Source organism: Chelon labrosus, assembly GCF_963514085.1.
Source record: "Chelon labrosus genome assembly, chromosome: 16".
NCBI lineage: Eukaryota > Metazoa > Chordata > Actinopteri > Mugiliformes > Mugilidae > Chelon > Chelon labrosus.
Window position 1 is genome coordinate 713,406 of NC_140349.1, and position 67,740 is coordinate 781,145.

Here is a 67,740-nt window from a genome sequence, read left to right on the forward strand (position 1 = left end):
TCATCGTCTCAGAGAAACTTCATCTTCTCCATCTCTGGACTCACTCTTCCACACCAGCGACCTGTGGCACCAGGTAACCTGACTCCTCCCCCTCAACACACCTGTAATTCACTTCAAGGTGAATCTGGCCTCGCTGCCTTGAAATGTCCACGGTACTGTCCTCTGTATGCGCTGATGCATGACGCAGAAAAATAAAGTACCGCACATGAAGTCAAATAAATAAATAACGAAACAACAGAGAACTAAATGTGAATGTGAATGAACTGGTTAAAATACATAAATAAAATAAATAAATAAACTACAGCGGTAGAAATGCTGTCATGACTACGAACAAGGTTTTGAACACGATGTAGAAAAATGTGGACGAGCAGCAACTGACTGGAAAATGTCAAGAATCTGGTGTGGCCAGATCTCAGGGACTTCCAGTAAAACGCTTTGTTGAAACTCATTAGTGGTTTAATGTTGTTGTGTTCATGTTACTGTAATTAACTCAATAACGTGATCAAAATAAATTGTTTTTAAATGTTTCGTTAACATTCAGTCATTAAATCAATTGTCTCCTTCAGGAAGTTTGAGTTTAATTTAGTCTTGATGAAATAATCTTTCTTTATTGTTATTTCAGTTTAATTATTTGATTAAAGATTCACGATCCTCCCTTTACCAAAAAACAAGTTAGTATTAAGTATAAAGGACATTATTATTATTACACGAGGAGGACATGAGGTGGACATGAAGAGGACATGAAGAGGACATGAAGAGGACATGAGGAAATCTTACTGCAGGACGTCCTCAGGTCAGACGGTCGGTGTAACCCGCTACAGTCGTTCTTCAAAACCACGAACACTTCAATTCAACGTTTACCTCAGATCAGATCAGATCAATAAATCAGATCAATGGGTTTGATCGGATCAATGAGACAGATTCATGGAGTTTTGGACAGTCTTTATTAGTCGCTGACCTCCAGTCAGGGGTTGGATGTAGGAACATGTTAATGGCTGAAATCAGACACACAGAGCAGATCTGGCATCAGCAGCTACTTTAATATTTATGCAGAGTTAAAGGAAAGAAACAACCAATCAGGAACAGGCCAGCAGGAAAACAGGAAGTTGAAGCTTGAAGTTTAGCTTGGAGTTTAGCTTGGAGTTTAGCTTGGAGTTGTCATGGCAACTGTATTCCAGCGTGGGGTTGGCTCTGTCAGGAAACAACAACAGCAATGATAGTAATTATGACATGAAACCAACAATCATGGTGGATCAGTGGTTGATCAGTGGTGGTGGATCAGTGGTGGTGGATCAGTGGTGGAGGATCAGTGGTGGTGGATCAGTGGTGGTGGTGGATCAGTGGTGATAGATCAGTGGTGGTGGATCAGTGGTGGTGGATCGGTGGTGGTGGATCAGTGGTGATAGATCAGTGGTGGTGGATCAGTGGTGGTGGATCAGTGGTGGTGGTGGTGGTGGATCAGTGGTGATGGATCAGTGGTGGATCAGTGGTGGTGGATCAGTGGTGGTAGATCGGTGGTGGTGGATCAGTGGTGATAGATCAGTGGTGGTGGTGGTGGATCAGTGGTGGAGGATCAGTCGTGGTGGATCAGTGGTGGTGGTGGATCAGTGGTGATAGATCAGTGGTGATGGATCAGTGGTGGTGGATCAGTGGTGGTAGATCGGTGGTGGTGGATCAGTGGTGGTGGATCAGTGGTGATAGATCAGTGGTGATGGATCAGTGGTGGTGGTGGATCAGTGGTGGTGGATCAGTGGTGGTAGATCGGTGGTGGTGGATCAGTGGTGATAGATCAGTGGTGGTGGTGGTGGTGGATCAGTGGTGATGGATCAGTGGTGGTGGATCAGTGGTGGTGGATCAGTGGTGGTGGTGGTGGTGGATCAGTGGTGATGGATCAGTGGTGGTAGATCAGTGGTGGTGGATCAGTGGTGATGGATCAGTGGTGGTGGTGGATCAGTGGTGGTGGATCAGTGGTGGTAGATCGGTGGTGGTGGATCAGTGGTGATAGATCAGTGGTGGTGGTGGTGGTGGATCAGTGGTGATGGATCAGTGGTGGTGGATCAGTGGTGGTGGATCAGTGGTGGTGGTGGTGGTGGATCAGTGGTGATGGATCAGTGGTGGTGGATCAGTGGTGGTAGATCGGTGGTGGTGGATCAGTGGTGATAGATCAGTGGTGGTGGTGGTGGTGGATCAGTGGTGATGGATCAGTGGTGGTGGATCAGTGGTGGTGGATCAGTGGTGGTAGATCGGTGGTGGTGGATCAGTGGTGATGGATCAGTAGTGGTGGGTCAGTGGTGGTGGATCAGTGGTGATAGATCAGTGGTGGTGGTGGTGGTGGATCAGTGGTGATGGATCAGTGGTGGTGGGTCAGTGGTGGTGGTGGTGGTGGATCAGTGGTGGTGGACCAGTGGTGATGGATCAGTGGTGATGGATCAGTGGTGATGGGTCAGTGGTGGTGGGTCAGTGGTGGTGGTGGTGGTGGATCAGTGGTGATGGATCAGTGGTGGTGGATCAGTGGTGATGGATCAGTGGTGGTGGATCAGTGGTGGTGGATCAGTGGTGGTAGATCGGTGGTGGTGGATCAGTGGTGATGGATCAGTAGTGGTGGGTCAGTGGTGGTGGATCAGTGGTGATAGATCAGTGGTGGTGGTGGTGGTGGATCAGTGGTGATGGATCAGTGGTGGTGGGTCAGTGGTGGTGGTGGTGGTGGATCAGTGGTGGTGGACCAGTGGTGATGGATCAGTGGTGATGGATCAGTGGTGATGGGTCAGTGGTGGTGGGTCAGTGGTGGTGGTGGTGGTGGATCAGTGGTGATGGATCAGTGGTGGTGGGTCAGTGGTGGTGGTGGTGGTGGATCAGTGGTGGTGGACCAGTGGTGGTGGACCAGTGGTGATGGATCAGTGGTGATGGATCAGTGGTGGTGGATTGGTGTGATCATACCTGGAGTCGGGTAGCGTCCACTCTTTCCAGGACCATCATCTAAATCATGGCTATGAGGAGAGAACACAGATTTTACTTTTGTCCCTTAGACTTTGAACCAGTTTTTAGAACTTTTCTTTAATCACATTAACGTGACACTTGAACTGAGAACAAGCTGAAACAGTGAGTGGCTGAAGTTTACCCTCTGTGGTGGCGGGGAAGGAGTCATCGGGCTGGTCCGGTTGGTCGGAAGGCGTCGCTGCAACAGGAAACAACAGGAAGGTCAGAGAGAGTTTTATGTGAACCATGTGAACCCACCATGTGATGTGGATCAGTTTTTGTCTTACCACTGATGGAACCAGGTTTACCTTCAGTGGAGTCCTCCGCTTCCTCAGGGTCTTCCTCAGTCACCTCCTCCTCCATGTCCATCTCATCCACCTCTTCCTCCTTCTCATCCTCCGTCTGCTCCTCATTCTCATCCTCCGTCTGCTCCTCCTCCTCCACCTCCTTCTCCTCCTTCTCCTCCTCTCCCTCCTTCTCCTCCTCTTCCTCCTCTGTGACTTCAGACTCAGCTTCACTGTTGTTGTCCACATCACTGCTGTCGGACTGATTCATCTCACTGTCGGCTTCACTCGTGGTTTCCTCGTCCTCCTCGTCCTCCTTGTCCTCCTTGTCCTCAGTCATGCTGTCGACGGTCTCCTCCTCCAGTCCATCAGTTGCTTCTTCTTCATCCTCATCAGATGCCTCTGTTACGTCTTTCTCACCTCCCTCCTCCTGCTGCACTTCCTCCTCCACTGACTCCTCACTCTCTGCTTCGTTTCCCTCCTCTGGCTTCTCCTCGTCAACGCTGTCTTCGGTGACGTCTTCGGTGACGTCATCGGTGACGTCTTCGCTGGCGTCTTCAACGACGTCTTCCTCGTCCTGTTGACTTTCTGTTGCCTCAGCTTCAGTCTCAGCCTCTTCGGAGGTCACGCTCTCATCACTGTCCATAGTGTCTGTGGACACATAGTACATCATACATAGTTATCAATAATCTCTAATCAGTCTTTGTATGCGTTCATTTGCTGTTTTTACATTTTAGAACATGACATAGAACTTAGAACATTGTGGTTCTGCTTTAATGAGTTCTAACAGTCTGCACTGGCCAACCAGCGTCATGACCTGAGGAGGTTTAGAGGTTTTCAAATAGAAAAATCTGTCTCACAGTATTTGAAGGAACTATATTCTGTGTTAATAACTTAACCATGGAGAAGGTGTGTGCTCATTTTCACGTATTAAATCTACTTCTTTCAGTGTTAGCTCTGACTTATCTGAATCTCTGTGAGTAAATGAGTTTTTTGGTGGCTGATGAGGAGTGGCCCAAGTCTCAACCTCTTTAAATAAAGTGAGTTAAAGCTGAATCCAGTTGTGTTCGTTGTTACGTAACAACAGGTAGAATGTGAAATAAGACGACACCCCCACTGACCTTCTGGTGACTCCTGAGACTCCTGAGAAAGAGCTGAAAGAGAACACAGAAAAGTTCCTCATTCCACGTTCTCATATTTTCTGTCAGTCTGATGAAATCAGGAAGTAATCAGTGTTCAACGACACAAGAAGAGAAACTATGTGGACGCAAGAAAAATCTGATAAACACAGATAAACACACAGGTAGATAGACAGGTAGACAGACAGGTAGACAGACAGGTACACAGATGGGTAGACAGACAGGTAGACAGACAGGTACACAGACGGGTAGACAGACAGGTAGACAGACAGGTTACCTTCAGTTTGTTCGGGGGACCCTTTACTTTCATCTGTGAATCAAATGAACTTGTTGTTAATGACCTCATGTGTCGTGTGTCATGACTGTGACCTGGTTTAAAGTTCATTCACTGACCTGCTGATTCACTCGCCTCATCTGAGTCTGATGGATCTGGAACGCAGACAGACAGACAGGTAAACAGACAGGTAAACAGACAGGTAAACAGGTTGACATGTAAACAGACAGGTAAACAGGTTAACAGGTAAACAGACAGGTAAACAGGTTGAGAGGTAGACAGGTAAACAGACCGGTAGACAGCCAGGTAAACAGGTTGACATGTAAACAGACAGGTAAACAGGTTGACAGTTAAACAGACAGGTAAACAGGTTGAGAGGTAGACAGGTAAACAGACAGGTAGACAGCCAGGTAAACAGGTTGACAGGTAAACAGGTTGACAGGTAGACAGGTAAACAGACAGGTAAACAGCCAGGTGGACAGACAGGTAAACTAACAGCCAGGTAGACAGACAGGTAAACTAACAAACAGGTGGACAGACAGGTACACTAACAGCCAGGTAGACAGACAGGTAAACTAACAGCCAGGTAGACAGACAGGTGAACTAACAAACAGGTGGACAGAAAGGTAAACTAACAGCCAGGTAGACAGACAGGTGAACTAACAAACAGGTGGACAGAAAGGTAAACTAACAGCCAGGTAGACAGACAGGTAAACTAACAGCCAGGCATACAGACAGGTGAACTAACAAACAGGTGGACAGAAAGGTAAACTAACAGCCAGGTAGACAGACAGGTAAACTAACAGCCAGGTAGACAGACAGGTGAACTAACAAACAGGTGGACAGACAGGTAAACTAACAGCCAGGTAGACAGACAGGTAAACTAACAGCCAGGTGGACAGACAGGTAAACTAACAGCCAGGTGGACAGACAGGTTACCTTCAGTTTGTTCGGGGGACCCTTTACTTTCATCTGTGAATCAAATGAACTTGTTGTTAATGACCTCATGTGTCGTGTGTCATGACTGTGACCTGGTTTAAAGTTCATTCACTGACCTGCTGATTCACTCGCCTCATCTGAGTCTGATGGATCTGGAACGCAGACAGACAGACAGACAGACAGACAGGTAAACAGACAGGTAAACAGGTTGACAGGTAAACAGACAGGTAAACAGGTTGACAGGTAGACAGGTAAACAGACAGGTAAACAGCCAGGTAGACAGACAGGTAGACAGGTTGACATGTAAACAGACAGGTAAACAGGTTGACAGGTAAACAGACAGGTAAACAGGTTGACAGGTAGACAGGTAAACAGACAGGTAAACAGGTTGACAGACAGACAGGTAAACAGACAAGTAAACAGCCAGGTAGACAGACAGGTAGACAGGTTGACATGTAAACAGACAGGTAAACAGGTTGACAGGTAAACAGACAGGTAAACAGGTTGACAGGTAGACAGGTAAACAGACAGGTAAACAGGTTGACAGACAGACAGGTAAACAGACAAGTAAACAGCCAGGTAGACAGACAGACAGGTAAACAGGTTAACAGGTAAACAGACAGGTAAACAGGTAGACAGGTAAACAGGTAAACAGACAGGTAAACAGGTTGACAGGTAGACAGGTAAACAGACAAGTAAACAGCCAGGTAGACGGACAGGTAAACTAACAAACAGACATACAGACAGGTTACCTTCAGTTTGTTCGGGGGACCCTTGACTTTCATCTGTGAATCAAATTAACTTGTTAATGACCTCAGGTGTCATGACTGTGATCTGGTTTAAAGTTCATTCACTGACCTGCTGATTCACTCGCCTCATCTGAGTCCATGGAAGGTGTGTTTGGGGGGGTCTCACCTCCATTATCAGCGTCTGATTATGAACCAGAAAAGAAACATAATTTACAATTCAACCCATGTACAACACACAACCACCAAAATACCTGAATGAATGGATTCAGACGCACCTGGTGAATCGGTCACCTCATCTGAGTCTGAGGGAGCTGGAAAACAGGTGAGCAGACAGACAGGTAAACAGACAGGTAAACACGCAGGTAGACAGGCAGGTCGACAAAGAGGTAAACAAACAGACAGACAGGTACACACCTGGTGAATCAGTCGCTTCATCTGAATCTGAGGGAGCTGGAAAGCAAAACACAGACAGGTAAACAGACAGACAGGTAAACAGACAGGTAAACATACAGACTGGGACATAGACAGACAGGTACACACCTGTTGAGTCAATCACCTCAGAAGAGTCAGATGGAGCTGGGAAACACAGAGAGATAAGCAGACAGACAGGTAAACAGACAGACAGGTATATAAACAAGTGGAGAGACAGGTAAAGAAGACAGACAGACAGACAAACAGACAGACAGACAAGTACATACCCGGTGAGTCTGTCACCTCATCTGAGTCTGAGGGAGCTGGAAAATGAAACACAGACAGGTAAACAGACAGAACTAACAGACAGGTAAACAGACATAAATAGACAAACAGGTAAACATTCACATGAATAGACATCCGGTTGGATAGACAGGTAAACATACAGACAAGTAAACAGATAGAGTTAGATAAACAGGTGGAGAAATTACGTGTGGTTTGTCCTCTGCTTTCAGGAACGTCTGTGGAGATAAAAAAAAAAAATCATGTATGAGTGTGGACGTACTGCTCGATGTGTTTAATGTGTTCAATATGTTTAATGTGCAAAATATGGTAATGTTTTTTATGTGTTAAATATGGTAAATGTGTTTAATGTGTTCAATGTGTTAAATATGGTAATGTATTTAATATATTAATGTGTGTAATATGTTAAATATGTTTAATATAATCAATGTGTTTAATGTGTTTAATATGTTTAATGTGTTTAACATGTTTTATATGTTTAATATCTTCAATAGGTTTAATATGGTCAATGTGTTTAAGTATGTTTACTGTGTTTAACAAAGTAATACGTTCATTGTGTTAAATATGTTAAATATGATAATGTATTCAATATGTTTAATGTGTTTTATGTGTTTAATATGACAATGTTTTTAATGTGTTTAATGTGTTGAATAGGGTGCGGTGTTTAATGTATTTAATTAATGTATTTAATGTGTTTAATGTGTTTAGTTTAATGTGTTCAATGTTTTAATGTGTTAAATATGATATTGTTTAATGTTTGTAATGTGTTTAATTACTTAAATGTGTTTAATATGGTAATGTATTCACTGTGTTTAATATGATAATGTATTAAATATGGTAATGTATTTAATTAGGTAAATGTGTTTAATATGGTAATCTACTTAATGTGTTAAATATGGTAATGTATTTAATGTGTTTAATGTATTAAATATGGTAATGCCGTTAATGTGCTTAGTATGATAATGTATCAAATATGGTAATATGTTTAATGTCTTTAATATGGTGATGTCTTTAATGTGTTTACTATAATAATGTATCAAATATGGTAATGTGTTTAATGTCTTTAACATGGTAATGTATTTAATGTGTTTAGTATGATAATGTATCAAATATGGTAATGTATTTAATGTGTTTAGTATGATAATGTATCAAATATGGTAATGGGTTTGATGTCTTTAATATGGTGATGTCTTTAATGTGTTTAGTATAATGATGTATCAAATATGGTAATGTGTTTAATGTCTTTAATATGGTGATGTCTTCAATGTGTTTAGTATGCTAATGTATCAAATATGGTAATTGTTTAATGTGTTTAGTATGATAACGTATCAAATATGGTAATGTGTTTAATGTCTTTAATATGGTGATGTCTTTAATGTGTTTAGTATGATAATGTATCAAATATGGTAATGTGTTTAATGTGTTTAGTATGATAATGCATCAGATATGGTAATGTGTTTACTGTCTTTAATATGGTGATGTCTTTAATGTGTTTAGTATGATAATGTATCAAATATGGCAATGTCTTTATTGTGTGTAGTATGATAATGTATTAAATATGGTAATGTGTTCAATGTCTTTAATATGGTAATGTGTTTAATGTGTTTAATAGGGTAATGTGTCAAATATGGTAATGTATTACATATGGCAATGTGTTAAATGTGTTTAATTAGTTTAATGTGTTTAATATGGTAATGTATTTAATTAGCTTAATGTGTTTAATGTGTGTAATGCCTTATATATGGTCATCTGCTTAATGTTTTGAATGTGTTCAATATGTTTAATGTTTTTAATGGGTTAAATATGGTAATGCATTCAATATGGTAATGTGTTAGATATGGTAACGTATTTCATAATGTGTTTAATATGATAATATGTTTAATGTGTTTAATATGATAATGTGCTTAATGTGTTTAATATGATAATGTATTAAATATGACAATGTATTTAATTAGCTTAACATGTTTAATATGGTAATGTATTTAATTAGCTTAACATGTTTAATATGGTAATGTATTTAATTAGCTTAATGTGTTTAATGTCTTAAATATGGTAATCTGCTTAATGTTTTTGATGTGTTAAATATGTTTAATGTGTTTAATGTGTTCCCTGTGTTTAATGTGATAGATGTGTTTAATGTGTTCATTTCATTAACAAGTTTAATGTGTTTAGTTCATTAATGTGCTCAGTTCATTAATGTTTTCATTTCATTAACATGTTTAATGTGTTGAGTTCATTAATGTGCTCAGTTTATTAATGTTTTCATTTCATTAACGTGTTTAATGTGCTCAGTTCATTAATGTGTTCAGTTCATTAATGTGTTCATTTTATTAACATGTTTAATGTGTTCAGTTCATTAATGTGTTCATTTCATTAACGTGTTTAATGTGCTCAGTTCATCAATGTGTTCAGTTCATTAACGTGTTTAATGTGCTCAGTTCATTAATGTGTTCATTTCATTAACGTGCTTAATGTGCTCAGTTCATTAATGTGTTCATTTCATTAACGTGTTTAATGTGCTCAGTTCATCAATGTGTTCAGTTCATTAACATGTTTAATGTGTTCAGTTCATTAATGTGTTCATTTCATTAATGTGTTTAATGTGTTCAGTTCATTAATGTGTTCAGTTCATTAATGTTTTCATTTCATTAATGTGTTTAATGTGCTCAGTTCATTAATGTGTTCAGTTCATTAACGTATTTAATGTGTTCAGTTCATTACTGTGTTTAATGTGTTCAGTTCATTCATGTGTTCGGTTTATTAATGTGTCGTTACCAGGTTTTGCTGTCACATGTTTATCTGCACTGGCTCCTAAAACAACAACAACAACAGCTGTATAAACAACAACAACAACAACAACAACTGTATACACAACAACGACCTCTTTGTGTGTACATGTTACCGTTCAAGTGTGCTAGCAGCGCTGCTCTTCTCTCTGAAACAGACAGATAGATGTTAATCAGTCTAATGTATTAATGAATGAATGAATTTATAGATTTGTTAATTAATCAACATGTTTATTAACTAATAAATAAATGAATCTTGGTTCTTTCAGACTGTCAAGACCACTGCAGCCTGCAGGGGGCGCTGGCTGAGATTTAACCTCAAGTAACGTCCCTGCAGTGATGCTCTGATTGGCTGCTTCAAAGATCAAAGGTCAAAACAGAAGTTAAACAGTGATACGAACCGTCATCGGCACTTCTTTCTGGAAAACAACAGGAACAGACAAAGTGATTGAACGGATTATTGATCACTGCCAACTCAAAGAAATCAACACTGAGCATTTTAGAATATATAAAGACCATAATAATAATGTTATTGATTAATATTAATAATAAGAAGAAATTACGTTATGTCTTACTTTGGACGGGAGCTGCAAGTGAAACAACTGCCAGAGAAACGAGCAGCAGCACAACACACCTGTAAGACACAACGTTTGAAAAGTGAACCGACTTGTTCTCAGTCATCTAGATCACGTTACGTCCAAAATACTTCAAATACGTCCAGTTTCCTTGTTTCAGCTCGTGTCTGTTTCACTCTGTGAGGTTTTAACCACAAAACATCAAAACCACAAAAGTAATGAGAAATATCCCCAAAACCTGATCTGAAGAATGTGAAGTAATGAATGAGGAGCTGAACCAGTCGTCAACCTGAAGGGTTAAATGAGTTTCTTTGTGTTTCCTCCTCAGACAAAAACACAAAGCGTCTCTTCTTTTCCAACGTATAGAGAGAAAACAGATCCTGGTCTTTAAAGTGCAGCGAGGGAGTTCCCAACGACAATCACTTCAGGCTTTGAGCAGGATTTATTCAGAGCAGACAGCGACAAATAAAACCTGAACACTGATGAGTACTGGAGTCAACGTCAACAAAGAACCAAAGAACCAGTACTGGAGCTTAAATCAGTTCAGTGGTGAATAAATGTGCCTGAACATCGTAAACTGTGACATGTTTGTTTCTTACACGGGATGAAAACATCAAATATTTCCTTTTAAAGGAAAAACTCTCCACATCAACAAACAGTCAGTCAGAGTTTAATAAATGCCTTCTATCAACTAATGCTTTGTTTTGTGCAACTTGGAATAAAAACCTTTGAGTTAAATGAACAGAGTGAATAAAGTGAAGAAGGAACTCACCGCTGCAGCATGTTGTTTTTATTTCGCTGGTTTACGACAAACTGATTGTAACGAGAGGATACTTCAGTGTTTGACTTTCTGAACTCAGCTGAAACTGAGCAGCAGCTTTTTATACTCCACTCTCTTCCTCCTCCTCCTTCCCTCCCTCCCTCCACTGATCACCCTGAATAATCCTGTTTAAATAATGAGTCAGTCTGAACCGTTCTAGGCTGAGAACCAAACCAGATTCAGAACAGTGTTTCCTATTAATCAGGTTTCTTAATCCACTTCTGATTCTCTGCAGCTAAACTTGAACTCCTCTCGTTTCACTTAACTGACGTCAGAGAACGAACCAGAGCACAGTCAGTATCTTACTGTTCATTCCATCGCTAACCTCTAACACTACTGAGGTCTTTAAGTTTATGTTGAATTATATCACAACATGTAATAAGGAACGGATTTACCCAGACACAGTCATTAGTTTAGTTTCTAACGACTCTGATTTAATTTATTTAATTCATCACCACAAAACAGATCTGAGGTCAGCTACTGACAATATGAACCCACTGTTCAGTAGTAATGATGTTAATAATATACTGTTAACAGTAGCCAACAGTACAATAATAGTATTAATAATCAGTAAATTGACAAGATTCAGATTTTGTTCCATCGGCCACAGCAGGAAACATGACACAGGAAGACACTGTGTGTGTGTGTGTGTGTGTGTGTGCGTGTGTTGCACAGTTACAGGTATGAAGCAGAACAGGTCGGACGATAACTTCGAGAAGACTAAAGAGATTAGCAGAAGGAGAATGTTCCTAAAATAACCTGGTCTGCAGATTGTCACACCTTCACATGTCCATCATGTGAAGGTGTGAAGGCGTACATACAAATATGCCACGGAATATGTATTCTGGCTCAGAAAACCTTATTTGTCTCCTGGGGGGCAACTTAAGGCACAAGTGAGGAGCATGACATGCAAAAAACAAAAAAATAGAACAATACAATGAATATACCAAAAAAACTACGCAATAAATGTTTTAAGTTTCCAAACTGGAGGATGTGAACAAGAGTAGAGTGACTAAATGTAAACAGGAAGTACAGGGATTATATATTTATATGTTACTGTAAAGGTAGTATGGGTAATAAAAATTAAAATAGATAAAAATAAATAATGAACATAATAATAATGGATCTGTAGATATGTGATGATAAATCATGTGTACAATAAATCTGTCAGTAAATGAATGCAGTACATGAGTATATGTATAAATACTGCAATAAATATCAGAGGATACGTAATTTGTCAGATAAGATCTAAGTTATTAAATATGTATACTGACTAATTATACACAGTAGCAGCAAGTAGCTGCAGAGCTACCAGAGTCCAGCTGTGTCCTCACAGGGAGACGTTTAGGGACAAACTGTCCATGGATAGACACAGCACAGGAGAACAGGGTTCCTCAGTGTTCCCTGGTGACTTGGCTAGAGGGTGAGGTTCTGAGGTTCTGAGGTTCTGATGTCCACTGCAGCTTCTTCCAGAACCTGTTGTTCCGTTGTTCTAGTTGCAGTTGTAGCGCCTCAGCGCTGGCTCGCCTCGTTGCTCCTGTTGCTTGGAAAGTTAGCAACTAGACCTCGTGTCTGTCCGGTTATTTATCTCCAGTCACCGGTGACTTCAGCAGTCGGTCAGTCTCCATGGAAACCAGAGCTCTGTCCAATCAAAGAGCCACAGCATCATTTCAGCTGCTCCGTTCAAAGCTTCAGCGTGTCCTCCTGGTTTTCAGAAACCACCTGGATGAGTCTCTAAACCAGGTCCTGTCCAGACTACGGCCCCTGGTCCATTTATAATCAGCCCGCAACAAATTCTAATGAAACATGGTCCACACGTGGGACTGCCACCTGACTGTACTGTCTTATTGAGCTTTAACAGTAGGTGGCGCTGGCGTCTTAAACGCTGGAGATGTTCCACAAAACAAGATTCATCAAAGAAGAACCAAAGAAACACAAGATAGTGAAAGAGTTTAGACATGGTAGAAAAATGAAGATTTGTTCCCAGGAAACGAGGGAAAGTGTTTCTGTTTGACATGAAATGAAACTGTGATGAAAGAGTAGAATCTACCAGGCTAGCTGAGCTAATCTCAGGCTAGCTGAGCTAATCTCAGCTAGCCTGGAGCTCTACGGCTGGTTTTATCCTCAGTAACACGACATCACTGCTGTTTGTGAACGAGCTGCAGACATCAAGCATCATTTACCTCCATGTATTCGCTGATGTATCTGACCTGAGTGGCCCAGACCTTCCTGTATGTGGTGACCCTCAGTGAAAAGAGTCTGGACACCGCTGCTCTAAATGATCATTAACAGTGAGAAACAAAAATTAAGAATCATTTTATGTAAAATAATAGAAAACTCTTCATTCAACACTAGTGAAATTCAAACGGTTTTTGCAGCTGTTTTTTATTTTATCCTCCTGACTACCCGGAAAAAAAATATATTGCCCAATCACAATTTTTTATTTATTCATTTTTTGATTCCCCCAATCTTTATAAGGTAATCAGAATACTGAAAAGAAGTTATCATATAACTGATGGACGACATTTTTCTTGATGAGAAACAGAAAAGTACCAAAGCTCCACCCCTTCACATGTGGTATCACTGAAAAACCCTAAAGATTAGATTAGATTAGATTAGATTAGATTAGATTCAACTTTATTGTCATTACACATGTACAGGTACAGCGCAACGAAATGTAGTTTAGCATCTAAGCAGAAGAGCAACAGGCAGTAAGAGCACGTGGCATAAATAGTGTGGCATATAAGTAGCATGGTACAGGTTGTTTTTACAGCAAAGTGTCCGAGAAGCTGAAATGTCCAAAAGCTCATAAACAGCTGTTGAGGCACAGCTGTTTTGACCAAACAGCCCCGAGATGAGCAGGAATAATACTGCAGAACTGCAAGAACTGGTGAGACACTGGGCCTCGAAGTGAGCTCGCGCCGCCATCATGGTCTGATGGAGTTAATTCAGTAGTATGCAGCAGGTGGGAGGTATTCAGGTTAACAAATGTCCTCCATGGAGGATAAATATGAACCACTGATATCGCTGAGTGTGACAGCTTCTCGTTCTGACTTTGAGTGAATCAGACGTTTGTTTCAGATCTCTTGATGAAGCTTCACAGTAGACTGGTGTGTTGTGTTGTCAGCAGTGTTTCCTTGTACGCGACAGCTGCTGGGAAATCCCGTCATTCTACTGAACAAAATGTTTCCTTCTTCTGTTTTGTTCCTTTGTCGGACACAAATGAACCCGTCGGCCGCTCTGCTTCCTGATCAGCTGCTGTCATGGGTGTAAATGCTGTCAGACGTTCCAGAGGGGCAGGCCCTCGTATGGATCGTGTCTGAAAATAAAAATCTGAAACTGAAAGTCAGATTTACCAGAATCAGCGGAGAGGTTGTCTGAGGACAGAAAACACTCCGGGAAAAAGGCAGAAATAAATCTGTCGGTGTGTGGATGTGTGAGTGTGTTGGCATGCTAACAGCCTCTAATTAACTCAGTGTTTCAGCTCACTTTGATAAATCAGATGGACAAAAGCCGCAGGGACACAGTTTAACTTTGTGTGTTCAGATAACTTTATTAACAGCGTGAAGCTGTTGAAGGAGAATGAGAGGTTAGTAAAGGTCATCCAGATGATGTCAGAGGTGCATATTAATACACCTGTGATCAGCTCAGGTGTTTCCTTTTGCATCGTGGTTTCTGGCGTCTGTCCGGTCATGTGACGGCCTGGACACGTAGTGATGATGGACTCAGTGATGGCAGCAGCAGGATCAGCTGATAGGTTTGATCGGTCAGACCTTTGCTCTGCAGCGACACAACACCCATCAGTAACCCTAAGACACCAGCGCTTGGACGTGGGACAGAAAGCGTCCGTCGGTTGCTACCTCCACCGTGACTCTCTGAAAGCATGTGGAGAGAGTCGGCCTCTGTTTCTCTCAAGGTTTTGTTGTTGTTGTTTAGTTTCTGCAGCAACAGACTTCAACCAGACAACCATGTTTAAACACACACACACACACACACACACACACACACACACACACACACACACACACACACACACAGTCACTTTCTGATCCCTGATCATGAGTCTTCTGGCCTCTGGGGGGCGCTGCGTGTTCAGGGTTGACTACCATGTGTCTGAACACCTGAAGTAAGTCACACCTGGATGTCAAACACAATATAACGAATAATGATGTCCTCAGTGTCTCCAGCCGTCCATCATGGACGTCATACAGACATGGTCTATAATAAACAGTCGACGGCTCAATAAAAACGTTTTCACCGTCAGTGTTTTTATGTCTGAACAGGTCTAAATGTGAAACCAGCTGATTAAATCTGTAAAGGAAGAGCTGAGGTCAGAGGTCAGAGGTCAGAGGTCAGGTGGAGTTCAGTTTAACTTTATTAAAATAGGACAAAGGAACAAACAGAAGCAGTGAACATGGTGTTACTGAAGCGTTTCTGTCACAAACTTCTGAACGAGGGATACAACCATCAGACTGACTGAGCGCGCTCAGTTCTACCGTCATCACGTCTGTCGTCCATTAACACCTGATCAACCTGTTCTACGTTTCATCCACAGCAGTAAATGTGTTGGTGTTTCACAGCTGTGAGTAACGTGACCTCTGAGACGCATGAAGCAGCGTCCAAACTGTGCTAATGAGGTTGGCCGGACTACGACCTCCGCTTCCTGGTCGCCTGGTCGACCAATCAAATGGCTCGGTATGTTTGAAGGTGAAGTGTTCATACAGTACATGTGTGTTGTGACAGAGTACAGGTTTCAGGCTCAGCGTTGGGTGATGTCTTATATCTGGCGGCGGTTGGTCCTGGCTCGTCTCTTGGACGTCCGTCTCCTCGCGAGAGCTTTGGGTTGAGGGACGACTGGCGGCAGCGAGAGGCCGGGACGCTGGACGTCGTGTACCTGGCTCAGGTGAGTATGGGCGGGGCTCTGAGGTTTGGCTGAGCGAGATGCAAACTTTTTCTTCCCTCCTTCATCAGAGTCGGTGTTCTCATCGTCTGCAGGAACAAACATTTGAAACAAGGTGAAGAAAGAACCTAAAAAACAAGGACTCAAAAACGTCTTCAACAGAAGGTGGAAGGTGGAGGCAACGGTTGTCCCAGTGACTGAAGAAGAACATCTGAGATCTGTGTCCAGAGCCAGGAACAGCCAAGAAACTGTTCAGGACCCTCAAGCTCCTCGGTCTGAAGGAGGAAACAAAGACCAGATCCTCCTTGGCAATCGCTGCTCCAACTGAACCCAAAGCTTCAGACTCAGAGCTCATCCTTTAAAACCACTGACTCCATTTAACCCGTTGTCTCATTACTATACACTTTTAGTTTTGTTTCATTGTTTGTTTCATTCTTATAAAGTTTTAGGTGACCTTGAGTTTTCTCCCACAAATGAAATGTATTATTATTATTATTATTATTATTATTATGATTGATGTCTGGGAGGGGAATGATATATATAATAATGTATCTACACAGTGTAATAAATATAGATTTGATTTTAAATGAATGCCAGGAACAGAAATGATCATGTAAACATCAAGTCCTTCAGGACTGTGTGTAAGAAAAGTAGAAAAATAAGAATAATTGAGAAAAATGAGCAGTTCAACTAGGTTTTAAAGACCGAGGTGACGAGCTCCCTCTGAGTCTGAATCTGTCAAATAAATCAACTTTATTTCAGTTTGATAAAAGTCAATAAATGAAACATGTTGCCTCACCATCTTCTTCCTCCACGCTGTTAGCAGCAGCCACAACAGGTTCTGAAATGAATGAATGAATTAATGAATGAGCCAAACAATCAACCAACCACCCAATCAATGAATGAATGAACGAATTAATGAACCAATGAATGAATCAATCAATCAGTCAATAAACGAATGAATGAATAAAGAAACCAATGAATGAATTAAAGAATGAATTAAAGAATGAACACATGGATGAATGAATGAATGAATTAACCATTAATTAATCAATCATCCAATGAACGAATCAATGAATATATAAATGAATGAATGAATTAACCAATGAATGAACGAATGAATGAATGAATGAATGAATGAGACACAGATTTAATCGTCATGTTTATGAAACACAGGACGTACCAGGTGCTGTCACATGATTGGCTGTTGGGGCTGAAACAAAAAAAGAGTTTACGTTAAAAGGTGAGTAGAAGAATGAGATGATGAATGAATGAATGAATGAAGGAGAGATGGATGGAAGAGTGAATAATAGGTGAGTGTATAACAGAGAGAAGTCACCGTCTGCTGTCTCTGAGCTAGAGCTGCTGGTGTCTGAAAGAAAGACATGAACGGGTGAATGGATGTATTCACCTCTTCTCATGACATTAATGTGACAACATGATTTATATGAACGTGTGGACAGGTGGACGTTACTGTGTTCCTACCTGCTGCTCCTCCTCCATAAAACTGGAACTCATCTGAAATCAGTCGACATCAGCACATGAAGATAAGACATGAATGAAAAGATGTGAATGTTCCAGAGATGAATGAATGAATGAATGAATGATAGAGATGATCAGAAGAAGCTTTACTGTTGTTAGACACATTTATATTAATCTACAGGTTATTAAGTTATAATATTTTATTGGTTGATTCTCATCAGATGTTAATTTCTTCTTGATATATATACTATACATAGTATACTATGTATAGTATATAGTATATAGTAAACTATACACTATACATAGTATACTATGTATAGTGTATAGTATATAGTATCATCATCTTGTAGTTGTGATTGATTTCTTCCAGTCGTCACAGTGAGCGTCTGGTTCATCCCGGCTTCACATTCATCAACACGTTCATCAACACGTTCATCACTGGTTCAGATGAACACATGAGCTGTTCTCATGGTGTCACGGCTCCACCTTGTGGTAGAGCTGCTTTATTCTCATTAACGTTTGACCTTCACTGCTTCAGATTCATGTAGCTGCTCTAACACTGGAAGGTAAAGGTTGAGACGTCTTACCAGGCTGATCAGGAGACACGGCGTTCATACTCTCTGAAACAACAACACTTCAGTCAGAGAATCTCTTCACAGTCTGAGATCAGGAGCTTCACCTTCAGAGAAGACGCTTTGACTCACCTGTGGGAGCTTCATCGGACGTCGAGTCTTTATCTGACAGAGACGGGAGACGGGTTAGAGACGGGTTAGAGACAGGTTAGAGACAGGTTAGAGGTGTCAGTGATGAGAGACAGACAGGTGACTTACCTGTGGACATGGCTTGTATTCCAGTGTCTGTGAACACAAAAGAGTCACGGTTAGAGTCACGAGGACAAGGACGTCCATCAGAAGTGAAATGACTGAGACAACGTCTCACCGTTGGAGTCCAGGTCTCCCTCCACCATCAGGACCAGCAACGAGAACAGAAGAACCACGTTCCTGCAGCACAGACACAGTTTTTTATCAGAGCAGGTTCCACACACTCTAACACAACGAGCTAGAAACAGGTTGAAGTGTTTCACTAATAAAAAGAACGAGACAATTATGAAAACGTTCAGATACATCTGTTGTTTTGTTCCTGGTCTCAGTCTCAGTCCACAACTCTGACTAAAACACAGCAACATATTAGGAGCTGCAGATACTGTGACTGAAAGCTTGCAGCTAATGTCTTCTGTGTAGTTTTTACAGCTTGTAATTCATCCAGCTGGTCTGGGTCAGAGTTCAGGAGCTCTGTGATTGGCTCATTCAAACCTGATTTAAACATATTTCATCTGTAAACCAGTTCAATCTGATCAGACTCTTAATCAGGAGCAAAACAAATAAAAATATTTAGATCCAGATCAAACAAGAAGCAGATTATTTAAGAACAGAGACGTCAATCACTTCAGTTTCCATTTGTTCAATTTAAAGCTAGAAAACACAATTTATACTGACAATGAGTAAACATATAGATATGATGAATATATCAGTTTAACACACTGAAGTTGTTTCTGGTGATTTACATAAATCTATAATAAAGATAGAAAATGTTCACAAGAAAAGTAAAATGATTGAATGTTAAAGATGAAATGAAATCACAATGAAATAAAAGTAAAGTAAAGTACAATCAAAAGCACAATGCTCAGAGGAGGAACATACTTGGTGAGCATGATGAGGTCAGACAGGTCCCTGATAGGTGAGACAGGACGGAGGACAGGTGAGCAGTCAGGACGGAGGACAGGTGAGCAGTCAGGACGGAGGACAGGTGAGCAGTCAGGACGGAGGACAGGTGAGCAGTCAGGACGGAGGACAGGTGACGGTTACGGTAGCTCAGTTTTTCCGTGCAGCCCAGTTGTGGCGCTGAGCGTCCGATGCAGGTTTATATATCGGCCTAAATGTCACCAGGACAGAGGACGGACCAGTGCGTGTTTGCTGGCGTGTGCGTGAGTTTCAGGTTTCCGTGGTAACGTTCGTCAGAGGAGGTGAAGAAGACTCACACACGCCTTCGTTTTTCTGTATGTGCGAGGACCGTGACCATGAAACCAGCCTGGACCAGAGGGCTGGCTGCAGACCGGACGATTCAAATCAGAAACCTTTATTAACGTCTAATCTTCTGAAACACATTCCTGATTCAGTCTGGAGGAGACTCCTGTGAGTCACTGACAAGGATTAGATGTTTCCTTACAGACACAGACGTAGAAACTCTTAGGGAAACTCTCAAAGGACAAAAGACTCTGTCCTGGAAAGTCCTGGCGTCCTCACAGGTCAGGGAATCCCCCTACAAAAAAAAACACCCTCAGTCTGGACTTTAGCGGCGGGTTGGGTTTCACCAGAACCAGATCCTCCGATAGAGGCCGACGAACAATCAGAGCAGAACAACAACGCCTCACCCAGAACCTGATCCAGCCCGGACCGGGACCCAGCTGACAGACCAGGACCTGGCATACAGACCGGGACCTGGCTGACAGACTGGGACTGGGACCCGGCAGACAGACCAGGACCCAGCTGACAGACCAGGACCCGGCATACAGACTGGGACCCGGCAGACAGACTGGGACCTGGCAGACAGACCGGGACCAGGAGAGACCGAGCCCGGCTGACAGTCTGGGACCAGGACCCGGCAGACAGACCAGGACCCAGCTGACAGACCGGCACCCGGCAGACAGACCAAGACCCGGCAGACAGACTGGGACCTGGCAGACAGACCGGGACCCAGCTGACAGACTGGGACCGGGAGAGACCGAGCCCGGCTGACAGTCCGGGACCAGGACCCAGCAGACAGACCGGGCCAGATCCAGAACTGGTCTGAGCTGGTTTCTTTCTAGACCGTCATTAAGACACAAGCAGTTTTATGAGATCACACAGCAGGGCCCCGTCCATCTTTACCCAACCACAACAAAACGAGCTGCCCTCAGGGTTTAGGACCAGGCAGTGTCTGGGCCGGCCTCATGTTCAGAGGTTCTGAAGCTTCTCTGTGGGGAACGTTGGATTCATCCTCAGGTCTATGATCACTGACCAGGACAGAATCCATCTTCCACATAATAAACTAATAAACAGATTTATTTCTTGGTGAGTGGAACAGACCCAAAGGTTGTAATAGAAAAGCAGGTAAATGGCTTCTATCCCTGGAGACCCCCCCCCGCCCCCCCTCGCCCTCATCCCTCCATTATCACTATATATGCGTGTTGAGGGTCGGGTGAGGAGGGGGTGAGGGGGTGAGGGGGTGAGTCGGCTTGGGTTGCGTGGTATTTGAGTATCAAAGCCTCTTCTGTGTGAGGACGTCTTTGTGTGAAAGCGGAGAGCAGAGTGAACGGCTGAAGGAACTCTGCTTCATTGAGACGACGCTGTGGCTTTGAAACACGGTAAGGTCAGATTTACATGTTTATAGAGCCGCCATCCATTAATCAGTCCCGTCTGTCCCCCCGTCCTCTGTCTGTCCCAGGACGTCTCACAGGACCACTGTAGGACCGTCCTCTGAACCCGGGGCTGAAATAACTGACTGTGAAAGAACATTAGGAACGTCAGGATTAGTGATGACCTGATCAGTACCAGGCTTCAGCCAAGAATGATCTTTAGTTATTTAATTTAGGTCTGACGTAAACCAGAACCACGTCCCTGTAGCATCACAACGTCTTCTTCTTCTGGTTTAATGGAAGATAGTGAGCATCATTAGCTGCCAGAAGAAGAAGGAGAAGTAGAAGAGGAAGACGGAGAAGAAGCATGAAAGAGTTAAACCAGGTCCTATAGTGGTCCTACAGAGTCCATCTCTGGAGTCTGTCCCGGCTTCATTTGATGTCCATCCACTCATCACCAGTAAATGTTTTCATGGAGGACACAGAGAAGCGTCCTCTGAGATGTTTTCATTACAGACAAGAATTCAGGCCGTTATTAGTTTAGTGGATTCCTGTGAACTGATCTTTAAAGTGAGAGTGTGCCAGCAGAGTAATGAGCCTCATGTCAGGATGAATTACAGACATACCAGACAGGATCACTGCAGGGAAAACGATCCCAGATCAGCTGATAGGAAAGCACCGTCTGCATCCACTCGTCTGGTCTGGAGATTCAGCAACGACTCAGAACTCATTCACTCTAATGTGGGATTTAATCTAATGTGGAGGGTGGAGGTCAGGGTGGAGGTCAGGGAGGAGGTCAGGGTGAAGGTCAGGGGTGGAAGGTGGAGGTAAGGGTGAAGGTCAGGGTGGAGGTCAGGGAGGTGGTCAATGGAGGTGGAGTCCAGAGTGGAATGTGGAGGTAAGGGTGGAGGGTGGAGGTCAGGATGGAGGGTGTAGGTCAGGGTGAAGGTCAGAGTGGAAGGTGGAGGTCAGGGTGAAGGGTGGAGGTCAGAGTGGAGGTCAGGGTAGAGGTCAGAGTGGAAGGTGTAGGTAAGGGTGGAGGTCAGGGTGGAGGTAAAGGTGAAGGATGGAGGGTAGAGGTCAGGATGAAGGTCAGAGTGGAAGGTGGAGGTCAGGGTGAAGGGTGGAGGTCAGAGTGGAGGTCAGGGTGAAGGTCAGGGTGGAGGGTGTAGGTCAGGGTGAAGGTCAGGGTGGAGGGTGTAGGTCAGGGTGAAGGTCAGGATGGAGGATGGAGGTCAGGGTGAAGGTCAGGGTGAAGGTCAGGATGGAGGATGGAGGTCAGGGTAGAGGTCAGAGTGGAAGGTGGAGGTCAGGGTGAAGGTCAGGGTGTAGGTCAGGGTGAAGGTCAGGGTGAAGGTCAGGATGGAGGATGGAGGTCAGGGTAGAGGTCAGAGTGGAAGGTGGAGGTCAGGGTGAAGGTCAGGGTGGAGGTCAGGGTGGAGACAAACCCTGGACCAGTCAGAGCAGTAGGATCCCCAGCGCCACCAGCTGGATGGTTCCTGTTACTACAGCAACACATGGTCACAGTCTGAAGGATAAACAGGAAAGTTATTTATTTATTTATTTATAGTTTTATTTTTTAGTTTATTGAACAAAACGTTTTCAGTTTAGTAAATATATAAATACAGTCAGACGTCTCTGAGCTGAGCAGAATCAGACAAACATGGAAAATACAATCATTTCATCAGTTAATTAATAATTGGTTTTTAATGATATAACTCAGTGTCTCTTTAATAAAGTATCTTGAAGGTTTTATTGTGTTGGTGAAACATAAACTGACAATAAATGAATAACAATAATTAATTAATATTAATAATTAAAAGCATTATGTCCAGATATCTCTGTCATTAGATGAGGAAGTGATCGATACGTTGATCAGTGACCGTCTGGATCCAGAGACATATATACGTCTATGTATATATGTCTATGTAACATAGACATACACTATATTACCAAAAGTATTCGCTCACCCATTCAAATGATCAGAATCAGGTGTTCTAATCACTTGGCCTGGCCCCAGGTGTATAAATTCAAGCACTCAGGCATGCAGACTGTGAAACAAGACATTTGTGAAAGAATGGGCCGCTCTCAGGAGCTCAGTGAATTCCAGCGTGGAACTGTCATAGGATGCCACTTGTGCAACAAATCCAGTCGTGAAATTTCCTCGCTCCTAAATATTCCACAGTCAACTGTCAGCTCTATTATAACAAAATGGAAGCGTTTGGGAAAAACAGCAACTCAGCCACGAAGTGGTAGGCCACGTAAAGTGACGGAGAGGGGTCAGCGGATGCTGAAGCGCATAGTGCAAAGAGGTCGCCGACTTTCTGCACAGTCAATTGCTACAGAGCTACAAACTTCATGTGACCTTCAGATTAGCCCAAGTACAGTACGCAGAGAGCTTCATGGAATGGGTTTCCATGGCCGAGCAGCTGCAGCCAAGCCACACATCACCAAGTGCAATGCAAGGCGTCGGATGCAATGGTGTAAAGCACGCCGCCACTGGCCTCTAGAGCAGTGGAGACGCGTTCTCTGGAGTGATGAATCACGCTTTTCCATCTGGCAATCTGATGGACGAGTCTGGGTTTGGAGGTTGCCAGGAGAACGGTACATTTCAGATTGCATTGTGCCAACTGTGAAATTTGGTGGAGGAGGAATTATGGTATGGGGTTGTTTTTCAGGAGCTGGGCTTGGCCCCTTAGTTCCAGTGAAAGGAACATTGAATGCTTCAGGATACCAAAACATTTTGGACAATTCCATGCTCCCAACCTTGTGGGAACAGTTTGGAGCGGGCCCCTTCCTCTTCCAACATGACTGTGCACCAGTGCACAAAGCAAGGTCCATAAAGACGTGGATGACAGAGTCTGGTGTGGATGAACTTGACTGGCCTGCACAGAGTCCTGACCTGAACCCGATAGAACACCTTTGGGATGAATTAGAGCGGAGACTGAGAGCCAGGCCTTCTCGACCAACATCAGTGTGTGACCTCACCAATGCGCTTTTGGAAGAATGGTCAAAAATTCCTATAAACACTCTCCTCAACCTTGTGGACAGTCTTCCCAGAAGAGTTGAAGCTGTAATAGCTGCAAAAGGTGGACCGACATCATATTGAATTCTATGAGTTAGGAATGGGATGGCACTTCAGTTCATAGAATGAGTAAAGGCAGGTGAGCGAATACTTTTGGTAATATAGTGTATATACAGACGCCTCAGTGAGCGCTGCCGCCTACTGGAGCCGCGTGCCTACAGGGCGGCCATCTTGGAACAGGGCCACTCGCTCCTACAGTGCATTACATCTATGGACGAATGGTGTTTCTACACAACAGTGATCATAGATCGCTCAGTTGTCAAGCTATTGTCAGGAGTTTATTTGTTTGTCAAACGTCAGACATGACAGACAGACAGAGAGAGAGACAGACATGACAGACAGAGAGAGAGAGAGAGACATGACAGACAGAGAGAGAGAGAGAGAGAGAGAGACATGACAGACAGACAGAGAGAGAGAGACATGACAGACAGAGAGAGAGAGAGAGAGAGACATGACAGACAGACAGAGAGAGAGACAGACATGACAGACAGACAGACAGAGAGAGAGAGAGAGAGACAGACATGACAGACAGAGACGGAAGAAAAAGCCAGACAACGTTCAGGTGTGTTCAGGTCTTTAATGCATTGCATTTGAATATAATAATAATATTAATATTAATAATTATATTGTTATTACTATTCTTATTATTACCGGTATTATCATTATTGCTATTATTATTATATTAATATTATATTATAATAATTCTATCACTATCATCATCATCATTATTATTATTGTAGACATAGGACCTGCTGTCTCTGTTGAGTATCAGACCGTCAGAGCAGCTAGCAGGACCTTACAGGATCAGGACTTTGTTCCTCGTGGCCGTCCAGCTCCTCAACTGCCACCACCCCCTGATCAGTATCATCATCTCTATGAATGAAGTGATTTGATTGATTCCAGATATTCAAACTAAACAGCTTCTTTGAATTACCAGAGGGTTAAGTGGCAGAACTTTGAAATATTCAAGGAAAGAACATTAACAATCCCCCCAGAAAAATATTTACAAGAGTATTTACAAGCCTTTCATGAACTGGGGCTAAAACCCTGACAGAGAACTGTTCTGCACAGTCTCCTTCTGTGCTGCCACTCTGGTATTTGAGTGAGGTAGGTTTTACAACGTGGTGCAGCCTAATTCTGAGGAAGACAGACACCACTAGTTCCAGTAGGTTAGGATGGTGGTTGTCAAAGCCACATTATGTGTCTCCAGCATGTTCCCTGAGCAAAAACACATCATCTGAGCCAGTCTCCTCACGGACCACATGCATGACCTCTGACACCTTAGAAGCCTGCCCTGAGTGGCCCTGGCCAATCACTCGCTCTGCTGATGGAATCATCAGCCACCATTATTTTTGAGCACAAGTAGGTGGTAGCTCTCATCAAGTGAAGAGGGTACAGCGTCTGTCACCAGGCTGCCACGGCACACATCGCAAGACAGCCTTCTTAGAACCTGCCCAACCACAAACCCTGCAATGTTGACCAGAGCATTGTCCACAAGACCGCCAAAGCGCCTGGGAAGGTAGCTGTGGTCACACACGAGGGCTGCAAAGTTAACAAACGGGGGAGGAAGTTCTTCTGCAGTTTGGGCAGAGGACATCTGGACAGCAGACAGAGACACCATGTCATCCTGAGCTGCCACGTTGCCTAGCTGCCACACCGGATCATCAGACACCAGAAGATGCCCTGGAACTGGCCGGCAGAGGGATCATTGCTCCAGCCCCCTTAAGGGAAAAAAACAACACACACCCACACACTACAATCACACCAAAGATCTTTTCTTATTGTTTTTTAAAGGCTGTAAAATGTGAACCCTACCCGATGCTCTGATTGAGCGGTAGGTGCAGACATACCGCTGGACTTGGAGCAGCTCAGGAACCATCAATGTTGATCACAAACCCGATGACAGACAGGTACCTGAAAAAAAGAGAAAGGTTTATTTTCCCCAGTTGTATTAAAACAAAGACACCTCGAGGAAGCACCTAGGAATGTTGTTCATTGAAAGAGGTAAACTGATGTGAAACAGCAAAGGGTGACAGGGACGGCCACAGTCATAGACCTTTTGCTTCCATGGTGGGTAAACTGTACTGTACGGCCTATTTACTGGGAACAGAATGACTGTGAGCTTCTTACAGGTTTGCAAACCTTACTTTCTTTTCGGATGCTGAACCAACTATAGGAACATTATTAAACCAGAACAGGGACAGCTTGAAGCTAGAACATGCAATACATGACACCTGCATGATGTTAACACGGTACCATAGGGTTAGGGTTAGGGTACCACACATACCATTGACACCTGTAGGACCTGACAAACACTAAACAATTCAAATAGAAAAAAATGCAGACAGCAAACAAACTGGAACAAGACACATCATATCACATACACATATATATCATACAAACTCCTTGTCCTCACATATAAATCCCTTCATGCCCTTGCCCCCCAGTACCTGTCCGACCTTCTCCATCTCCATCCCGGACCCTGCGTTCCTCTGATTCTGCTCTGCTCTCCATCCCCTGTACCAGACTACAGACCTTCGGTGACAGAGCCAGCTTTGCATCCACTGAAGTCAGCCACCTTTGGAAAATAAAATGTAGTCATTTGACCGCCCCAACCCCTTCAGAAATAACCCCCAAAACCCCAAAATAAACAGAAACTAGCATATGTGAAAGCTCCAAATGTATCAGAACACAGTGTGTGATGTGATGTGAGCTTTTAAATTGGTAATTTTCATTGTCAGGTCTAAAGTGGTATGTGATGGCCACACCTGTAGCCACACAACCAACTTGAATGTCGGTAACCCTCTGCACCTACATGGTATCCTTATTTACCACACACTAGTCCAGCTCGGACCCTCACAATGTATTTAACAATCAGGCAACATGGACAATACCGTTGCAACGTATGGGGATGCGGCAGAGGGAGATGTTGAGACTCTCTCAGGAAACTATATGCCTTGGGACCATGAAGGTGTAGCGTGAGGGCAAACTCCCTCTGCTCCCTGGTGTACTCATGGCCCTTCTGTGCCAAGAAGTCTACCCGAAGATCTGAAATTCAGTAAGCATAAACGTATTAGTACGACTTTAAATAAGAAGAAAGAGAGTTTAACACAGACTATAAGCAGAAATGACCCATATAAAACATTCAAATCAGTATTTCCATCTCACCTGAGTAGCATTCAAGCCTGTCTTTCAGCTCTTCATTTATGAGGTTTTTCTCCCTCAGATCCTCCAGAAGGGCGAGCACGTTTTTCTTCGCCCTTCGCTCCCGGAGCATGCTGTTTCTCTTCTCCCGCTCCAGACTCTTCACTCGAGCCAGAGCTTCACTAAGTCTGGCCTTTAGACGAGTGGGACAAGCAGGCAAAGCATAACTGTGGTCCTGGTGGAAAGAGATGTTTATAACTCGTCACTCACTGATGTCGCTGGCCCGTATTCTTAATGTCATCCTTCAGTCCCACTGTTTGCACCCTGGACATGAGCAGGGACATAACACACTACAGTATGTTTTAATGTGTACTCATGTGTCTAAAGTGAGTGGCAGAGAGCAGATACAGGTTGTAATATGACCAGCGTGCTCTCATGTGTTGGAAAAATATTACATGTAAATACTCACAACATTAGAATGAGCTTCAGCTTCAGGGAGACGCTGAGGCAGGTCCACTGGAAGGCTTCCTTCTGCTCTCCTTGGAGCTTCTGTTGTCCTTGATGGTACTTGCTTCAATGGAAGAAACATAATACAACATTTTTAAAAAGTTTAGTGTAGAAGGTAGGTATACTGTACTTTACTCCTAAACATGCAGACAGAAAAAAAGACATAAGAATCATAGAAATGAATGAATTCTTCAGCCAAATGACACACATACCTTTTGTACCTTTTGTGACTGAGGTGGGAAGTTAAAGACAGATGGTTTGACTCCATGTCTCAGCCGGACAGTTTGTCCTGTCCTGTCAAAGTCCTCTGGTTGGAAGTGTTCACTGCAGAGCAACGACCTCTCAGCTGCCACAAAACCTTTCCGTCTCACTGCCAGCTCCCACTGTCTCTTTAAACTGCTGTCTTTGGGAAACCTTGAAAATATGAGAAACGTAGCGAGAGATAAAGAACAAAAAATAATTAATAATATAATGTATTAGCTCCATTAGATGCTGTATTCTAACAGATCAATCTGGTTTTATATCATGGATAGAGCCCGGACTAGAGGCTGAGGGGTTCTGTTCGTCCTGTCAGGGTTTATTTCACTCAATAACAACCTGCTCACACTAGATTATCCCTTGATTACATCTTACCTGTGAAAAGTGATCCCACGAGATCTGGTTTGTTTGCTCCGCTCATTAGAGCATCCATACGCGGCACAGAAGTCCGGCATCTTTTCTGTCAGAAGCTAGTCTGCTGATAACATTAAGTAGAATTTGTATTTGGGTAGTAAAACCATATTTTTATCATAGCTACATGTGTGACGTTTTTAACAAATCAATACGTTGAGAAATCGGTTCAAAATTCAGCGAATAATTCTACTTTGAGATTGAGGAGTACCTCTTTCCTTCGTGGGTTCATGTACCGCTGCCTCTGCTAGCCCTGTACCAAGATGGCGGCGCTTTAGGCACCTCCCTCCCATGGGATCGATCGCTTCTATTTTCCTCGTCGCCATATTGTCGCAGAAGAATGACGCACGCACACCCGGAAGTTGCTCAGAGCGCACGCGTCGTGTCTGCAGAGAACCGTGAGTTGTTTTCTTTCATCAGTTTTGATCAGATTTCGATGTTGACGTCGAGTTTGAGCGTTTCACTGTGAAGATGTTCCGGTTCCGGTTCGATCCGGTTCATCTCCGACCGAAGACGTTTTGTCTTTTAATCAAACTCACGGGGCTGCTAGCTGCTAGCTGTTAGCTGTTAGCTGCTAGCTGCTAGCTGCTAGCTGCTAGCTGCTAATGTTAGTGACTCGGAATGACGAGATTAACCTCCATTATCCTCATTAAAGACATTCGTAATAATAATAATAAATTCAGTCAATAGAATCGCAGCTCTACACACGATCTATAGATGTAAACAAATAATATTAAATATTAAAAATACGAACAATTAAATAATACAAGTAATAAATCTTCTAAAATATTATTGTAATTAATGTAAAAAGTGATTCAATGAAATCAGAACTTTCTAAACTAATACTGGTTCCACGTCAGCTGTTTGGTTCGTCAGCTGATGCTTCACAAGTAGAGACATCTGAGTTTATATGGTCCTCCTCTTCCTCCCTCTTCCTCCTCCTTCTTCCTCTTCTTCCTCTTCTTCCTCTTCTTCCCCTTCTTCCTCTCACAGATGGATCTTCAGACGGTGAGGGAGGAAGTGACTCCTCCAGGAGAACGACAGTTGAAAAGGAAACATGAGGAGGAGGATGAAGAGGAGACGTCACCCACCAAGAAGCTGGTAAGTTATTGATGATCAGGTGTTGATGAGTTATTAATTAGTTATTAATCATGTGTTGATGAGTTATTAATTAGTTATTAATCATGTGTTGATGAGTTATTAATTAGTTATTAATCAGGTGTTGGTGACGTTGTTGATCCGCCAGGTGACCGACCACAGCGTGAAGGTGGCCACTCATTATAACCGCCTGCAGGAAGTTGGTCTGGCGGCTCGAAGTCAAAGCAGAATTTTCTTCATGAGGAACTTTAACAACTGGCTGAAGAGCGTCCTGATTGGTAACTGATCATCAGTCAACACTCTTCATCAACGCACCAGTAACCTTCACAGTGAATTCAACATGATTTCTTAATCGATCGGCTGTTTGTGTGATTGACAGGTGAGATCCTGGAGCAGGTGCGTGAGGCGGGGTCTCGGCAGGTGTCTGTGTTGGACCTGGGCTGTGGGAAAGGAGGAGATCTTCTGAAGTGGAGAAGAGGAGGGATCAGTCACCTGGTCTGTGCAGGTAATCAGAGCTCACCTCCTCTCCACCTTCAAATAGAAGACGCTCAGTTCATTTATACATATTTCTATTAATATCTACTGCGTGTTGGAAGATCCTGAGCCTCCATGGGGTGTATCATCAGTAGATGCTCCAGGTCCATGGAGGGTGGTACAGTCCAGGTCCTAGTATCAGGTCTGGTTTCCTGTCAGTCACCCTGTGATGTGTCTTTACTTTCAGATATAGCAGGAGTGTCTGTGGAGCAGTGCCAGAGTCGCTATGAGGAGATGAAGAGGAAAAGTCACTTTAACGAGAAGATCTTCAGCGCTCAGTTTATCACGGCAGACTGCTCCAAGGTAGAACTGAACCGCCTAGATCAGCTCAAAGACAACGTCTGTAAACGTTAGGATGTCCTGACCCAGGTCTTTGTTGAGTATCTTATGTCGTATAGTTCCTCTTCCTCTTCTTCTTTCTGACTTTCATTTTCTTCCTCTTCGTCTTTGTTTTCTGGCATGGCCAACCTCCATTCAATCAGAAGATGTTTTGAAGCGACAGGGACGTGGTTTTGGTTCATGGTTGATCTAAAATCAGTAACTAGCAAAGCTCATTCTTGGCTGAAGCCTGGTACTGCTCAGATCATCTCCAGTAGAAGTGATGAAGAACCAGCTGCTCCCCTCTCGGGTTAACGCACTGACTTCCTTGTGTGCAGGAGGTTTTATCAGAGAAGCTTGATGACAAAGACCAGATGTTCGACGTCTGCAGCTGTCAGTTTGTCTACCACTACTCCTTTGAGAGCGAGCAGAAGGCCGACACGATGCTGAGAAATGCCTGCGAGCGTCTGAAACCCGGAGGTTTCTTCATCGGAACGACTCCAGACGCCTTTGAACTCGTGTAAGAACACAACTCAACGTATGCTGCTTCCTGACGGGACCTTTCTAGGTTGACTAACTGACTGCCTCGCTCCTCTCTCTGCAGGAAACGTCTGGAGGCGTCAGACTCTCTGTCCTTCGGTAACGAGGTGTTTAAAGTTTCCTTTGAGTCCAAAGGTTCCTACCCCCTCTTTGGATGTCAGTATCACTTCAGCCTTGAGGGTGTTGTTGATGTCCCAGAGTTCCTCGTCTACTTTCCTCTGTTCGAACAGTAAGATTAGACGTTGTTTTCAAACTGAAGACTTTTGTTAGACAGCGTTGTGACTCTTCTCTGATTATTTGGATCAGCATGGCGAAGCGTTACAACATGCGTCTGGTGGCGAAGCAGAGGTTCTCTGAGTTCTTTGAAGAGAAACTGAAGAAGGATCATCATCGCAGCCTCATGATGAAGATGATGGCTCTGGAGGTAGAACTGAATCATCAGTAATAAGAAATGTTTCCTCAAACTATTTAATCAACCACAGGAAGAAGATCTGGATGTAGGATTAGTCTGGATCTGATCATGTTGACGGCCATCTTGGATTTAGTCGTCTTTATCTTTCATAGTTTACTTTTAATTCTCACATTGAGTCAAACTGACACTAATTTTAAACATTAATTTAATCTGTAATCAGAGTGTTTGTGTCTTTAGTTTAATGTGAATCCAGGTGACAGTCTGGATCAGCACTGATCTCTGATCAGATCATTTGATCAGATATTACAGAGAGAACTACATCTATGGACAGTCTTAGCTAAATGCTAAATGCTAACTGTTTAAGTGTCAGTCAAAGGCCAGAGGTCAATAACTTCATGTAACTAGTAACGTTCTTAGCTGAGACGTCTTTAACTTCATAGTTATCTTAGTGACCGATCAGAGTGATGCTCCTTCTAATGTCAGATTCTTCCTCCTCATCTGTAGCCACAGGGCTAGTAGCAGCTAGCTAGTTCTGGGAGCTAACGCTAACTGAGATCAGGTAGGCTAACACAGGACAGGGTCTGTTATTAAAATAATGTCTGATCACATCAAGTAACACTCTCGTCTCATCTCGTTAACTCTTCCTCATAGTTTTTATCATCAGGTTTTAGTTTTAACTCGTCAACGTTTCATCTTCATTAACCACATCAACGTCCAGCACCATGTTAACGTGTTGCTTGTATATTTTTTAGCCGTTTCCGTGTGAGGATGGAGGTCGACAGGCTGCAGACAGCACAGGAGAGTACTGCCATGCTAAAGAGCACTGTGACCGAGCCGGAGTGAAGCCACCAGTGGTGAGTGGTCCTCAGAGCCTGGTCCTGGGTCCTGGGTCCCGTGGTCGGTCCCGTCCGGTTTGACGCTGTTGTTTGTCTTTTGCAGGGGACTCTGAGCAGATCTGAGTGGGAGGCAGCCAGTAAGTCTGATCCAGTTGACTCGTTGACTTCACACTGACACCGATCGGTATCAGGGTCGGTCCAGGCATTTCTAAAACGATCGGATCGGTATCGGGCTTCAGCCTCGTCTGATCTTATGTAGTTATTTATTTTAGGTCTGTTATAAACAAAACCAGGTCCCTGTAGCGTCAAAACGTTAATGTTACTGTTTTAATGAAAAAGAAGAAGTAGAACCAAAATCATGTGACTAAAGGTGACTTTGGTTCTTCTTCTTCTTCTGCATCTTCTTCTTGAGTTCCTGGCAGCTTTGACGTTAGCCAACCATCATTAAATCAGAAGCAGAAGTTTTGACACTACAGGAACGTGGTTTTGGTTTCTGTCCGACTACTAAAGCTCATTCATGGCTGAAGCCTGGTCAGGACTTAAGAAAACTCAACAAAGCTCACGTTTTTTACTCTTAAACAAAAAGCTGACTCCTTTAATCAAATCCAAAACACAACAACAAACCAACTCCCTGTTTCTGAATGAGTCTAAAACTATCAAGAGTTTAAATGACGTTAGGTCACAGAGAGAAGTGTCACCTGATCGTTGAGTTAATTACTCAGTCTGGGTCACTATTGGAGAACTCATGGCTGCTTTTAATTAAACACAGTCTAAAGAACTGATTTAATGAATTTCTTCTCATATTTATTTATCAGTTTTCTACATGTATGAAGTAAATCAGAGCTGATTGTAGAGCTGTAGGTACACATCCATAGTCTGAGTGTTTAGTTGAATCTGTGTATAATATTAACCTTTATCTGTTGCTGTCTTCTGTGCAGGTATCTACTTGGTGTTTGTCTTTCAGAAGATGTCCTGATACTAGAAACCATCTCACCTGTTCAGTGTCAGCTTGTATTTATACTTTGTTTCTGTTTCATTTGTTTTGTTCTTTTTTTGGATAAATCACCTGTTTGGGCTCTGATGTAGAAATAAATGCAGACTACAGCCACTCAGAGTTTTCTTCATTAGACGTCGACCTGGAACATTTAGAGGAACATTTTATTAGAACCTTGTCTTGCTGGTTTCTAAACTCTCTGGTCTGCTCCAATAACTGAACTAAAATACAGTCAGGTCCATAAATATTGGGACATCAACACAGTTCTAATCTTTGTGGCTCTATACGCCACCACAATGGATCTGAATTGAAACGAACAAGATGTGCTTTAACTGCAGACTTTCAGCTTTAATTTGTGGGTGTTTACATCCACATCAGGTGAATGGTGTAGGAATTACAACAGTTTGTATATGTGCTTCCCACTTTTTAAGGGACCAAAAGTAATGGGACAGTTGGCTGCTCAGCTGTTCATGGCCAGGTGTGTGTTATTCCCTCATTATCCCATTAATAAGGAGCGGATAAAAGGTCTAGAGTTCATTTCAAGTGTGCTATTTGCATTTGGAATCTGTTGCTGTCAACTCTCAATATGAGATCCAAAGAGCTGTCACTATCAGTGAAGTAAGCATCATTAGGCTGAACAATCAAAACAAACCCATCAGAGAGATAGCAGAAACATTAGGTGTGGCCCAATCAACTGTTTGGAACATTCTTAAAAAGAAAGAACGCACCGGTGAGCTCAGCAACACCAAAAGACTCGGAAGACCACGGAAAACAACTGTGGTGGATGACGAAGAATTCTTTCCCTGGTGAAGAAAACACTCTTCACAACAGATGTCCAGATCAAGAACACTCTCCAGGAGGTAAGTGTATGTGTGTCAAAGTCAACAATCAAGAGAAGAATTCACCAGAGTGAATACAGAGGGTTCACCACAAGATGTAAACCATTGGTGAGCCTCAAAAACAGGAAGGCCAGATTAGAGTTTAGAGCCAAACAACATCTAAAAAAAAGCCTTCACAGTTCTGGAACAACATCCTATGGACAGATGAGACAAAGATCAACTTGTACCAGATGAGTGTGGAGAAGGAAAGGAACTGCTCATGATCCAAAGCATCCCACCTCATCAGTGAAGCATGGTGGTGGTAGTGTCATGGCGTGGACATGTATGGCTGCCAATGGAACTGGTTCATGTGACTGAGACAAAAGCAGCAGGATGAATCCTGAAGTGTTTCAATATTATCTGCTCATATTCAGCCAAATGCTTCAGAACTCATTGGACGGCACTTCACAGTGCAGATGGACAAAGACCCGAAGCATACTGAGAAAGCAACCAGAGAGTTTTTTAAGGCAAAGAAGTGGAATGTTATGCAATGGCCAAGTCAATCAACTGACCTGAATGCGGCTGAGCATGCATTTCACTTGCTGAAGACAAAACTGAAGGAAAATGACCCAAGAACAAGCAGGAAGTGAAGACAGTTGCAGTAGAGGCCTGGCAGAGCATCACCTGACCCTCCAGATGACACGTGACATACAACCATTTGTTTGAAAGATGAACCAAGCTGGAATCCATGTGGACAGCAACGTTGGAGACGTGGGGACATCTTGGTCGAAGATGGAGGAGGACATACTTGTTCTCCACTTCCTCATCCTCCATCCTCATCTCCTCCTCTTCCTCCTCTTCCTCATCCTCCATCTTCTGTTGTATTTCCAGTAGATTTGACGCTCCAACATTAATTTGATGTAGAACCCTAAAACACTCTGACTCCACCTCAGACTCCTCAAACTATTCCTGAACATATTTGTTGTCGTATTATTCTTCCACCAGGGAATACTGTTGGCAAGAGGTAAAAGTAACATCCTGATTTTAATGTGTTATGAATGGATTAATCTTAATTCATGGAGTACAGCTGTCAGTTTGCTGTAGTGCAATAAAACGTGTTTCCTGGAGGTTAAACGTGTCATTTAGAAACCAGAAGATACCCAGTGATGGAGTTTAAACTAAAACCACCCCCTCACTTATTCACACTGAGAGCTCGTTGATGAAAACAGAAGAGAGAGCTGTGACCTCTGACCTCTGCTGTGTTTAACCCTGGACTGCTGCCTCTGGGTGATTAGGTTCAGATCAACACAACCTGTTCCAGGTGATCTGTCTGCAGACGAGCTGAGCTGCACCGCCGTCGCCTCCTCAGCTGATTTATTATGTGTGAAGTCGCTGTCGGCTGATCATTAAAGGCGACAGCTGCAGACGCTGACGCAGGCTAATTGTAGAGTGTCAAAGTGTTGCCTGGTTCCTTTTTGTTCCATCCGCCCTCTTAAAATAATACGACAGCCTACAATTATCAGACTGATGACAGACACAGTGAAAACATTTACGGAATTAAAAATACATCTTGTATTGTGCAACTTGTTGCAAAACCGTCTACATGCGTGTTATAGAGCGAACTTGATCCTGGTTCATTTGTTCATTCCTTCCTGTTTTTACCTGTCACCTCTCTGCATTTACACAAACTCACTTTCACTCATGTCCTTCCTCATTATTCTACGGAGCTGCAGCTAAACTTCTGTGAACGTGAGCTTCTGTCTGACTTGTTTCCTCCCCGTTCAGTGAACTGTGAAAACAATCCACCTGAATCTGACCTTTATGAGCTTTGCTGTAAAGGAGGCAGCAGTAATGTTGTTCATGTAACCAGGAAGACGATAATCAGACCACACATAGTATGAAGCAGTCAAAATCTTTATTGTTTAATTTAATTTAATTAAGAAAGATTCAATTAGAACCAAAATGCTGACATCAGAGGGAACCTCTCATTCATCCTCCCATCACCGACGTTGGGGTGAATCATCTCCAGGAGGCTCGGCTGGGATTTCTGATGTACCTGAGAAAGTGTTACACACAAGTCTACCGAGTCAACGTTAAAATTCAAACAGTTTCAGCTCTTAAAACACATCCTTCAGCTTTAATCACTTCATTTAGACGACATGAAGCACAACCAGTCCCTTCAACAATACGAGCGAAGTACGTGGGTCATCACGACCACAGCGACGGACAGGATGCTGACTTTGTTGAGGATCGCTGAGGAGGCGGTCGTTGTGGTGGTGGTGGTTGTCATGGGAGGAGCTGTGGTGGTCGTCGTGGGAGGAGCTGTGGTGGTTGTTGTGGGAGGAGCTGTGGTGGTCGTCGTGGGAGGAGCTGTGGTGGTTGTTGTGGGAGGAGCTGTGGTGGTCGTCGTGGGAGGAGCTGTGGTGGTTGTTGTGGGAGGAGCTGTGGTGGTTGTTGTGGGAGGAGCTGTGGTTGTCGTCGTGGGAGGAGCTGTGGTGGTTGTTGTGGGAGGAGCTGTGGTGGTTGTTGTGGGAGGAGCTGTGGTTGTCGTCGTGGGAGGAGCTGTGGTGGTTGTTGTGGGAGGAGCTGTGGTGGTTGTCGTGGGAGGAGCTGTGGTTGTCGTCGTGGGAGGAGCTGTGGTGGTTGTTGTGGGAGGAGCTGTGGTGGTCGTCGTGGGAGGAGCTGTGGTGGTCGTCATGGGAGTAGCTGTGGAGTTCTGCGCGTTGCAAGATGCTGCTTCGGGTAGAAAACATTTAATGAGTTTCACATTTGAAACTGAATTAAAATCTCTGGGAGGAACAAATGTTGCTCTTACCAACGAACAGCAGAAGGACGACACAAGTCTTTGCAAGCATGGTGATGTTGTTTCTCTCTTGTGTTATCTGAAAACAAAGTTGCTCATGTTAACCATCGGGAACATGATCGGGAAGTTGACCGGAGCTGTGGACCGAAACCACTCGCTGATCGTTTAACGCCCACGTCGTCGCTGAAGTAAAAACAACTATTCAAAACTGCTTATTTTCTAAGCTGCCACTCCTGCTCCCGGCCTCACCCTCTGAAATAACACCTGAGAGGAAAAACATCTCGCCCTAATTCGTCCAAACGAGGCAGCTGAGCTTTAACAGAAATTAACATTAAATGAATAAGAAGTGAAGCCTCATGTCGGAGGAGTTACAGGACTCTATGTTACAAACTTCTAAATATGGTGTCAAAGAAAAACAAGTCAACTTGGAGCATGTAGAAAGAGTCTGTTTATAATTTATTTGATTCAAAATAAATATTTTTGTGATAAATTTGAATTAGAAAGCTGATGAATACATGTTTTTAAATCTTAGTCATTTCATGCAGCTCAAAGTTTTTACGTCATGAATAAAAAAACTGATTAAACTGAGATGAAATCAAATAAGTAGAAGTTGAAATAATTTTTTCTTCTTTAAAATATTATTCCACCAACCAGATCTAAAATAATAATAATAAAAAAGAATAGAGGACACACACACACAGCATGGTGATGACCTGAGGAGGATAATCAGGTTGAAATTGTAAAAGAATAAAAGTACTCACAGTGATGATTTCTTGGTTTGAAGGTGGTCTGCTGTTTCTCTGAGGATGGGATGTTGTCAGCTTCTCTTTTATAGGCAGACATCATGAGATGATAGCCGTCATCCTGCTGGACCAACCCAACAGAAATATGTACAGGTGTAGTCATTTCCCATCACGGTTGGACCTGTAATCATCTCCGTGATGCAGACGTCGTGACTGCGTCCCCGCCTTTGTCCAAATAAAACCCTCCCCACTAAATTTAGCCGTGGATAAAGTGCCATACTTGCTCAGTGACATTTTTCAGGTGTGACATTTTATTTTTCTAGTGTCACCTGGTTTATCCTTTCTTATTCTCGTTCTTTTGTCTCTGTTGTAGCGTGTTTGGGTCATGGTAATACCTGAGCACTACTTCCTTACCGGAGCACTTCATGTTTATGTGGAAGTGAAGATATTTGGATGTTTTTGACTAAGTGGCCAGTCACTGATCTGAGATGATTCTTTGGAATGACCGTTTCATTCTGAGGTCTTGACGAGCACAAGGAGTTGTTCATCCCGGTTTTTAATGAGCTGTGCCACGACTGAAACCACCAGACGAGGCTGAAAGCTCAAAACACGTCCAAGTCGCTCTGAAGATTAGTTTTTAGACTCATTTATTGACTCCATGAATAAAACAAACACAACTCTAGGTGCTTTACAGCTGGAAGTCAGACAGTTTGGTCACAGTTTTTTTCATCTGAGGTTGAGGTTGACGGTTCTGTTACTGTCCTCGCTGACCCTAATTAAGAACCTCTGGATGTGTGTTGTTGGAGTTTCGGAACAGTTCCATCACAACAGGAACTTAAACCTGATCTCATACATGCAGTGAGCAACGTAACGGCGAGTCACTGTAAATGTATCTGATAACGATGCTTCATGATCATTTCTGTGTTTACTTTTATTTAAAGGGTCAATTTGTTTCACAGAGACATCGTAAACGTTTAAGTGTGAGGAAGTGAATCCTCTGTTTGTAAGAAACAGCAGCAGGCAGCGCTTTAACTTTAGAGAACTTCAAATGTACTGAAGTGACAAACAGACGTGTCAAAGAGGTGAATGTTCACCTTTAGTTCCTCAAGCTTTACATAATAGTTCATTAAAATCTAATCCACCCATTGTTTGACAAAGACACTGTAGTGTGTAGTGTTCATCTGTGATGAAGCATGCTGAGGGATTTCTGTTCTAATTAAACCAAAGTGTGTCACTGTGTGTAACAGAAAGAAATGAGGAAACAGAAACATCAATGTTCTACTGACTCGTGCTTCTCGTCATCTAATCTAATCTGAGGAACTAGAACCTACAAACTTTTATTCAAGGAAATAAAGACATGTTTATCTGTGTCTGTGGTTTGTCAATACATTTATTAATTAAAGCTTTTTTAAGAAAATAAGCTGGTAACGTTTCTATGAATTCATTCGTTTGTTGGACTTTATGGTCGACAACCTTCATGACGCTGCACCAGAGCATTCTACGTTAACATCAACAGGTCATAAGGTGAGATGTTTCTTGGGTTTGGAAACTAAATATTCAGCTACAACAACTCAATAAGAACAACATGATGAATCCTACTGGTCCTTTATTCCTTTCAGCTTCATCTCAGCTTTGTGTTGACTAATTAGTGAGTGATGTTCCTGTTAAGTTCAAATCACTCCCATCACTCACTAGACCCCCACAGCCAGCAGTGCACACTGTCATGAAGCTTCACCTTCAGAGGTCACATAATTAGTGAAATGGAGTCCACCTGTAGGCGGTCTCAGTGTCACATGATCTGTGGGCTTTATATATATCTATATGACGACCAGGGAGCTCTCCAGACAAGGCCGCCCACCAGAGCTCACGGCCTAGGCAAGGAGGGCATTAATCAGAGAGGCAGCACAGGGACCAGAGGTAAGCCTGAAGGAGACCAGAGGACCACTGTCAGCTGTACTCTCCACAGAGCTGGGCTTCAGGAAAAACACATTAAAAACAAACCTGGGGAAGAAGGTTTTGAGACTCACTGAACGTATGGAGGAAGGTGCTCTGGTCAGATCAGACTAAAACTGAACTCTTCGGCCACAAGAACCCCATCCAGGTTTTCAGCAGCAGGAACTGGGACACTGGTCAGAATGGAAGGGAGGTTAAATACTCCTGTTTCAGTCTGCCAGGGAGCAACTCAAGCGGTTTAAAGGGAAACATTTAAATATGTTGAGGGGAGGGGCCTCTGTGGATCATCCCACAGATACTTGATCAGTTTGGGATCTAGTGAATTTGGAGGCCAGGTCAACACCTTGAATGGTTTTAATGTTATGGCTTTACTGAATATATGAATTTAATGGAACACAATCTTATCTGCAGATAAACATTTCTCCACCAGAGGGCAATAGAAGCCACACTACTCAGATTCAGAGCTTTGGAGCGTAGCTTGGAGGAATGCCGACTCACCTGTTTCCCTGTTCACACCTTATTACAAAATTAATAGGAGCCCGAATAGAAGACGAGTGTTTATGAGAACAGTGAATTCGTCCGTGGTCTGTACCAGTGTAACCTGTCCAGGGTTTAGAGCTAGTCAGGCCCAACCCAGCCTTCAAGGGCTTATTAACATACATATTGTTATTAGAACTATATTTGGTTCTGAGTTCTGTTTGTAGCAGGAATGCATCTGGAATCAAGAAATTACATTTTTAAACAAAGTTTAAAAAAGTATTTATGTAAGTTTGAGATGTGAACGTATCTATAGTTACAGTTTATTATGTTGTATTTTGACCTCAGCAAATAATCTCCACATACTTTTGGTCTTTCTGGATTAAGTCTCGTTTTAGTTGCAGGAACAGGTTGAAACAGCATCTGTAGGTCAATTTTCTGCTTCAATGTGTTTCATGACATGTGCATTGATATAGCTCCATAAAGAACCGGTTTGAAGTGGAGGAACTTGACCGTCCTGCACACAAACTGGAACACCTGTGACTCACCTGATATCCCTGTTATACCCCAGTAACCCTCTTTTGTTTGGGAGAATTCAGTCTGCATGGTAATTTGTTCAAGGTTCCCATACTGATGTGTCCACATACGTTTGGTTGTGCCATGTACAGGGGAACGACAGAACTGATGTTGAATATTCCTGTTCTGTTTAGATGGAATGCACAGTGGCAGTTTGTGTGTGCTGGACAGTTACTGTAGTTCAACAACGAGACTGAACCACGTCCATCGACGCCTTTTAGCAGAAATATGCCGACATGCAGATCTGGTTTGTTATTGTCAAAGTGATAATAATTAGAAGGGGCATGTGAGAGGTTATCCATTAAACATAGCATATTTGGTGGATTCTTGGGTCTGAGGATAAAGGTTATTTGAAAATTAAATAAAAAAACATGAAGGAATGATCCAGTCCAGTGACTATCAACTGGAATATGTTCTTTGGGTAAAACCATGAACTGAAAAGCATAAAAGACATATTATATAAGCCACCATCCGTTTTGTAATATTACTAAAAACTGTTGTTGGACAACATAACTATTGTTGCTGGAAACGGTTCTTTTCATCGTGGGGACAAACGTTCGTTCTTCTTGTTGGAGTACTCATTAATGTTGGAACACTTGTGAATGGCAACTGTGTCACAACAAGCTGTGTAAATTGAACAACGCCTTGCTTTTCTGGCCTACTTTGCAGTGAATGTACATCTGATAAGTGTTGTACAAACCAGAATATCTGCTCAGACCTGCTGCTTTAATGTTGGAGGACAGTCATCAGGGAAGAAGAGCTGACTGTTATATTATTATTGGCAATAAAAGAAAATGGTGTTAATTTCAAGGTTTATTTCATTTGCTTTTTTTGTTTTGCATTAACAGGTTAATTACAATTCAGAACATCTAAAGGTTTAATCAAATGGTTACCCTGCAGAGTGAATAAAACATTCAAAAATATATAATATTTACAGTTGTACAGTAGGAATATCAACACCTATCCCTATTACCTCAGCCACATTTGTCATTTTTGAGCAAACTTTAATTTTGCCTGTAATGATGAACAGTATTTATTTTTTTAATGTGTTTCTTTTGTTCCCCAATCAGTAAGACAAGGCATTTTTTAAAAGACAACAAAGTCTAACCTAGTTCCTTTAATTTCATATTTTAAAAATTTAAATATAAAGCATCAATATTAATATAAAAATCCAAATCAAAGATACAGAATAATTGCTGGGATATGCTGCAGATGGCTTATCTAAATATACTTGAATAAAATAAGAAACAAACCCAAAATCAGACTCGTATACATATTAGATATAGTGACATTATTGTGTGTTATTGTGTGTTAAGTGTATTTATTTATTGTTTTACAAATCTAGAAAAGAGCATACATGGAACAATACAGTTGGAAAGAGAGATGATAAAAAAACCTTAGTAGAAGGGATTAACAATTTATAAAAAAAACTGAATTAAAGCATCTGCAGAATTCTTACAATAATTACATTCAGTTGCATTTCTTAAGTGAGGAGAGCTGATGAAAGTATGCCAATGAATAAAAGGAGGCTTGTTTGGATGACGACTGCAGAAGAAGCAGATGTTGTTGGATTAGTAGTTGTTGTCGTTGGAGCAGTTGAGGTTGTTGTTGTTGGAGCAGTTGAGGTTGTTGTAGTCGGAGCTGTCGTGGTTGTTGTCATTGCAGCAGTTGAGGTTGTTGTTGGAGGAGCTGTCGTGGTTGTTATTATTGGAGCAGCTGTGGTTGTTGTAGTTGGAGCAGTTGTGGTTGTTGTAGTTGAAGCAGTTGTGGTTGTTGTTGTTGAAGCAGTTGTGGTTGTTGTAGTTGAAGCAGTTGTGGTCGTTGTCGTTGGAGCTGTTGTGGTCGTTGTCGTTGGAGCTGTTGTGGTCGTTGTTGTTGGAAAAGTTGTAGTCGTGGTAGTTGGAGCAGTGGTGGTTGTTGTAGTTGGAGCTGTTGTGGTTGGTGTAGTTGGAGCACTTGTGGTTGATGTAGTTGGAGCACTTGTGGTTAATGTCGTTGGAGCAGTTGTGGTTGTTGTCGTTGGAGCAGTTGTGGTTGTTGTCGTTGGAGCAGTTGTGGTTGTTGTCGTTGGAGCAGTAGTAGTTGTTGTTGGAACAGTTGTGGTTGTCGTAGTTGGAATGGTGGTTGTTGTAGACGGAGCTGTTGTGGTTGTTATTATTGGAGCTGTTGTGGTTGTTATTATTGGAGCAGCTGTGGTTGTTGTAGTTGGAGCACTTGTGGTTGCTGTAGTCGGAGCACTTGTGGTGGATGTAGTTGGAGCAGTTGTTGTTGTCGTTGCAGCAGTTGTGGTTGTCGTTGTAGTTGGAATGGTGGTTGTTGTAGTTGGAGCTGTTGTGGTTGTTGCAGTCGGAGCAGCCGTGGTTGTTGTAGTCGGAGCAGCCGTGGTTGTTGTTGTTGGAGCATTTGTGGTTGTTGTCGTTGGAGAAATCGTGGTTGTTGTAGTTGGAGCTCTTGTGGTTGTTGTAGTTCGAGCAGTTGTGGTTGTTGTTGTTGGAATTGTTGTGGTCGTTGTTGGAGCAGTTGTGGTTGTTGTCATTGCAGCACTTGAGGTTGTTGTTGTTGTAGTTGGAGAAGTTGTGGTTGTCGTTGGAGAAGTTGTGGTTGTCGTTGGAGCAGTTGTGGTTGTTGCTGGAACAGTTGTGGTTGTCGTTGTACTTGGAATGGTGGTTGTTGTAGTTGGAGCAGTTGTGGTTGTTGTTGTTGGAGCATTTGTGGTTGTTGTCGTTGGAGAAAACGTGGTTGTTGGAGTCGGACCTCTTGTGGTTGTTGTAGTTGGAGAAGTTGTGGTTGTTGTAGTTGGAGCAGTTGTGGTTGTTGTAGCTGGAGCAGTTGTGGTTGTTGTTGTTGGAACTGTTGTGGTCGTTGTTGGAGCAGTTGTGGTTGTTGTCATTGCAGCAGTTGAGGTTGTTGTTGTTGGAGCTGTTGTGGTTGGAGTTGGGACAGTTGTAGTTGTGGTAGTTGGAGCAGTTGTGGTTGTTGTAGTTGGAGCAGTTGTGGTTGTTGTAGTTGGAGCAGTTGTGGTTGTTATAGTTGGAGCTGTTGTGGTTGTTGTAGTTGGAGCAGTTGTGGTTGTTGTAGTTGGAACGGTGGTTGTTGTCGTTGGAGCTGTTGTGGTTGTTGTAGTTGGAGCGGTGGTTGTTGTTGTTGGAGCAGTTGTGGTTGTAGTAGTCAGAGCTCTTGTGGTTGTTGTAGTTGGAGCAGTTGTTGTTGTCGTTGGAGCAGTTGTGGTTGTTGTCGCTGGAGCAGTTGTTGTTGTCGTTGCAGCAGTTGTGGTTGGCGTTGCAGTTGGAATGGTGGTTGTTGTAGTTGGAGCTGTTGTGGTTGTTGTAGTTGGAGCAGTTGTGGTTGTAGTAGTCGGAGCTCTTGTGGTTGTTGTAGTTGGAGTAGTTGTGGTTGTAGTAGTTGGAGCTGTTGTGGTCGTTGTAGTTTGAACGGTGGTTGTTGTAGTTGGAGCTGTTGTGGTTGTTGTAGTTGGAGCAGTTGTGGTTGTAGTAGTCGGAGCACTTGTGGTTGTTGTTGGAGCTGTTGTGGTCGTTGTTGTTGGAGCTGTTGTGGTTGTTGTAGTTGGAGCAGTTGTGGTCGTTGTAGTTGGAATGGTGGTTGTTGTAGTTGGAGCTGTTGCGGTTGTTGTAGTTGGAGCGGTTGTTGTTGTTGTTGGAGAAGTTGTGGTTGTAGTAGTTGGAGTTCTTGTGGTTGTTGTAGTTGGAGTAGTTGTGGTCGTAGTCGGAGCTGTCGTGGTTGTTATTATTGGAGCAGCTGTGGTTGTTGTAGTTGGAGAAGTTGTGGTTGTTGTTGGAACAGTTGTGGTTATCGTTGTAGTTGGAATGGTGGTTGTTGTAGTTGGAGCAGTTGTTGTTGTCGTTGGAGCAGTTGTGGTTGTTGTCGTTGGAGCAGTTGTTGTTGTCATTGCAGTAGTTGTGGTTGTCGTTGTAGTTGGAATGGTGGTTGTTGTAGTTGGAGCTGTTGTGGTTGTTGTCGTCGGAGCAGCCGTGGTTGTTGTTGTTGGAGCATTCGTGGTTGTTGTCGTTGGAGCAATCGTGTTTATTGTAGTCGGAGCTCTTGTGGTTGTTGAAGTTGGAGCAGTTGTGGTTGTTGTAGTTGGAGCTGTTGAGGTTGTTGCAGTTGGAGCTGTTGTGGTTGTTGTAGTTGGAGCTGTTGTGGTCATTGTAGTTGGAACGGTGCTTGTTGTAGTTGGAGCAGTTGTGGTTGTTGTAGTTGGAGCTGTTGTGGTTGTTGTAGTTGGAACGGTGGTTGTTGTAGTTGGAGCAGTTGTGGTTGTTGTTGTTGGAGCAGTTGTGGTCGTTGTAGTTGGAACGGTGGTTGTTGTTGTTGGAGCAGTTGTGGATGTAGTAGTTGGAGCTCTTGTGGTTGTTGTAGTTGGAGTAGTTGTGGTCCGAGTCGGAGCTGTCGTGGTTGTAATTATTGGAGCAGCTGTGGTTGTTGTAGTTGGAGAAGTTGTGGTTGTCGTTGGAGCAATTGTGGTTGTCGTTGTCGTTGGAATGGTGGTTGTTGTATTTGGAGCTGTTGTGGTTGTTGTCGTCGGAGCAACCGTGGTTGTTGTTGTTGGAGCATTTGTGGTTGTTGTTGTTGTTGTAGTAGGAGCTGTTGTGGTTGTTGTAGTTGGAGTAGTTGTGGTCGTAGTCGGAGCTGTCGTGGTTGTTATTATTGGAGCAGCTGTGGTTGTTGTAGTTGGAGAAGTTGTGGTTGTTGTTGGAACAGTTGTGGTTATCGTTGTAGTTGGAATGGTGGTTGTTGTAGTTGGAGCAGTTGTTGTTGTCGTTGGAGCAGTTGTGGTTGTTGTCGTTGGAGCAGTTGTTGTTGTCATTGCAGTAGTTGTGGTTGTCGTTGTAGTTGGAATGGTGGTTGTTGTAGTTGGAGCTGTTGTGGTTGTTGTCGTCGGAGCAGCCGTGGTTGTTGTTGTTGGAGCATTCGTGGTTGTTGTCGTTGGAGCAATCGTGTTTATTGTAGTCGGAGCTCTTGTGGTTGTTGAAGTTGGAGCAGTTGTGGTTGTTGTAGTTGGAGCTGTTGAGGTTGTTGCAGTTGGAGCTGTTGTGGTTGTTGTAGTTGGAGCTGTTGTGGTCATTGTAGTTGGAACGGTGCTTGTTGTAGTTGGAGCAGTTGTGGTTGTTGTAGTTGGAGCTGTTGTGGTTGTTGTAGTTGGAACGGTGGTTGTTGTAGTTGGAGCAGTTGTGGTTGTTGTTGTTGGAGCAGTTGTGGTCGTTGTAGTTGGAACGGTGGTTGTTGTTGTTGGAGCAGTTGTGGATGTAGTAGTTGGAGCTCTTGTGGTTGTTGTAGTTGGAGTAGTTGTGGTCCGAGTCGGAGCTGTCGTGGTTGTAATTATTGGAGCAGCTGTGGTTGTTGTAGTTGGAGAAGTTGTGGTTGTCGTTGGAGCAATTGTGGTTGTCGTTGTCGTTGGAATGGTGGTTGTTGTATTTGGAGCTGTTGTGGTTGTTGTCGTCGGAGCAACCGTGGTTGTTGTTGTTGGAGCATTTGTGGTTGTTGTTGTTGTTGTAGTAGGAGCTGTTGTGGTTGTTGTAGTTGGAGCAGTTGTGGTTGTTGTCGTTGGAGCTGTTGTGGTTGTTGTTTTTGGAGTATTTGTTGTTGTCGTTGGAGCTCTTGTGGTTGTTGTAGTTGGAGCAGTTGTGGTTGTTGTAGTTGGAGCTGTTGTGGTTGTTGTAGTTGGAACGGTGGTTGTTGTCGTTGGAGCAGTTGTGGTTGTTGTAGTTGGAGCAGTTGTAGTTGGAGCTGTTGTGGTCGTTGTAGTTGGAGCGGTGGTTGTTGTTGTTGGAGCAGTTGTCGTTGTTGTAGTTGGAGCAGTTGTGGTTGTTGTAGTTGGAGCAGTTGTGGTCGTTGTAGTTGGAATGGTGGTTGTTGTTGTTGGAGCAGTTGTGGTTGTAGTAGTTGGAGTGGTTGTGGTCATAGTCGGAGCTGTCGTGGTTGTTATTATTGGAGCAGTTGTGGTTGTCGTTGTAGTTGGAATGGTTGTTTTTGTAGTTGGAGCTGTTGTGGTTGTTGTCGTTGGAGCAACCGTGGTTGTTGTTGTTGGAGCATTTGTGGTTGTTGTTGTTGGAGGAATCGTGGTTGTTGTATTCGGAGCTGTTGTGGTTGTTGTTGTTGGAGCATTTGTGGTTGTTGTCGTTGGAGCAATCGTGGTTGTTGTAGTCGGAGCTCTTGTGGTTGTTGTCGTTGGAGCAGTTGTTGTTGTTGTTGCAGCAGTTGTGGTTGTCGTTGTAGTTGGAATGGTGGTTGTTGTAGTTGGAGCTGTTATGGTTGTTGTAGTCGGAGCAGCCGTAGATGTTGTTGTTGGAGCATTTGTGGTTGTTGTTGTTGGAGCAATCGTGGTTGTTGTAGTCGGAGCAGTTGTGGTTGTCGTTGTAGTTGGAATGGTAGTTGTTGTAGTTGGAGCAGTTGTGGTTGTTGTAGTCGGAGCAGCCGTGGTTGTTGTAGCTGGAGCAGTTGTAGTTGGAATGGTGGTTGTTGTAGTTGGAGCTGTTGTGGTTGTTGTAGTCGGAGCAACCGTGGTTGTTGTTGTTGGAGCAATCGTGGTTGTTGTAGTCGGAGCTGTTGTGGTTGTTGTAGTTGGAGCAGTTGTGGTTGTTGTAGTTGGAGCATTTGTGGTTGTTGTAGTTGGAGCAGTTGTGGTTGTAGTAGTCGGAGCTCTTGTGGTAGTTGTAGTTGGAGCTGTTGTGGTCATTGTTGTTGGAGCTGTTGTGGTTGTTGTAGTTGGAGCTGTTGTGGTTGTTGTAGTTGGAGCAGTTGTGGTTGTTGTAGTCGGAGCAACCGTGGTTGTTGTTGTTGGAGCATTTGTGGTTGTTGTTGTTGGAGCAATCGTGGTTGTTGTAGTCGGAGCTGTTGTGGTTGTTGTAGTCGGAGCTGTTGTGGTTGTTGTAGTTGGAGCAGTTGTAGTCGTGGTAGTTGGAGCAGTGGTGGTTGTTGTAGTTGGAGCTGTTGTGGTTGGTGTAGTTGGAGCACTTGTGGTTGATGTAGTTGGAGCACTTGTGGTTAATGTCGTTGGAGCAGTTGTGGTTGTTGTCGTTGGAGCAGTTGTGGTTGTTGTCGTTGGAGCAGTTGTGGTTGTTGTCGTTGGATCAGTAGTAGTTGTTGTTGGAACAGTTGTGGTTGTCGTAGTTGGAATGGTGGTTGTTGTAGACGGAGCTGTTGTGGTTGTTATTATTGGAGCTGTTGTGGTTGTTATTATTGGAGCAGCTGTGGTTGTTGTAGTTGGAGCACTTGTGGTTGCTGTAGTCGGAGCACTTGTGGTGGATGTAGTTGGAGCAGTTGTTGTTGTCGTTGCAGCAGTTGTGGTTGTCGTTGTAGTTGGAATGGTGGTTGTTGTAGTTGGAGCTGTTGTGGTTGTTGCAGTCGGAGCAGCCGTGGTTGTTGTAGTCGGAGCAGCCGTGGTTGTTGTTGTTGGAGCATTTGTGGTTGTTGTCGTTGGAGAAATCGTGGTTGTTGTAGTTGGAGCTCTTGTGGTTGTTGTAGTTCGAGCAGTTGTGGTTGTTGTTGTTGGAATTGTTGTGGTCGTTGTTGGAGCAGTTGTGGTTGTTGTCATTGCAGCACTTGAGGTTGTTGTTGTTGGGGCAGCTGTGGTTGTTGTAGTTGGAGAAGTTGTGGTTGTCGTTGGAGAAGTTGTGGTTGTCGTTGGAGCAGTTGTGGTTGTTGCTGGAACAGTTGTGGTTGTCGTTGTACTTGGAATGGTGGTTGTTGTAGTTGGAGCAGTTGTGGTTGTTGTTGTTGGAGCATTTGTGGTTGTTGTCGTTGGAGAAAACGTGGTTGTTGGAGTCGGACCTCTTGTGGTTGTTGTAGTTGGAGAAGTTGTGGTTGTTGTAGTTGGAGCAGTTGTGGTTGTTGTAGCTGGAGCAGTTGTGGTTGTTGTCGTTGGAGCAGTTGTGGTTGTTGTCGCTGGAGCAGTTGTTGTTGTCGTTGCAGCAGTTGTGGTTGGCGTTGCAGTTGGAATGGTGGTTGTTGTAGTTGGAGCTGTTGTGGTTGTTGTAGTTGGAGCAGTTGTGGTTGTAGTAGTCGGAGCTCTTGTGGTTGTTGTAGTTGGAGTAGTTGTGGTTGTAGTAGTTGGAGCTGTTGTGGTCGTTGTAGTTTGAACGGTGGTTGTTGTAGTTGGAGCTGTTGTGGTTGTTGTAGTTGGAGCAGTTGTGGTTGTAGTAGTCGGAGCACTTGTGGTTGTTGTTGGAGCTGTTGTGGTCGTTGTTGTTGGAGCTGTTGTGGTTGTTGTAGTTGGAGCAGTTGTGGTCGTTGTAGTTGGAATGGTGGTTGTTGTAGTTGGAGCTGTTGCGGTTGTTGTAGTTGGAGCGGTTGTTGTTGTTGTTGGAGAAGATGTGGTTGTAGTAGTTGGAGTTCTTGTGGTTGTTGTAGTTGGAGTAGTTGTGGTCGTAGTCGGAGCTGTCGTGGTTGTTATTATTGGAGCAGCTGTGGTTGTTGTAGTTGGAGAAGTTGTGGTTGTTGTTGGAACAGTTGTGGTTATCGTTGTAGTTGGAATGGTGGTTGTTGTAGTTGGAGCAGTTGTTGTTGTCGTTGGAGCAGTTGTGGTTGTTGTCGTTGGAGCAGTTGTTGTTGTCATTGCAGTAGTTGTGGTTGTCGTTGTAGTTGGAATGGTGGTTGTTGTAGTTGGAGCTGTTGTGGTTGTTGTCGTCGGAGCAGCCGTGGTTGTTGTTGTTGGAGCATTCGTGGTTGTTGTCGTTGGAGCAATCGTGTTTATTGTAGTCGGAGCTCTTGTGGTTGTTGAAGTTGGAGCAGTTGTGGTTGTTGTAGTTGGAGCTGTTGAGGTTGTTGCAGTTGGAGCTGTTGTGGTTGTTGTAGTTGGAGCTGTTGTGGTCATTGTAGTTGGAACGGTGCTTGTTGTAGTTGGAGCAGTTGTGGTTGTTGTAGTTGGAGCTGTTGTGGTTGTTGTAGTTGGAACGGTGGTTGTTGTAGTTGGAGCAGTCGTGGTTGTTGTTGTTGGAGCAGTTGTGGTCGTTGTAGTTGGAACGGTGGTTGTTGTTGTTGGAGCAGTTGTGGATGTAGTAGTTGGAGCTCTTGTGGTTGTTGTAGTTGGAGTAGTTGTGGTCCGAGTCGGAGCTGTCGTGGTTGTAATTATTGGAGCAGCTGTGGTTGTTGTAGTTGGAGAAGTTGTGGTTGTCGTTGGAGCAATTGTGGTTGTCGTTGTCGTTGGAATGGTGGTTGTTGTATTTGGAGCTGTTGTGGTTGTTGTCGTCGGAGCAACCGTGGTTGTTGTTGTTGGAGCATTTGTGGTTGTTGTTGTTGTTGTAGTAGGAGCTGTTGTGGTTGTTGTAGTTGGAGCAGTTGTGGTTGTTGTCGTTGGAGCTGTTGTGGTTGTTGTTTTTGGAGTATTTGTTGTTGTCGTTGGAGCTCTTGTGGTTGTTGTAGTTGGAGCAGTTGTGGTTGTTGTAGTTGGAGCTGTTGTGGTTGTTGTAGTTGGAACGGTGGTTGTTGTCGTTGGAGCAGTTGTGGTTGTTGTAGTTGGAGCAGTTGTAGTTGGAGCTGTTGTGGTCGTTGTAGTTGGAGCGGTGGTTGTTGTTGTTGGAGCAGTTGTCGTTGTTGTAGTTGGAGCAGTTGTGGTTGTTGTAGTTGGAGCAGTTGTTGTCGTTGTAGTTGGAATGGTGGTTGTTGTTGTTGGAGCAGTTGTGGTTGTAGTAGTTGGAGTGGTTGTGGTCATAGTCGGAGCTGTCGTGGTTGTTATTATTGGAGCAGTTGTGGTTGTCGTTGTAGTTGGAATGGTTGTTTTTGTAGTTGGAGCTGTTGTGGTTGTTGTCGTTGGAGCAACCGTGGTTGTTGTTGTTGGAGCATTTGTGGTTGTTGTTGTTGGAGGAATCGTGGTTTTTGTAGTCGGAGCTGTTGTGGTTGTTGTTGTTGGAGCATTTGTGGTTGTTGTCGTTGGAGCAATCGTGGTTGTTGTAGTCGGAGCTCTTGTGGTTGTTGTCGTTGGAGCAGTTGTTGTTGTTGTTGCAGCAGTTGTGGTTGTCGTTGTAGTTGGAATGGTGGTTGTTGTAGTTGGAGCTGTTATGGTTGTTGTAGTCGGAGCAGCCGTAGATGTTGTTGTTGGAGCATTTGTGGTTGTTGTTGTTGGAGCAATCGTGGTTGTTGTAGTCGGAGCAGTTGTGGTTGTCGTTGTAGTTGGAATGGTAGTTGTTGTAGTTGGAGCAGTTGTGGTTGTTGTAGTCGGAGCAGCCGTGGTTGTTGTAGCTGGAGCAGTTGTAGTTGGAATGGTGGTTGTTGTAGTTGGAGCTGTTGTGGTTGTTGTAGTCGGAGCAACCGTGGTTGTTGTTGTTGGAGCAATCGTGGTTGTTGTAGTCGGAGCTATTGTGGTTGTTGTAGTTGGAGCAGTTGTGGTTGTTGTAGTTGGAGCATTTGTGGTTGTTGTAGTTGGAGCAGTTGTGGTTGTAGTAGTCGGAGCTCTTGTGGTAGTTGTAGTTGGAGCTGTTGTGGTCATTGTTGTTGGAGCTGTTGTGGTTGTTGTAGTTGGAGCTGTTGTGGTTGTTGTAGTTGGAGCAGTTGTGGTTGTTGTAGTCGGAGCAACCGTGGTTGTTGTTGTTGGAGCATTTGTGGTTGTTGTTGTTGGAGCATTTGTGGTTGTTGTTGTCGGAGCAATCGTGGTTGTTGTAGTCGGAGCTGTTGTGGTTGTTGTAGTCGGAGCTGTTGTGGTTGTTGTAGTCGGAGCTGTTGTGGTTGTTGTAGTTGGAGCAGTTGTGGTTGTTGCTGTTGGAGCAGTTGTGGTTGTAGTAGTCGGAGCTCTTGTGGTTGTTGTAGTTGGAGCAGTTGTTGTTGTAGTTGGAGCAGTTGTTGTAGTTGGAGCAGTTGTTGTTGTAGTTGGAGCAGTTGTGGTTGTTGTCGTTGGAGCTGTTGTTGTTGTTTTTGGAGCATTTGTGGTTGTTGTCGTTGGAGCTCTTGTGGTTGTTGTAGTTGGATCAGTTGTGGTTGTAATTGGAGCAGTTGTTGTCGTTGGAGCAGTTGTGGTTGTCGTTGCAGCAGTTGTGGTTGTCGTTGTAGTTGGAATGATGGTTGTTGTAGTTGGAGCTGTTATGGTTGTTGTCGTCGGAGCAGCCGTAGATGTTGTTGTTGGAGCATTTGTGGTTGTTGTCGTTGGAGCAATCGTCGTTGTTGTTGTTGGAGCATTTGTGGTTGTTGTAGTTGGAGCAGTTGTGGTTGTTGCAGTTGCAGCTGTTGTGGTCGTTGTTGTTGGAGCATTTGTGGTTGTTGTCGTTGGAGCAGTTGTGGTCGTTGTAGTTGAAGCAGTTGTGGTCGTTGTCGTTGGAGCTGTTGTGGTCGTTGTCGTTGGAGCTGTTGTGGTCGTTGTTGTTGGAGCTGTTGTGGTCGTTGTTGTTGGAACAGTTGTAGTCGTGGTAGTTGGAGCAGTGGTGGTTGTTGTAGTTGGAGCTGTTGTGGTTGGTGTAGTTGGAGCACTTGTGGTTGATGTAGTTGGAGCACTTGTGGTTAATGTCGTTGGAGCAGTTGTGGTTGTTGTCGTTGGAGCAGTTGTGGTTGTTGTCGTTGGAGCAGTTGTGGTTGTTGTCGTTGGAGCAGTAGTAGTTGTTGTTGGAACAGTTGTGGTTGTCGTAGTTGGAATGGTGGTTGTTGTAGACGGAGCTGTTGTGGTTGTTATTATTGGAGCTGTTGTGGTTGTTATTATTGGAGCAGCAGTGGTTGTTGTAGTTGGAGCACTTGTGGTTGCAGTAGTCGGAGCACTTGTGGTGGATGTAGTTGGAGCAGTTGTTGTTGTCGTTGCAGCAGTTGTGGTTGTCGTTGTAGTTGGAATGGTGGTTGTTGTAGTTGGAGCTGTTGTGGTTGTTGCAGTCGGAGCAGCCGTGGTTGTTGTAGTCGGAGCAGCCGTGGTTGTTGTTGTTGGAGCATTTGTGGTTGTTGTCGTTGGAGAAATCGTGGTTGTTGTAGTTGGAGGTCTTGTGGTTGTTGTAGTTCGAGCAGTTGTGGTTGTTGTTGTTGGAATTGTTGTGGTCGTTGTTGGAGCAGTTGTGGTTGTTGTCATTGCAGCACTTGAGGTTGTTGTTGTTGGGGCAGCTGTGGTTGTTGTAGTTGGAGAAGTTGTGGTTGTCGTTGGAGAAGTTGTGGTTGTCGTTGGAGCAGTTGTGGTTGTTGCTGGAACAGTTGTGGTTGTCGTTGTACTTGGAATGGTGGTTGTTGTAGTTGGAGCAGTTGTGGTTGTTGTTGTTGGAGCATTTGTGGTTGTTGTCGTTGGAGAAAACGTGGTTGTTGGAGTCGGACCTCTTGTGGTTGTTGTAGTTGGAGAAGTTGTGGTTGTTGTAGTTGGAGCAGTTGTGGTTGTTGTAGCTGGAGCAGTTGTGGTTGTTGTTGTTGGAACTGTTGTGGTCGTTTTTGGAGCAGTTGTGGTTGTTGTCATTGCAGCAGTTGAGGTTGTTGTTGTTGGAGCTGTTGTGGTTGGAGTTGGGACAGTTGTAGTTGTGGTAGTTGGAGCAGTTGTGGTTGTTGTAGTTGGAGCAGTTGTGGTTGTTATAGTTGGAGCTGTTGTGGTTGTTGTAGTTGGAGCAGTTGTGGTTGTTGTAGTTGGAGCAGTTGTGGTTGTTGTAGTTGGAACGGTGGTTGTTGTCGTTGGAGCTGTTGTGGTTGTTGTAGTTGGAGCGGTGGTTGTTGTTGTTGGAGCAGTTGTGGTTGTAGTAGTCAGAGCTCTTGTGGTTGTTGTAGTTGGAGCAGTTGTTGTTGTCGTTGGAGCAGTTGTGGTTGTTGTCGCTGGAGCAGTTGTTGTTGTCGTTGCAGCAGTTGTGGTTGGCGTTGCAGTTGGAATGGTGGTTGTTGTAGTTGGAGCTGTTGTGGTTGTTGTAGTTGGAGCAGTTGTGGTTGTAGTAGTCGGAGCTCTTGTGGTTGTTGTAGTTGGAGTAGTTGTGGTTGTAGTAGTTGGAGCTGTTGTGGTCGTTGTAGTTTGAACGGTGGTTGTTGTAGTTGGAGCTGTTGTGGTTGTTGTAGTTGGAGCAGTTGTGGTTGTAGTAGTCGGAGCACTTGTGGTTGTTGTTGGAGCTGTTGTGGTTGTTGGAGCTGTTGTGTTCGTTGTTGTTGGAGCTGTTGTGGTTGTTGTAGTTGGAGCAGTTGTGGTCGTTGTAGTTGGAATGGTGGTTGTTGTAGTTGGAGCTCTTGCGGTTGTTGTAGTTGGAGCGGTTGTTGTTGTAGTTGGAGAAGTTGTGGTTGTTGTTGGAACAGTTGTGGTTGTCGTTGTAGTTGGAATGGTGGTTGTTGTAGTTGGAGCAGTTGTTGTTGTCGTTGGAGCAGTTGTGGTTGTTGTCGTTGGAGCAGTTGTTGTTGTCATTGCAGTAGTTGTGGTTGTCGTTGTAGTTGGAATGGTGGTTGTTGTAGTTGGAGCTGTTGTGGTTGTTGTCGTCGGAGCAGCCGTGGTTGTTGTTGTTGGAGCAATCGTGGTTGTTGTCGTTGGAGCAATCGTGTTTATTGTAGTCGGAGCTCTTGTGGTTGTTGAAGTTGGAGCAGTTGTGGTTGTTGTAGTTGGAGCTGTTGAGGTTGTTGCAGTTGGAGCTGTTGTGGTTGTTGTAGTTGGAGCTGTTGTGGTCATTGTAGTTGGAACGGTGCTTGTTGTAGTTGGAGCAGTTGTGGTTGTTGTAGTTGGAGCTGTTGTGGTTGTTGTAGTTGGAACGGTGGTTGTTGTAGTTGGAGCAGTTGTGGTTGTTGTTGTTGGAGCAGTTGTGGTCGTTGTAGTTGGAACGGTGGTTGTTGTTGTTGGAGCAGTTGTGGATGTAGTAGTTGGAGCTCTTGTGGTTGTTGTAGTTGGAGTAGTTGTGGTCCGAGTCGGAGCTGTCGTGGTTGTAATTATTGGAGCAGCTGTGGTTGTTGTAGTTGGAGAAGTTGTGGTTGTCGTTGGAGCAATTGTGGTTGTCGTTGTCGTTGGAATGGTGGTTGTTGTATTTGGAGCTGTTGTGGTTGTTGTCGTCGGAGCAACCGTGGTTGTTGTTGATGGAGCATTTGTGGTTGTTGTTGTTGTTGTAGTAGGAGCTGTTGTGGTTGTTGTAGTTGGAGCAGTTGTGGTTGTTGTCGTTGGAGCTGTTGTGGTTGTTGTTTTTGGAGTATTTGTTGTTGTCGTTGGAGCTCTTGTGGTTGTTGTAGTTGGAGCAGTTGTGGTTGTTGTAGTTGGAGCTGTTGTGGTTGTTGTAGTTGGAACGGTGGTTGTTGTCGTTGGAGCAGTTGTGGTTGTTGTAGTTGGAGCAGTTGTAGTTGGAGCTGTTGTGGTCGTTGTAGTTGGAGCGGTGGTTGTTGTTGTTGGAGCAGTTGTCGTTGTTGTAGTTGGAGCAGTTGTGGTTGTTGTAGTTGGAGCAGTTGTGGTCGTTGTAGTTGGAATGGTGGTTGTTGTTGTTGGAGCAGTTGTGGTTGTAGTAGTTGGAGTGGTTGTGGTCATAGTCGGAGCTGTCGTGGTTGTTATTATTGGAGCAGTTGTGGTTGTCGTTGTAGTTGGAATGGTTGTTTTTGTAGTTGGAGCTGTTGTGGTTGTTGTCGTTGGAGCAACCGTGGTTGTTGTTGTTGGAGCATTTGTGGTTGTTGTTGTTGGAGGAATCGTGGTTGTTGTAGTCGGAGCTGTTGTGGTTGTTGTTGTTGGAGCATTTGTGGTTGTTGTCGTTGGAGCAATCGTGGTTGTTGTAGTCGGAGCTCTTGTGGTTGTTGTCGTTGGAGCAGTTGTTGTTGTCGTTGCAGCAGTTGTGGTTGTCGTTGTAGTTGGAATGGTGGTTGTTGTAGTTGGAGCTGTTATGGTTGTTGTAGTCGGAGCAGCCGTAGATGTTGTTGTTGGAGCATTTGTGGTTGTTGTTGTTGGAGCAATCGTGGTTGTTGTAGTCGGAGCAGTTGTGGTTGTCGTTGTAGTTGGAATGGTAGTTGTTGTAGTTGGAGCAGTTGTGGTTGTTGTAGTCGGAGCAGCCGTGGTTGTTGTAGCTGGAGCAGTTGTAGTTGGAATGGTGGTTGTTGTAGTTGGAGCTGTTGTGGTTGTTGTAGTCGGAGCAACCGTGGTTGTTGTTGTTGGAGCAATCGTGGTTGTTGTAGTCGGAGCTGTTGTGGTTGTTGTAGTTGGAGCAGTTGTGGTTGTTGTAGTTGGAGCATTTGTGGTTGTTGTAGTTGGAGCAGTTGTGGTTGTAGTAGTCGGAGCTCTTGTGGTAGTTGTAGTTGGAGCTGTTGTGGTCATTGTTGTTGGAGATGTTGTGGTTGTTGTAGTTGGAGCTGTTGTGGTTGTTGTAGTTGGAGCAGTTGTGGTTGTTGTAGTCGGAGCAACCGTGGTTGTTGTTGTTGGAGCATTTGTGGTTTTTGTTGTTGGAGCAATCGTGGTTGTTGTAGTCGGAGCTGTTGTGGTTGTTGTAGTCGGAGCTGTTGTGGTTGTTGTAGTTGGAGCAGTTGTGGTTGTTGTAGTTGGAGCGGTGGTTGTTGCTGTTGGAGCAGTTGTGGTTGTAGTAGTCGGAGCTCTTGTGGTTGTTGTAGTTGGAGCAGTTGTTGTTGTAGTTGGAGCAGTTGTTGTAGTTGGAGCAGTTGTTGTTGTAGTTGGAGCAGTTGTGGTTGTTGTCGTTGGAGCTGTTGTTGTTGTTTTTGGAGCATTTGTGGTTGTTGTCGTTGGAGCTCTTGTGGTTGTTGTAGTTGGAGCAGTTGTGGTTGTAATTGGAGCAGTTGTTGTCGTTGGAGCAGTTGTTGTTGTCGTTGCAGCAGTTGTGGTTGTCGTTGTAGTTGGAATGATGGTTGTTGTAGTTGGAGCTGTTATGGTTGTTGTCGTCGGAGCAGCCGTAGATGTTGTTGTTGGAGCATTTGTGGTTGTTGTCGTTGGAGCAATCGTCGTTGTTGTTGTTGGAGCATTTGTGGTTGTTGTAGTTGGAGCAGTTGTGGTTGTTGCAGTTGCAGCTGTTGTGGTCGTTGTTGTTGGAGCATTTGTGGTTGTTGTCGTTGGAGCAATCGTGGTTGTTGTAGTCGGAGCTCTTGTGGTTGTTGTCGTTGGAGCAGTTGTTGTTGTCGTTGCAGCAGTTGTGGTTGTCGATGTAGTTGGAATGGTGGTTGTTGTAGTTGGAGCTGTTATGGTTGTTGTAGTCGGAGCAGCCGTAGATGTTGTTGTTGGAGCATTTGTGGTTGTTGTTGTTGGAGCAATCGTGGTTGTTGTAGTCGGAGCAGTTGTGGTTGTCGTTGTAGTTGGAATGGTAGTTGTTGTAGTTGGAGCAGTTGTGGTTGTTGTAGTCCGAGCAGCCGTGGTTGTTGTAGCTGGAGCAGTTGTGGTTGTCGTTGTAGTTGGAATGGTGGTTGTTGTAGTTGGAGCTGTTGTGGTTGTTGTAGTCGGAGCAACCGTGGTTGTTGTTGTTGTTGGAGCAATCGTGGTTGTTGTAGTCGGAGCTGTTGTGGTTGTTGTAGTTGGAGCAGTTGTGGTTGTTGTAGTTGGAGCATTTGTGGTTGTTGTAGTTGGAGCAGTTGTGGTTGTAGTAGTCGGAGCTCTTGTGGTAGTTGTAGTTGGAGCTGTTGTGGTTGTTGGAGCTGTTGTGGTCATTGTTGTTGGAGCTGTTGTGGTTGTTGTAGTTGGAGCTGTTGTGGTTGTTGTAGTTGGAGCTGTTGTGGTTGTTGTAGTTGGAGCTGTTGTGGTTGTTGTAGTTGGAGCTGTTGTGGTTGTTGTAGTTGGAGCAGTTGTGGTTGTTGTAGTCGGAGCAACCGTGGTTGTTGTTGTTGGAGCATTTGTGGTTGTTGTTGTTGGAGCAATCGTGGTTGTTGTAGTCGGAGCTGTTGTGGTTGTTGTAGTCGGAGCTGTTGTGGTTTTTGTAGTTGGAGCAGTTGTGGTTGTTGTAGTTGGAGCGGTGGTTGTTGCTGTTGGAGCAGTTGTGGTTGTAGTAGTCGGAGCTCTTGTGGTTGTTGTAGTTGGAGCAGTTGTTGTTGTAGTTGGAGCAGTTGTTGTAGTTGGAGCAGTTGTGGTTGTTGTCGTTGGAGCTGTTGTTGTTGTTTTTGGAGCATTTGTGGTTGTTGTTGTTGGAGCTCTTGTGGTTGTTGTAGTTGGAGCAGTTGTGGTTGTAATTGGAGCAGTTGTGGTTGTTGTCGTTGGAGCAGTTGTTGTTGTCGTTGCAGCAGTTGTGGTTGTCGTTGTAGTTGGAATGATGGTTGTTGTAGTTGGAGCTGTTATGGTTGTTGTCGTCGGAGCAGCCGTAGATGTTGTTGTTGGAGCATTTGTGGTTGTTGTCGTTGGAGCAATCGTCGTTGTTGTAGTCGGAGCTGTTGTGGTTGTTGTAGTTGGAGCAGTTGTGGTTGTTGCAGTTGCAGCTGTTGTGGTCGTTGTAGTTGGAACGGTGGTTGTTGTAGTTCTAGCTGTTGTGGTTGTTGTAGTTGGAGCGGTGGTTGTTGTTGTTGGAGCAGTTGTGGTTGTAGTAGTCGGAGCTCTTGTGGGTGTTGTAGTTGGAGCAGTTGTTGTTGTAGTTGGAGCAGTTGTGGTTGTTGTCGCTGGAGCAGTTGTTGTTGTCGTTGCAGCAGTTGTGGTTGTCGTTGTAGTTGGAATGGTGGTTGTTGTAGTTGGAGCTGTTGTGGTTGTTGTCGTCGGAGCAGCCGTGGTTGTTGTTGGAGCATTTGTGGTTGTTGTCGTTGGAGCAATCGTGGTTGTTGTAGTCGGAGCTCTTGTGGTTGTTGTAGTTGAAGCAGCCGTGGTTGTTGTAGTTGGAGCAGTTGTTGTTGTCGTTGGAGCAGTTGTTGTTGTTGTCGTTGGAGCAGTTGTTGTTGTCGTTGCAGCAGTTGTGGTTGTCGTTGTAGTTGGAATGGTAGTTGTTGTAGTTGGAGCTGTTGTGGTTGTTGTAGTCGGAGCAGCCGTGGTTGTTGTAGCTGGAGCAGTTGTGGTTGTCGTTGTAGTTGGAGCTGTTGTGGTTGTTGTTGTTGGAGCAGTTGTGGTTGTTGTAGTCGGAGCTGTTGTGGTTGTTGTCGTTGGAGCAGCCGTGGTTGTTGTTGTTGGAGCAATCGTGGTTGTTGTAGTCGGAGCTGTTGTGGTTGTTGTAGTTGGAGCAGTTGTGGTTGTTGTAGTTGGAGCATTTGTGGTTGTTGTAGTTGGAGCAGTTGTGGTTGTAGTAGTCGGAGCTCTTGTGGTAGTTGTAGTTGGAGCTGTTGTGGTCATTGTTGTTGGAGCTGTTGTGGTTGTTGTAGTTGGAGCTGTTGTGGTTGTTGTAGTTGGAGCAGTTGTGGTTGTTGTAGTCGGAGCAACCGTGGTTGTTGTTGTTGGAGCATTTGTGGTTGTTGTTGTTGGAGCAATCGTGGTTGTTGTAGTCGGAGCTGTTGTGGTTGTTGTAGTCGGAGCTGTTGTGGTTGTTGTAGTTGGAGCAGTTGTGGTTGTTGTAGTTGGAGCGGTGGTTGTTGCTGTTGGAGCAGTTGTGGTTGTAGTAGTCGGAGCTCTTGTGGTTGTTGTAGTTGGAGCAGTTGTTGTAGTTGGAGCAGTTGTTGTTGTAGTTGGAGCAGTTGTGGTTGTTGTCGTTGGAGCTGTTGTTGTTGTTTTTGGAGCATTTGTGGTTGTTGTCGTTGGAGCTCTTGTGGTTGTTGTAGTTGGAGCAGTTGTGGTTGTAATTGGAGCAGTTGTTGTCGTTGGAGCAGTTGTTGTTGTCGTTGCAGCAGTTGTGGTTGTCGTTGTAGTTGGAATGATGGTTGTTGTAGTTGGAGCTGTTATGGTTGTTGTCGTCGGAGCAGCCGTAGATGTTGTTGTTGGAGCATTTGTGGTTGTTGTCGTTGGAGCAATCGTCGTTGTTGTTGTTGGAGCATTTGTGGTTGTTGTAGTTGGAGCAGTTGTGGTTGTTGCAGTTGCAGCTGTTGTGGTCGTTGTTGTTGGAGCATTTGTGGTTGTTGTCGTTGGAGCAATCGTGGTTGTTGTAGTCGGAGCTCTTGTGGTTGTTGTCGTTGGAGCAGTTGTTGTTGTCGTTGCAGCAGTTGTGGTTGTCGATGTAGTTGGAATGGTGGTTGTTGTAGTTGGAGCTGTTATGGTTGTTGTAGTCGGAGCAGCCGTAGATGTTGTTGTTGGAGCATTTGTGGTTGTTGTTGTTGGAGCAATCGTGGTTGTTGTAGTCGGAGCAGTTGTGGTTGTCGTTGTAGTTGGAATGGTAGTTGTTGTAGTTGGAGCAGTTGTGGTTGTTGTAGTCCGAGCAGCCGTGGTTGTTGTAGCTGGAGCAGTTGTGGTTGTCGTTGTAGTTGGAATGGTGGTTGTTGTAGTTGGAGCTGTTGTGGTTGTTGTAGTCGGAGCAACCGTGGTTGTTGTTGTTGTTGGAGCAATCGTGGTTGTTGTAGTCGGAGCTGTTGTGGTTGTTGTAGTTGGAGCAGTTGTGGTTGTTGTAGTTGGAGCATTTGTGGTTGTTGTAGTTGGAGCAGTTGTGGTTGTAGTAGTCGGAGCTCTTGTGGTAGTTGTAGTTGGAGCTGTTGTGGTTGTTGGAGCTGTTGTGGTCATTGTTGTTGGAGCTGTTGTGGTTGTTGTAGTTGGAGCTGTTGTGGTTGTTGTAGTTGGAGCTGTTGTGGTTGTTGTAGTTGGAGCTGTTGTGGTTGTTGTAGTTGGAGCAGTTGTGGTTGTTGTAGTCGGAGCAACCGTGGTTGTTGTTGTTGGAGCATTTGTGGTTGTTGTTGTTGGAGCAATCGTGGTTGTTGTAGTCGGAGCTGTTGTGGTTGTTGTAGTCGGAGCTGTTGTGGTTGTTGTAGTTGGAGCAGTTGTGGTTGTTGTAGTTGGAGCGGTGGTTGTTGCTGTTGGAGCAGTTGTGGTTGTAGTAGTCGGAGCTCTTGTGGTTGTTGTAGTTGGAGCAGTTGTTGTTGTAGTTGGAGCAGTTGTGGTTGTAGTTGGAGCAGTTGTGGTTGTTGTCGTTGGAGCTGTTGTTGTTGTTTTTGGAGCATTTGTGGTTGTCGTTGTAGTTGGAATGATGGTTGTTGTAGTTGGAGCTGTTATGGTTGTTGTCGTCGGAGCAGCCGTAGATGTTGTTGTTGGAGCATTTGTGGTTGTTGTCGTTGGAGCAATCGTCGTTGTTGTAGTCGGAGCTGTTGTGGTTGTTGTAGTTGGAGCAGTTGTGGTTGTTGCAGTTGCAGCTGTTGTGGTCGTTGTAGTTGGAACGGTGGTTGTTGTAGTTCTAGCTGTTGTGGTTGTTGTAGTTGGAGCGGTGGTTGTTGTTGTTGGAGCAGTTGTGGTTGTAGTAGTCGGAGCTCTTGTGGGTGTTGTAGTTGGAGCAGTTGTTGTTGTAGTTGGAGCAGTTGTGGTTGTTGTCGCTGGAGCAGTTGTTGTTGTCGTTGCAGCAGTTGTGGTTGTCGTTGTAGTTGGAATGGTGGTTGTTGTAGTTGGAGCTGTTGTGGTTGTTGTCGTCGGAACAGCCGTGGTTGTTGTTGGAGCATTTGTGGTTGTTGTCGTTGGAGCAATCGTGGTTGTTGTAGTCGGAGCTCTTGTGGTTGTTGTAGTTGAAGCAGCCGTGGTTGTTGTAGTTGGAGCAGTTGTTGTTGTCGTTGGAGCAGTTGTTGTTGTTGTCGTTGGAGCAGTTGTTGTTGTCGTTGCAGCAGTTGTGGTTGTCGTTGTAGTTGGAATGGTAGTTGTTGTAGTTGGAGCTGTTGTGGTTGTTGTAGTCGGAGCAGCCGTGGTTGTTGTAGCTGGAGCAGTTGTGGTTGTCGTTGTAGTTGGAGCTGTTGTGGTTGTTGTTGTTGGAGCAGTTGTGGTTGTTGTAGTTGGAGCTGTTGTGGTTGTTGTCGTTGGAGCAGCCGTGGTTGTTGTTGTTGGAGCAATCGTGGTTGTTGTAGTCTGAGCTGTTGTGGTTGTTGTAGTTGGAGCAGTTGTTGTTGTTGTAGTCGGAGCTGTTGTGGTTGTTGTCGTTGGAGCTCTTGTGGTTGTTGTAGTTGGAGCAGTTGTTGTTGTCGTTGCAGCAGTTGTGGTTGTCGTTGTAGTTGGAATGAAGGTTGTTGTAGTTGGAGCTGTTGTGGTTGTTGTAGTCGTAGCAACCGTGATTGTTGTCGTCGGAGCAGACGTAGATGTTGTTGTTGGAGCATTTGTGGTTGTTGTCGTTGGAGCAATCGTCGTTGTTGTAGTCGGAGCTGTTGTGGTCATTGTAGTTGGAGCAGTTGTGGTTGTTGCAGTTGGAGCTGTTGTGGTCGTTGTAGTTGGAACGGTGGTTGTTGTAGTTGGAGCTGTTGTGGTCGTTGTAGTTGGAACGGTGGTTGTTGTAGTTGGAGCTGTTGTGGTTGTTGTCGTCGGAGCAGTCGTGGTTGTTGTTGTTGGAGCATTTTTGGTTGTTGTAGTTGGAGCTGTTGTGGTTGTTGTAGTTGGAGCAACCGTGGTTGTTGTTGTTGGAGCATTTGTGGTTGTTGTCGTTGGAGCAATCGTGGTTGTTGTTGTTGTTGGAGCAATCGTGGTTGTTGTAGTCGGAGCTGTTGTGGTTGTTGTCGTCGGAGCAGTTGTGGTTGATGTCGTTGGAGCTGTTGTGGTTGTTGGAGCTGTTGTGGTCGTTGTTGTTGGAGCTGTTGTGGTCGTTGTAGTTGGAGCAGTTGTGGTCGTTGTAGTTGGAGCTGTTGCGGTTGTTGTAGTTGGAGCGGTGGTTGTTGTTGTTGGAGCAGTTGTGGTGGTTGTAGCTGGAGTAGTTGTGGTCGTAGTCGGAGCTGTTGTGGTTGTTATTATTGGAGCTGTTGTGGTTGTTATTATTGGAGCAGCTGTGGTTGTTGTAGTTGGAGCAGTTGTGGTTGTTGTTGGAGCAGTTGTGGTTGTCGTTTTAGTTGGAATGGTGGTTGTTGTAGTTGGAGCTGTTGTGGTTGTTGTAGTCGTAGCAACCGTGGTTGTTGTTGTTGGAGCATTTGTGGTTGTTGTTGTTGGAGCATTTGTGGTTGTTGTCGTTGGAGCAATCGTGGTTGTTGTAGTCGGAGCTTTTGTGGTTGTAGTTGAAGCAGCCGTGGTTGTTGTAGCTGGAGCAGTTGTGGTTGTCGTTGTAGTTGGAATGGTGGTTGTTGTAGTTGGAGCTGTTGTGGTTGTTGTAGTTGGAGCAACCGTGGTTGTTGTTGTTGGAGCAGTTGTGGTTGTTGTTGTTTGAGCAATCGTGTTTGTTGTAGTCGGAGCTGTTGTGGTCGTTGCAGTTGGAGCTGTTGCGGTTGTTGTAGTTGGAGCGGTGGTTGTTGTTGTTGGAGCAGTTGTGGTTGTAGTAGTTGGTGCAGTTGTGGTCGTAGTCGGAGCTGTTGTGGTTGTTATTATTGGAGCTGTTGTGGTTGTTATTATTGGAGCAGCTGTGGTTGTTGTAGTTGGAGCAGTTGTGGTTGTTGTTGGAGCAGTTGTGGTTGTCGTTGTAGTTGGAATGGTGGTTGTTGTAGTTGGAGCTGTTGTGGTTGTTGTAGTCGTAGCAACCGTGGTTGTTGTTGTTGGAGCATTTGTGGTTGTTGGAGCATTTGTGGTTGTTGTTGTTGTTGGAGCAATCGTGGTTGTTGTAGTCGGAGCTGTTGTGGTTGTCGTCGTCGGAGCAACCGTGGTTGTTGTTGTTGGAGCATTTGTGGTTGTTGTTGTTTGAGCAATCGTGTTTGTTGTAGTCGGAGATGTTGCGGTTGTTGTAGTTGGAGCAGTTGTGGTTGTTGCAGTTGGAGCTGTTGTGGTTGTTGTAGTTGGAGCTGTTGTGGTTGTTGTAGTTGGAACGGTGGTTGTTGTAGTTGGAGCTGTTGTGGTTGTTGTAGTTGGAGCAGTTGTGGTTGTTGGAGCTGTTGTGGTCGTTGTTGTTGGAGCTGTTGTGGTTGTTGTAGTTGGAGCTGTTGTGGTTGTTGTAGTTGGAGCAGTTGTGGTTGTTGTTGGAGCTGTTGTGGTTGTTGTAGTTGGAGCTGTTGTGTTTGTTGTAGTTGGAGCAGTTGTGGTTGTTGTTGGAACAGTTGTGGTTGTAGTAGTCGGAGCTGTTGTGGTTGTTGGAGTAGTTGTGGTTGTTGTTGGAGCTGTTGTGGTTGTTGGAGCTGTTGTTGTCGTTGTTGTTGGAGCTGTTGTGGTCGTTGTAGTTGGAGCAGTTGTGGTCGTTGTAGTTGGAGCTGTTGCGGTTGTTGTAGTTGGAGCGATGGTTGTTGTTGTTGGAGCAGTTGTGGTTGTAGTAGTTGGAGCTCTTGTGGTTGTTGTAGTTGGAGTAGTTGTGGTCGTAGTCGGAGCTGTTGTGGTTGTTATTATTGGAGCTGTTGTGGTTGTTATTATTGAAGCAGCTGTGGTTGTTGTAGTTGGAGCAGTTGTGGTTGTCGTTGGAGCAGTTGTGGTTGTCGTTGTAGTTGGAATGGTGGTTGTTGTAGTTGGAGCTGTTGTGGTTGTTGTAGTCGTAGCAACCGTGGTTGTTGTTGTTGGAGCATTTGTGGTTGTTGTTGTTGGAGCATTTGTGGTTGTTGTTGTTGTTGTTGGAGCAATCGTGGTTGTTGTAGTCGGAGCTGTTGTGGTTGTTGTCGTTGGAGCAGTTGTTGTTGTCGTTGCAGCAGTTGTGGTTGTCGTTGTAGTTGGAATGGTGGTTGTTGTAGTGTGAGCTGTTATGGTTGTTGTAGTCGGAGCAGCCGTAGTTGTTGTTGTTGGAGTAGTTGTGGTTGTTGTTGGAGCTGTTGTGGTTGTTGGAGCTGTTGTTGTCGTTGTTGTTGGAGCTGTTGTGGTCGTTGTAGTTGGAGCTGTTGCGGTTTTTGTAGTTGGAGCAGTGGTTGTTGTTGTTGGAGCAGTTGTGGTTGTTGTAGTTGGATCTCTTGTGGTTGTTGTAGTTGGAGTAGTTGTGGTCGTAGTCGGAGCTGTTGTGGTTTTTATTATTGGAGCTGTTGTGGTTGTTGTTATTGGAGCAGCTGTGGTTGTTGTAGTTGGAGCAGTTGTGGTTGTAGTAGTCGGAGCTCTTGTGGTTGTTGTAGTTGGAGTAGTTGTGGTTGTTGTTGGAGCTCTTGTGGTTGTTGGAGATGTTGTGGTTGTTGTAGTCGGAGATGTTGTGGTCGTTGTCGTCGGAGCAGCCGTGGTTGTTGTAGTTGGAGCTGTTGTGGTTGTTGTAGTCGGCGCAACCATGGTTGTTGTTGTTGGAGCAGTTGTGGTTGTTGTAGTTGGAGCAGTTGTGGTTGTTGTAGTCGGAGCTGTTGTGGTTGTTGTAGTTGGAGCAGTTGTGGTCGTTGTAGTTGGAACGGTGGTTGTTGTAGTTGGAGCTGTTGTGGTTGTGGTAGTTGGAGCTGTTGTGGTTGTTGTAGTTGGAGCAGTTGTGGTTGTTGTAGTTGGAGCGGTGGTTGTAGTTGTTGGAGCAGTTGTGGTTGTAGTAGTCGGAGCTTTTGTGGTTGTTGTAGTTGGAGCAGTTGTTGTTGTTGTAGTCGGAGCGGTGGTTGTTTTTGTTGGAGCAATCGTGGTTGTTGTAGTCGGAGCTGTTGTGGTTGTTGTAGTTGGAGCAGTTGTGGTTGTTGTAGTCGGAGCTGTTGTGGTTGTTGTAGTTGGAGCAGTTGTGGTCGTTGTAGTTGGAACGGTGGTTGTTGTAGTTGGAGCTGTTGTGGTTGTGGTAGTTGGAGCTGTTGTGGTTGTTGTAGTTGGAGCAGTTGTGGTTGTTGTAGTTGGAGCGGTGGTTGTAGTTGTTGGAGCAGTTGTGGTTGTAGTAGTCGGAGCTTTTGTGGTTGTTGTAGTTGGAGCAGTTGTTGTTGTAGTTGGAGCAGTTGTGGTTGTCGTTGTAGTTGGAATGGTGGTTGTTGTAGTTGGAGCTGTTGTGGTTGTTGCAGTTGGAGCAGCCGTGGTTGTTGTTGTTGGAGCATTTGTGGTTGTTGTCGTTGGAGCAATCGTGGTTGTTGTAGTCGGAGCTCTTGTGGTTGTTGTAGTTGGAGCTGTTGTGGTTGTTGTTTTTGGAGCATTTGTGGTTGTTGTCGATGGAGCAATCGTGGTTGTTGTAGTCGGAGCTCTTGTGGTTGTTGTAGTTGGAGCTGTTGTGGTTGTTGTCGTTGGAACAGCCGTGGTTGTTGTCGTTGGAGCAATCGTGGTTGTTGTAGTCGGAGCTCTTGTGGTTGTTGTAGTTGGAGCTGTTGTGGTTGTTTTAGTTGGAGCTGTTGTGGTTGTTGTAGTTGGAGCAGTTGTGGTCGTTGTAGTTGGAACGGTGGTTGTTGTAGTTGGAGCTGTTGTGGTTGTTGTAGGTGGAACAGTTGTGGTTGTTGTAGTTGGAGCGGTGGTTGTTGTTTTTTCTGCAGTTGTGGTTGTAGTAGTCGGAGCTCTTGTGGTTGTTGTAGTTGGAGCAGTTGTGGTCGTAGTTGGAACGGTGGTTGTTGTAGTTGGAGCAGTTGTGGTTGTTGTAGTTGGAGTGGTGGTTGTTGTTGTTGGAGCAGTTGTGGTTGTAGTAGTCGGAGCTCTTGTGGTTGTTGTAGTTGGAGTAGTTGTGGTCGTAGTCGGAGCTGTTGTGGTTGTTATTATTGGAGCAGCTGTGGTTGTTGTAGTTGGAGAAGTTGTGGTTGTCGTTGGAGCAGTTGTGGATGTCATTGTAGTTGGAATGGTGGTTGTTGTAGTTGGAGCTGTTGTGGTTGTTGTAGTCGGAGCAACCGTGGTTGTTGTTGTTGGAGCATTTGTGGTTGTTGTTGCTGGAGCAATCGTGGTTCTTGTAGTCGGAGCTGTTGTGGTTGTTGTAGTTGGAGCAACCGTGGTTGTTGTAGTTGGAGCATTTGTGGTTGTTGTTGTTGGAGCAATCGTGGTTGTTGTAGTCGGAGCTGTTGTGGTTGCTGTAGTTAGAGCAGTTGTGGTTGTTGTAGTCCGAGCTGTTGTGGTTGTTGTAGTTGGAGCAGTTGTGGTCGTTGTAGTTGGAACGGTGGTTGTTGTAGTTGGAGCTGTTGTGGTTGTTGTAGTCGGAGCAACCGTGGTTGTTGTTGTTGGAGCATTTGTGGTTGTTGTTGCTGGAGCAATCGTGGTTGTTGTAGTCGGAGCTGTTGTGGTTGTTGTAGTTGGAGCAACCGTGGTTGTTGTTGTTGGAGCATTTGTGGTTGTTGTTGTTGGACCAATCGTGGTTGTTGTAGTCGGAGCTGTTGTGGTTGCTGTAGTTAGAGCAGTTGTGGTTGTTGTTGTTGGTGCAGTTGTGGTTGTAGTAGTCGGAGCTCTTGTGGTTGTTGTAGTTGGTGCAGTTGTGGTCGTTGTAGTTGGAACGGTGGTTGTTGTAGTTGGAGCTGTTGTGGTTGTTGTAGTTCGAGCAGTTGTGGTTGTTGTAGTTGGAGCGGTGGTTGTTGTTGTTGGAGCAGTTGTGGTTGTAGTAGTCGGAGCTGTTGTGGTTGTTATTATTGGAGCAGCTGTGGTTGTTGTAGTTGGAGAAGTTGTGGTTGTTGTAGTTGGAGAAGTTGTGGTTGTCGTTGGAGCAGTTCTGGATGTCATTGTAGTTGGAATGGTGGTTGTTGTCGTTGGAGCTGTTGTGGTTATTGTAGTCGGAGCAACCGTGGTTTTTGTTGTTGCAGCATTGGTGGTTGTTGTCGTTGCAGCAATCGTGGTTGTTGTAGTCGGAGCTCTTGTGGTTGTTGTCGTTTGAGCAGTTGTTGTTGTCGTTGCAGCAGTTGTGGTTGTCATTGTAGTTGGAATGGTGGTTGTTGTAGTTGGGGCTGTTGTGGTTGTTGTAGTTCGAGCTGTTGTGGTCGCTGTAGTTGGAACGGTGGTTGTTGTAGTTGGAGCTGTTGTGGTTGTTGTAGTTGGAGCGGTGGTTGTTGTTGTTGGCGCAGTTGTGGTTGTAGTTGGAGCAGTTGTGGTTGTAGTTGGAGCAGTTGTGGTTGTTGTCGTTGGAGCTGTTATGGTTGTTGTAGTTGGAGCAGTTGTGGTCGTTGTAGTTGGAGCGGTGGTTGTTGCTGTAGTTAGAGCAGTTGTGGTTGTTGTAGTCCGAGCTGTTGTGGTTGTTGTAGTTGGAGCAGTTGTGGTCGTTGTAGTTGGAACGGTGGTTGTTGTAGTTGGAGCTGTTGTGGTTGTTGTAGGTGGAGCAGTTGTGGTTGTTGTAGTTGGAGCGGTGGTTGTTGTTTTTTGTGCAGTTGTGGTTGTAGTAGTCGGAGCTCTTGTGGTTGTTGTAGTTGGTGCAGTTGTGGTCGTTGTAGTTGGAACGGTGGTTGTTGTAGTTGGAGCTGTTGTGGTTGTTGTAGTTCGAGCAGTTGTGGTTGTTGTAGTAGGAGCGGTGGTTGTTGTTGTTGGAGCAGTTGTGGTTGTAGTAGTCGGAGCTCTTGTGGTTGTTGTAGTTGGAGTACTTGTGGTCGTAGTCGGAGCTGTTGTGGTTGTTATTATTGGAGCAGCTGTGGTTGTTGTAGTTGGAGAAGTTGTGGTTGTTGTAGTTGGAGAAGTTGTGGTTGTCGTTG

General features: G+C 44.4%; 4 protein-coding genes across 8 annotated transcripts; 1 reads left to right on the forward strand and 3 right to left on the reverse strand.

Annotated features, from left to right (window-relative positions):
- Positions 1 to 927: 927 nt before the first annotated feature.
- Positions 928 to 11,290, reverse strand: LOC311501716 (uncharacterized protein). Its single transcript, XM_084563691.1, has 21 exons — positions 11,209 to 11,290; positions 10,437 to 10,495; positions 10,263 to 10,280; positions 9,978 to 10,010; positions 9,851 to 9,886; positions 7,264 to 7,293; positions 7,060 to 7,095; positions 6,902 to 6,937; positions 6,776 to 6,811; positions 6,637 to 6,672; positions 6,471 to 6,542; positions 6,365 to 6,397; positions 5,729 to 5,764; positions 5,613 to 5,645; positions 4,793 to 4,828; positions 4,677 to 4,709; positions 4,382 to 4,414; positions 3,285 to 3,911; positions 3,119 to 3,175; positions 2,938 to 2,987; positions 928 to 1,191 (listed from the first exon to the last, which is right to left on the reverse strand). Exons 1-20 carry the CDS (start codon positions 11,217 to 11,219, stop codon positions 2,977 to 2,979), a joined length of 1,302 nt encoding a protein of 433 aa, XP_084419817.1. The 5' UTR covers positions 11,220 to 11,290; the 3' UTR covers positions 928 to 1,191; positions 2,938 to 2,976.
- A 13,404-nt stretch (positions 11,291 to 24,694) lies between these two features.
- LOC311501725 (THAP domain-containing protein 6-like) lies at positions 24,695 to 28,690 on the reverse strand. Of its 5 annotated transcripts, XM_084563708.1 has the most exons (9): positions 28,649 to 28,688; positions 28,402 to 28,504; positions 27,981 to 28,182; positions 27,731 to 27,832; positions 27,286 to 27,496; positions 27,012 to 27,165; positions 26,568 to 26,695; positions 25,968 to 26,031; positions 24,695 to 25,838 (listed from the first exon to the last, which is right to left on the reverse strand). In XM_084563708.1, the coding sequence occupies exons 2-8, from the start codon at positions 28,479 to 28,481 to the stop codon at positions 26,006 to 26,008; spliced, it is 903 nt and encodes a 300-aa protein (XP_084419834.1). In that variant the 5' UTR covers positions 28,482 to 28,504; positions 28,649 to 28,688; the 3' UTR covers positions 24,695 to 25,838; positions 25,968 to 26,005. The 5 variants fall into 5 exon arrangements, with proteins under 5 accessions (XP_084419834.1, XP_084419833.1, XP_084419831.1 ...); XM_084563707.1 differs by lacking the exon at positions 24,695 to 25,838 and having other exon boundaries at positions 25,877 to 26,031; XM_084563705.1 differs by lacking the exons at positions 24,695 to 25,838; positions 25,968 to 26,031 and having other exon boundaries at positions 26,210 to 26,695; positions 28,402 to 28,501; positions 28,649 to 28,690.
- Positions 28,691 to 28,774: 84 nt separating this feature from the next.
- rnmt (RNA (guanine-7-) methyltransferase) lies at positions 28,775 to 33,283 on the forward strand. The gene is made up of 11 exons (XM_084563702.1): positions 28,775 to 28,835; positions 29,431 to 29,538; positions 29,684 to 29,813; positions 29,915 to 30,040; positions 30,257 to 30,372; positions 30,726 to 30,907; positions 30,992 to 31,156; positions 31,234 to 31,351; positions 32,092 to 32,193; positions 32,279 to 32,312; positions 33,114 to 33,283. Exons 2-11 carry the CDS (start codon positions 29,431 to 29,433, stop codon positions 33,149 to 33,151), a joined length of 1,119 nt encoding a protein of 372 aa, XP_084419828.1. The 5' UTR covers positions 28,775 to 28,835; the 3' UTR covers positions 33,152 to 33,283.
- Positions 33,284 to 35,347: 2,064 nt separating this feature from the next.
- On the reverse strand, positions 35,348 to 37,633 carry LOC311500931 (uncharacterized protein; the record flags this gene model as incomplete). Its single annotated transcript, XM_084562569.1, has 3 exons — positions 35,348 to 36,723; positions 36,803 to 36,869; positions 37,552 to 37,633. 3 exons carry the CDS (start codon positions 37,631 to 37,633, stop codon positions 36,138 to 36,140), a joined length of 735 nt encoding a protein of 244 aa, XP_084418695.1. The 3' UTR covers positions 35,348 to 36,137.
- Between the last annotated feature and the right edge of the window lie 30,107 nt (positions 37,634 to 67,740).

Excerpts from the sequence above, each read along its gene's own strand:
- LOC311501716 (XM_084563691.1), bottom strand. Across the intron at positions 5,765-6,364 it reads GTCCCCCGAACAAACTGAAG|ATCCATCAGACTCAGATGAG; the intron begins GTAACCTGTCTG and ends TCTGCGTTCCAG. Across the intron at positions 4,710-4,792 it reads TGAGGCGAGTGAATCAGCAG|ATGAAAGTAAAGGGTCCCCC; the intron begins GTCAGTGAATGA and ends TTTGATTCACAG.
- LOC311501725 (XM_084563705.1), bottom strand. The coding sequence starts at position 28,481 with ATGCCGGACTTCTGTGCCGCGTATGGATGCTCTAATGAGCGGAGCAAA. Across the intron at positions 27,833-27,980 it reads AGTCACAAAAGGTACAAAAG|CAAGTACCATCAAGGACAAC; the intron begins GTATGTGTGTCA and ends CTTCCATTGAAG. Across the intron at positions 26,696-27,011 it reads CATCCCCATACGTTGCAACG|GTGGCTGACTTCAGTGGATG; the intron begins GTATTGTCCATG and ends TATTTTCCAAAG.
- rnmt (XM_084563702.1), top strand. The coding sequence starts at position 29,431 with ATGGATCTTCAGACGGTGAGGGAGGAAGTGACTCCTCCAGGAGAACGA. Across the intron at positions 29,539-29,683 it reads CGTCACCCACCAAGAAGCTG|GTGACCGACCACAGCGTGAA; the intron begins GTAAGTTATTGA and ends TTGATCCGCCAG. Across the intron at positions 32,313-33,113 it reads ATCTGAGTGGGAGGCAGCCA|GTATCTACTTGGTGTTTGTC; the intron begins GTAAGTCTGATC and ends TCTTCTGTGCAG.